General features: G+C 47.5%; 1 protein-coding gene across 1 annotated transcript; it reads left to right on the top strand.

Annotated features, from left to right (window-relative positions):
- Positions 1-29,434: 29,434 nt before the first annotated feature.
- LOC125946901 (formin-like) lies at positions 29,435-56,837 on the top strand. Its single transcript, XM_049671080.1, has 8 exons — positions 29,435-29,438; positions 29,514-29,588; positions 39,376-39,753; positions 44,349-44,556; positions 46,413-46,560; positions 50,393-50,502; positions 55,234-55,357; positions 56,808-56,837. The coding sequence occupies exons 1-8, from the start codon at positions 29,435-29,437 to the stop codon at positions 56,835-56,837; spliced, it is 1,077 nt and encodes a 358-aa protein (XP_049527037.1).
- The last annotated feature ends 15,252 nt before the right edge of the window (positions 56,838-72,089 follow it).

Below are 72,089 nucleotides of genomic sequence, written 5' to 3' on the forward strand. Positions count from 1 at the left end.
TGCAGGGCAAAACGTTGTGGTGGTGAAACAATGTCTCGCGGGTTTAATGTACGCACACGAGATTCTTTTGTTAGCGGATAGCAAGAGGAATATTAGGCCTGTGGCAGGTACTAGCGCAGAAGAGGCGGAGTTGTGTTTGATGGAGAAAAGTCTATATTGAGGTCTTTTATGACACTTCTAACCAGGAAGGTGAAGCTATAAGATTTATGCTAGATGTAAAGAAATCACGATTGACACGTTTTCTCTAACCTATTTAGGTATGATAAGGTGGTCTATTTAGAGCAAAAGTAAATACGCAAGTTTATTGAACAAAAACATTTGTAAATGATATATAGCAAGATACACAGAAAAACCTGGAATACTCAGATTGGAGCATGAGAAACGCTGGTATAATAAAGCATTGAGCGCTATGGGAGAACGACTTGTATGAACGACTGCGAGGTGGGTGGAAAGGTGTCGCGGCTCACGGACACTCGGTGTCGTGTTTTAAGGGAAGTGTTAGTTGGGCTAGAAACTAACCGAAGCGTGTTTGGAAGACCAGCTTTAGGTACGCATGGAAAGAATTACAAGCATGGCAGCACATGGACACGAAGAATGGGCGTCCTCCGAAATTCAGGCGACATGAAGCAAAATATCCTAAAAAATAACGATATAGGAATCCGAACGAAAGTGGGCTTGCACGTTCCTCTTACTTAGGTAAACGTAAGTATGACAAACATAAGCTCACGGTACACAAAGAGGGCCAGGAAACTTACCAGTAAATATAACCTAGCGGACTGAGACAGCGGCAGAGAAGAAAAGTGTGCTGAACAATATGTCTGATATGACTAAACATAATACTGAATTGGAGCGATGACGAGAAAGCCAGATATTGAATAACATACAGAACAGCAACCAAAATGTCTTTGGCAGCAGGGAACAGTATTTGCCCAATGTAGAATCAACGTGGCGCAGTTTAGGGTCAATGTGGCTCACGCTTGGCCACCTTTCGCCCTGCTCACTATGCTACTAAGAATTATATTCTATGTAAAGACAATCTAGAAGGAAAATGAGGTTTAAGCATTAGCTTCCATCAAACAAATCGGCAGCGCTCTGTCTACTTAAAGGCCGTCTAATTACCGGATATCGAAGTATGCACCTTCTGATCCATTTACTACCTTCCAAGGCAGAGATTCGCAAGAAGATATACCCTAGAAGTGACCAATAGTGGCCGAGAAGGCAGAACCTGAGTCAGAGCCTGTGTTTAGACAACAGCACTTGTCTTCGTCATGGAACTGCTTAACCGCTCTTGTTGACACGTCACTGCTGTACAAGCACCTCTTGTTGGAAGCAGTGTTAGAAAAGTACCACTGTTCGCGACAACTGTTTTAACATTAGTTGCTGCCAACACTGACCGAACATAGAAAGCCTCCGCGTGTAAGCAATGTTTCGATAAGGAATCTGTCTTCAACGTCAGTCGTTGCCCTGATGAAGACAAGTCCTCTTTCCGAAACGTTGGCTTCGTGTTGACGCTTCGTTTCTTGTGCCACTGCTGATCGATATGTTGTTACTCTGGCACCTACTGCAAGCCCGCCATCTCTATCGGTTCTTGAATTGAATTGCATTGTCTTCGCCCAAGCTCGCGCATCTACCGCAAGATGTGCAACCACCCTCGTGCTTGTGCGATACATCTTGCACGCAGGAGACCCACTGGCCGTTAGTGCGCGCCAACACGACATACGCGAACAACAAAACGTTGGTGGGACTCTCGTTCGAAATGGGAACCATGGTCTACGTCTTGGAGAACAATCCATCTAGCCTTAATGCAAGTGCCTACTCGAAATGCACGGGTGTTGGCATGACGAGCCGCGACGCGGTAAGTATTGAACTCCTAATAGGGCAGACGCATATGTCACGCCCCTTGTCATCAGCTAAGGCTAATTGAGGCAGATGACTACTGAGGTTTAAGGAACGGACAAGAGAAACATTAAATCCGCGCAGACTGCCGAAGTATTCTCTTAAAAAGTACAATGTCTTGGCGCAGTGGCAATGCCGTTGCGCCGCTAAGCCCGATGTCCCTGGTTCGATTCCTAGCCACGGCGGCCGAAGTCTGATGGAGGAGGACTGCAAAAACTCGTCTACCGTGCTTTCAGTGCGCGTTAAAGGATCCCAGATGTGCAGAATTACCCGCAGCGCTCCACTATGGCATCACTCGTAATCCACTGCGCATTTACGGGACGTTAAACATCGGAATATTTTATTCCCTAAATATTTAGTTTCATTCCTTTTGGCTTAGGAACAGAAAATGTCAATTACTAGAGGACCTAGTGTATTTCAGAACGCTACTGGCTTCTTTAAGAAAACACGCTGGCGCACGAAGGGCACCACATTTCGAATAACTGTGCTGATGAAAAGCCGAGGAGAAGTGCCATCAAAAATTAATAGCGGACGATCGATTATGTCTTAACTGACCTTTTTTTACGTATATCTACAAAGTTTTTATTTTCCCTGGTTGATATATCTTACATGTTATAGCTGTAACTCGTTAAAAAAAGACTGTCCTAACAAAAGTGACACTTTGGACATTTTATTGCACTAGTACGTTGCTTACCTTGACGTAAACATGGCATTGTATTTAGTGTACCTTTGAGAATACATGGTTGAATTTGAAAAAAAACTTCCTTAATTAGACTCCACCTGCTCCATTTATGAAGGGCATTAAGTCTAAGAGCGCAAGCGCGTCGCACCCTCATCCACAAGTATGTCCGTGCTTCTCTTTTCCTTTATATATGCACAGGTGTAGTGATTTGGGGGAGCAAATACATTGTTGTTAAAACGTTCATTGAAATAACCATGTTCCGGCCACGGCGGCCGCATTTCGATGGGGGCGAAATGTGCAAACACACGCGTGTACTTAGATTTAGGAGGACGTTAAAGAATCCCAGGTGGGTCCATAATATTCCGGAGCCCCCCACTGCAGCGTGCCTGATAATGAAATCGTTCTTTTGGCGGGCAAAACCCCCTAATTTATTTAAAATAACCATGACATGTGAATGCACTAATCGTGCGCAGCTGAGTCTGTAGCATGTAGTAAGGTTATTACGTCAGGCGCTACGTGTGACCCCGTTCTCTCCATCTTGTCCTTGTTTCCCGTGCATTGCGTATCCGAAGACCATAGCATATGCACGTCAGCCACTGACTGATGTCAGTCACAGGCTGACGTCACAGTGACTGTGACATCACAGTGACTGTGTTTGTTTCAGATTTGCGGCACAAGGAAACGCGCCGACCCCGCAGAGCAATTCCTGAACGAGCCGTACATCATATACGGAACGTTCTTCCCCAGCGTCACCAAGAATTACGTCGCCTTCGCGGAGTACTACACCACTGGTCGAGACAAGGTGAGCACGTTCCGTTCCCTCCTAGATCTGATCTCAGGTTATATGTTGACTTCGAGATTCAGTCTCAAAAGCCACGGCGTGATTCCACCTGGCTTCCGAAGCTGTCTTCATGCGATAGACCCACCTCAGAAGGTTTTCTAAAGTGGTCTGTACTTTTCGAAGCCTGCCTCACCACGTTCTGCTTGAAGCTACAGCGATGACCTCCAAGATCAGACGCTCGCTGCCTCAATCTCAGAGGTCATGCTGCAGTCCTAGTGTGTCTGCCAGACCTTCAGGCACGGCGGTTCAGCCAGTCAAGGAGGATACATAGAACTTTTATTGCAGCCACCATGCGAACGATAACTTCTGGCTTCAAGTGGTTTCGTGACTTAGCAAATTGATCATTTTAAGCAAAACATTGGATTATAAGTGCATGAATTCACTGTGATCATCCATGTTCGGAATGACATATTGCCTTCAGCGTTTACAAAAAAAATGGGATTGCTTCGCAATTTGAACCAATGCAGCTAGACAGAGCGTATTGAAATAACGCCACACGAACGCCACAAGCACGGAGGTCAGACAAATACATGCAATAACTATGGCGCCAGATTTCCTTTTAGTATTATTTAGAGGGACAGCTACGGCTGTAGGCGTTCCTTACCACTTGGTTTTCACCTCTGTGTTTTGAGCGGGAAGATAGGCTGTAAGTGCCCATGCGATCACTGAATTGGTAGCTAAAGCCCCAAGAGCATGACGGCCCCCGAGATCGCTGCCCGACCTTGGCGGTCGTGCCTTATTTTGTGTTTTCTTTTTTATTAAAATAGCTCTATTTATAACCGTCGCGTGGGACCTCCTGAAAATCTGTCATTACTAATCTCTTATTCATATTTCGAAGGAGTGAAACTACGGCTGCGATGAAATTGCACTTATATACCAGAAATACTTTTCCTCTTTAGGCTTTAATAAGTCATAAATGAGGACAACCTCGAATGTACTACCAGTTGGTGTACTTTTTTTCTCTGTCACTCTCATTTCAAATTGCATGTTACCTTTATGACAAAAAAAAAGAAAAAGAACCAAACTTGCCCTTATCCTCTTATCCTGTAGTTGCCTCATGGTTATTTATTTTGTCTTACGCTACACTTAACGCCATTTTTAGGGGTGTGTGGATAGTCGTTCTTGAGACCAAATCCAATACGAATCGAATAGTTCCAGAAGCGAACCGAATCGAACATATAATACGTTTCGAATAATTAATAACTGTTATTACAATTAATATAAAACGATATTCACATCCCAGTAATCTTGAAGTTATCAAGTTTCTGTCATTACATAGTACGTTGTGAAGGGTTGTTGGAGCACACAAGTAGTTTCTTCGCATGCACGTGGCTCTTCAGAGAGTGCAAGTGATCGCTGTACAGCCTGTGAAGAATGGCTACCCAAGGGGCGTAGCCTGCTCCACTACGCAAGTTCTCATGTTTTACGCCTATACTACGCCCGCGGGGGTGAAAATTTGCCGTTACGTTTGCTCCAATTTTATGTTTACTTGGGCGCAGTTGACGTTTTGAATTGTTTGAAAAGTATTCAAAGGTTATTCTCACTTAAGAACAGTCATTATTGGATTCAAAGAGAGAATCGAATAGCACACTATTCGCTTCGTTATTTGAAACCCCTAGCCATTTTACATTTAGCTTACCCCTGGAAATTTGTTTAATTTCGCCTACATAAGACTGGCCTACCCGTTACCCTAATTTAAACTAGCCTTCCCTTTACATACCTCTGTATTATGTTAAATATAATGCTATCCCTACCAGCCATGGTGGTTCCGTAGTGTAGTTATGGTGTCCTGAATGCTATAGCAAAAGGTCCCGAGTTCGGTTCCCAGCCACGGCGGCCGCATCCCGATGGGGGCGGAATGCTAAAATGCTCGTGTACCTAGATTAACGTGCTCGTTATTTAATTCCACTTGATCAAAACTAACCAGCAGCTCTCCACTACGGCATACATCGTATTTAAGGCTTGCGTTGAAGCTATTTGGAACAGCATAATTAGAATACAGCGCTGCAAAGTTGAGACAGACACATGCTGCACTGCTCAATGCGTCAATGCCCGAGAATTTTAAGCACGCAACAATAGCGGCATGAAGTAGCGACAGACTCCACAGAATTGTCTCAGAAGTGTGCAGGATGCTCTCGGGAAGATACAGTATATGTGCCAGCTCACCGTCGAATGCGCTCACCGACAGGCAACTGTCCTTTCTGGGCGGTCAGCAAAAATCAGCAGCTTGTGCACATGCAGTGTAGTCAGTTCCAATAACTAGAGCCTATAGGCAAGATGCTGATTGATCGTCACACGTGTCAAACATAATACACGCTCTCTGTCAGTCCCACTATTCTCTACGAGCTTTCTTGTTTTTCCTTTTCCTTGTTGTTCATGCTTTTATGTACTGCGCGTAGTCATTTGCCCACGGGCGTTTCTGTAAACGATTTTTTTTCTTTCCTTCCCCTGGGATGTTTTCCAATAAATGAGTTGTTAGAAGCCCTTCCTCATCTGCTCTCGCGTTTACGTTGTGTGTCCGACTCAACTCGACAGCGCTGTATTTAATTGCCCTTCTTATCACACTGTGCGTTTTCGGAACTTCGAAACCCAGGATATTATTTTTTATCTTAAATTTAAATTCGGATGTTTTACGTTTCAATACCACGATATGATTACGAAGCGCGCTGTAGTGGGGGATTCCGGATAACTTGGCTACCTGGTGTTCTTTTAACGTTCACCGAATGCACGGTACACGAAGTTTTGCATTTCGCCCACATCGAAATGTGGCTGCCGCGGCCGGGATTTGATTCTGTGCCCTCGGGCTTAGCATTGCAATGCGAAAGGCACTAAACCACTACGGCGTTTCTTTTTTTTTTTTTTTTACTTTTTAAATTTTCTTAACCTTGTAGGGCAAACACAGTTCCACATCAAGGAAAATAAAACTAGCTCACCTTAATTTTGGCCATGAAGAATGTATTTCTGAAAAAATACAACGAAGTGTTATTTACGTTATAAAGTACTCACGATACTACTTAATTTGTAGTCGGTTCACCAATGTATTCCCAACTGAGAAGTCGCTGCAACATACCAAAACGCTTCTATAGCCTGTGTGTGTCTCCATCAGAATATATATATATATATATATATATATATATATATATATATATATATATATATATGATGGCTTAAGCTCGGCAGGGTTAACCAGAACATGCATTACATTACCGTACAATCCCATCCTATATTGCCCTTAAACTTCCGATTCGAACTTTTATTTCACCTCAATAATATATGCCCTACTCCTAAGTGCAACTAGTCTTACTTAGCCTTACATGGATGTTAAAATGCATTCCAACTGATACTGCCTTGATATCCTTTTCAGTCACGAATTATGATCGACTGTCGATAGACGTGTGAAACATACACAATTTTATGTTAGGGTGCTTCAGACTCCACTGAAAGCCCTCCAAGGTCGTAGAAGGACCCTTTGCGTATTTTATGATGAGTCATAATAATTACAGAGTAACTAAATATTTCAATATTGTAAACTCAGTCATGGTACGTTTCTTCATAAAAAGACCTGAATAACCCGCTCGAGCTACATGCAAAAGTTATTATTGGTGGCATATTAAACTTGTAACGACCTATACATTAACTTTTGCTTAGGTTACCATGTTACTAGGTGTGTTAACTGCCAGGTGGGTTACACACCAGTCACACGGGGCAATTTCGATCGCGAACGAAGGGGCCCGGTGTAACTGGGGTATTAGCTTTCCCTCATCGTCCAGATGTAATTTGTCCACTGCAGTACTTTCGGCGTGTGAATACCTGTGGCTAAATGCTGCGCACTTTTTTGGCGCTCTTTGAACATAACCGAATGAGACTTGCGCTTTCAAACGCAGTACACCAAGGCCCGTAGGAAGTACGGCTCTGTACGACGCCGGGTGGCGTGGTTGCTCTACAACGTCCACCTGGCAGACGTGAGAAAAAGATGCGGCGCCGACGCTTTCACCATAGTTAAAATAATCTGCCAGGATATTCGGGGTCAAGGAGAATGCGGCTGAAAGGGCGCCCTATGGATCTACCTGGACAAACTACACTTGGACTCCGTCAATGCTACTGTGGCGGACAGTTGTTGAACGAAGACAAATAATTCATGCTTCCTATTTCCACTGTCCTAACGCGTTCTTTATTTGGCGCAAGTGCGCGCTAGCGAAGATGCCGAGGGCATCGTGGAATTAAAGCTCTGAACGGCCAGGCCACAGAACCGCGCCCGGAATGAGTTGCTCTGGCTTGCTGTAAAACGGGCACACAGGTTCGTGTGCATTTTCACCGATCTCGCTTAGCTCGAAAGTCCTTGGTGCCATCCAAGCACCAGCAGAAGATCAGTTGGAGGCCCAGCTGACGCTCCAGTCCTGAGGACCAGCTACGGCTGGTAAACATGTAGTCCTATGCTACCAGCACAGGGCCACTGCTACTTGGAATAGTGTGGCCGTCCACAGCCCTGAGGACCAGCTACGGCTGGTAAACATGTAGTCCTATGCTACCAGCACAGGGCCACTGCTACTTGGAATAGTGTGGCCGTCCACAGCCCTGAGGACCAGCTACGGCTGGTAAACATGTAGTCCTATGCTACCAGCACAGGGCCACTGCTACTTGGAATAGTGTGGCCGTCCACAGCCCTGAGGACCAGCTACGGCTGGTAAACATGTAGTCCTATGCTACCAGCACAGGGCCACTGCTACTTGGAATAGTGTGGCCGTCCACAGCCCTGAGGACCAGCTACGGCTGGTAAACATGTAGTCCTATGCTACCAGCACAGGGCCACTGCTACTTGGAATAGTGTGGCCGTCCACAGCCCTGAGGACCAGCTACGGCTGGTAAACATGTAGTCCTATGCTACCAGCACAGGGCCACTGCTACTTGGAATAGTGTGGCCGTCCACAGCCCTGAGGACCAGCTACGGCTGGTAAACATGTAGTCCTATGCTACCAGCACAGGGCCACTGCTACTTGGAATAGTGTGGCCGTCCACAGCCCTGAGGACCAGCTACGGCTGGTAAACATGTAGTCCTATGCTACCAGCACAGGGCCACTGCTACTTGGAATAGTGTGGCCGTCCACAGCCCTGAGGACCAGCTACGGCTGGTAAACATGTAGTCCTATGCTACCAGCACAGGGCCACTGCTACTTGGAATAGTGTGGCCGTCCACAGCCCTGAGGACCAGCTACGGCTGGTAAACATGTAGTCCTATGCTACCAGCACAGGGCCACTGCTACTTGGAATAGTGTGGCCGTCCACAGCCCTGAGGACCAGCTACGGCTGGTAAACATGTAGTCCTATGCTACCAGCACAGGGCCACTGCTACTTGGAATAGTGTGGCCGTCCACAGCCCTGAGGACCAGCTACGGCTGGTAAACATGTAGTCCTATGCTACCAGCACAGGGCCACTGCTACTTGGAATAGTGTGGCCGTCCACAGCCCTGAGGACCAGCTACGGCTGGTAAACATGTAGTCCTATGCTACCAGCACAGGGCCACTGCTACTTGGAATAGTGTGGCCGTCCACAGCCCTGAGGACCAGCTACGGCTGGTAAACATGTAGTCCTATGCTACCAGCACAGGGCCACTGCTACTTGGAATAGTGTGGCCGTCCACAGCCCTGAGGACCAGCTACGGCTGGTAAACATGTAGTCCTATGCTACCAGCACAGGGCCACTGCTACTTGGAATAGTGTGGCCGTCCACAGCCCTGAGGACCAGCTACGGCTGGTAAACATGTAGTCCTATGCTACCAGCACAGGGCCACTGCTACTTGGAATAGTGTGGCCGTCCACAGCCCTGAGGACCAGCTACGGCTGGTAAACATGTAGTCCTATGCTACCAGCACAGGGCCACTGCTACTTGGAATAGTGTGGCCGTCCACAGCCCTGAGGACCAGCTACGGCTGGTAAACATGTAGTCCTATGCTACCAGCACAGGGCCACTGCTACTTGGAATAGTGTGGCCGTCCACAGCCCTGAGGACCAGCTACGGCTGGTAAACATGTAGTCCTATGCTACCAGCACAGGGCCACTGCTACTTGGAATAGTGTGGCCGTCCACAGCCCTGAGGACCAGCTACGGCTGGTGAACAGGCCTAGGATATCAGCACAGGGCCACGGCTACTTGTCATAAGCACAGTCCCGGGCCGCCCGCCTTCTGGAATTAACAGCTTGGTCTCCGAAATAAATTTTATTCACTCAACTCCTTGGTAACTGAAAGTGTAGCTTTCATAAATGTCCTGTCAGACTCAGCAGGGAGCTTCTGTGTGAGTCGGCGTGCCTTATAGCACCAACGGCTTCTTCAAAGATAGGCGCCGACACAAGTATCTGCGGCACAGGGAGTGTATAAACCTTAAATGTAAAAACATGTGTGTCTTACTTCCCCGTGCGTGCACCTGTCATCAATATCCTTCCCTCGACAAGAAAGAATTTCTAATGGCAGAAAGATGGAGACGTTGGCCTGAGTGAAGTATCTCTAGCCTGCTACTCCGCGGTGTGCAAAGGAATTGGGCGAATAACGTAGGGCGCGCAGAGGAAGGAGACTGATGGTATGGCGAATATGATGGTGAGGGCTGCCCAGCATACCGTTTCTATGCAATAGGTAGGTGCAGATTTCAAAGCACAGTACAGTCATCTTCGCGGGTAGAGGCAGCTCTAGGCTACTGCAGCGTAGCTAGGAATTAAAAGACCCGCAATATACAAACCGACTTACTTTTAAAACCCCGACGTTCCGAAGCCCGACAAGCTCCTCCTGCAGGGGTGAGATGGCGTGAGGCGTAGTAGTGCTTACATGCGTTGTTGTTTTTTTTTTTGCGCTTTTGTAGCTGCCCAAACAGGCGCGCAGACACGTTTCGTAGACGGCGGGAAGTGTTGTTGAACTGCTGACGTTACGCGGCGTCTCCTGGATGTGCCAGTATTGCAAAAGGAGCCGCCTCCGGTGGTTTTCCCTCTCCAAGACGACCGCGCCGTCGGGGCCAATTCGGGGATAAAAAACGTCGCAGTGTTTTGCCACAGCACATGCCTTCTTTGTTTAGGTGCAGAAGGTCATTCTTGTGTTGTCGAATTCTTGCGCTGACGAATTCCCGGCGTCTTTCAACGCCGGAATTATCCGTACCTGCTAAGGGACCTGAGTTCAACGTTTCGATCACCCAGCCGCTCCCCAAGATCATCGCAGTAATCGAGGGCGGCATCTAGAAATTGTCATCCGTCAAGAGACAAGCGTAAAAACAATAGGAAATCTGTCCAAGTTGCCGACCCGAAAAACTGTAACCTACCAGACGACGAGGTGAATGCTCGTCTCATGACGGACGTCTCATTCAAGGGGTTTACCGTCTGAAATCAACAATAGAGATGGGCAAAACGGCTTACTTCAGTGAGCGGCCCGGAACGGCTCAGCTCACTGAAATGAACCGGTTCATTTGAACGGCTCACCGGTTCACTTAAACGTGTAACCTGCGTTATGCATATTCTATAGTTATCTGGCTTTGAAAAAAAAAACGATATATGCATGATTTAATAACCCTGTTATTGGTATTTTCGCTATGTTTAGAGAATATTTTTACATATATTAAAAGCGTGAATTTTTAGTTGTAATGAAACTTTCTTTTCTGATATTGGGGATAAAATGCTTATGATACTGTGACAGGCAGAATGCGACGTACTTTTTTCAGAAAAGAAATATTCAGCTTCATCGTCATTACAGAAGTTTCTCTGTTTTTGTGGTACTTTAAAATCAACCTTTATCAAAATAAGAACACAAAATGATTGTACATTATTTGTTTCAACTTTATTCATTTATTCACATACGTACGTTCACTATAATATGAGTAAGCTGTAACGCCATGAAAAAATGAATGTAGAAATCATTTCTTGAAGTAATATACAAAAATCATACGAAAGATCCACAAAACTGCCGCACGTACCTTTCGTTTTTTTTTTCTCTTGAGTGCACGCGCGATACTGGCGATCATGCCATCATACGCCAGGACAAAAAAAAAAGAAATGAAGTTCTATTACAACTCAACAGATCATTGGCCTCGTTTTAATGACGTGCTAATGATACACGCTCAGGACATGCACTGAAGTGGATGTCATAGGCGACATTTTCATGACTACACTAATGAGCACAAATGAAGACCAGGACGTAAACTAAGTTCACCTGTTGTCTTTAAAGACACGGAAGACCATCTTCGAAGTGTTATTGGACCAGCGCATGATGTGTGATCGGTGAGAGTCGTGAGACATCATTCGAACAGCAGCAGGCAACGAACGGTACCATCCTTTGCCAATTAAGACTTCTTTACTTCTCCCCTCGGTGGCATCGGGTGCCACACCATAGGACGCACAAAAAAACCAAAGGGACTGCTGCTCACACCACACACTGCGAGCGAGTACCAGTAGCGCGAGTCTGCGCACACCGGCCACCATTCGTCGGTCATAAATCGAAACCTCGAAACCTAGCAGAAGACCCAGCTCTGACGGAACGGTTCGGCACGGCTCATTCAAGGAGAGCGAACCGGCTTCCTCACTCCGAAAGAAACTCCGCTCACTTACTGAACCACGGCTCAATCGCTCTTCAAAAGAGCGGCTCAAAAGATCCGGCTCGTTCCCTGAGCGCTTCCTAGGAACGGTTCCTCACGCTCACTGAACGAGAGAGCCCAGCCGGCTTCCTCTCTCCGAAAGAACCGCCGCTCACTTACTGAACCACAGCTCCCTCGCTCTTCAAAAGAGCGGCGCGCTCCTGAGCGCTCAGGAGCGAGCCGGATGTCTTGAAGAGCGAGGGAGCTGTGGCGAAAAGAGCGGCTCATTCCTGAGCGCTCAAGAGCGAGCCGGATCTTTTGAAGAGCGAGGGAGCTGTGGCGAAAAGAGCGGCTCATTCCTGAGCGCTCAAGAGCGAGCCGGATCTTTTGAAGAGCGAGGGAGCTGTGGCGAAAAGAGCGGCTCGCTCCTGAGCGCTCAGGAGCTAGCCGGATCTGTTGAGCCGCTCTTTTGAAGAGCGAGGGAGCCGTGGTGAGCGGCGGTTCTTTCGTTCTTTAACCGAAGGCGAGGGGGTGAAGGTGACTCTTGCGAGGAAGGATGGGAGGGCAGTTGCTTTCACGTACCGCTAATAGATGGCGCGGAAGTCGCACCGAGCAGAAGACACGGCTCTGACGGAACGCATCGGCACGGCTCTCTGAACGCGACAGAACCGGCTCCCTTTCTCCAAAAGAACCGCCGCTCATTTTAACACGAAAGTGTTTTATGCCGGGGTCCACCAAGACTTCACTGACGTATTTCCGTCACGGAAATACGTCACACGAACATACACGAACATAATACAAAGAAAGAAACCAGAAGAAAAAGTTCCACAAACATGCAAAATTTGGAAATCGAACCCACGACCTCTCGGTCCGCGACGATAGATGGCCGAGCGTTTAACCCATTGCGCCACAAGCTCATTTGCAGAGAGCTACACAGACGCGCCTTATATATCTAACATTCCTCCGTGTACCCGCGCTCTTGCTCGGGGCGGTGCCGCCGCCTACGAGCAGAAAAGAGAAGTACTGCATTATGACACTAACGCGCACCGACAGTGAACGCTTCGGTGGTCTCAGCACTACGACGCCTCGATGCCAGCATTCGAAGGGACGCTGGCATCAAGAAGCACTACCAACGCGTTCTCGCAGAAGCACTACTAGGTGGCGTTCACCGTACTCAGCACAGCGGAGCGTGGCCTCCGCAATTAGCTCTGAAAATGTTTCTGAAGTTGATCGCGGAGGCTGCAATTACGACGCGCTGTACGCGCTGATTTGACTCGGTGACGATTCAGTTACGTGCTTTGTCTTGCGCGTTGTATTAGTGTGTCAGTTACGTGCTTCGTCTTTCGCGTTGTGCTAGCGTGTGCAGCGTAGTGCAGCTTCCATATGCACGACGGTTGCTCATGGTCATCGACGTTGGTAGTCGTGATGGAGGAGACGTGCCACCAGGCGTCAGCGTGGGTGCATCAACGCCTAAGGGCGCTTTAGCCACAAAACACCAATAGACATTATATATCAATGTGCAATAAACATTACACTACTTCTGTGAAGACACGTTTCACTTTCGTGTTCTATACCGATTCCTATATAAGAGGGATCAACCACATTTTTTTTTTTTTTACTGAACCACCGCTCACTCGCTCTCTAAAAAAGAGCCGCTCACAAGATCCGGCTTGCTCCTGAGCGACCCATCTCTAATCAACAATGGCGCTGTGAGAGAGGTCGTAGTAGACGTCCCTGGATCAATTTTGATCACCTAGGGTTGCTTAACGTGTAGCTACATCTAAATACACGGGATTTTTCGCATTCATTTGTCATTGAAATGTGGTACTGTGGCCTGGAATTGAACGCGCGACCTCGTGTTAAGCGATAGGTAGAAAAAAATGTGGTTGATCCCTCTTATATAGGAATCGGTATAGAACACGAAAGTGAAACGTGTCTTCACAGAAGTAGTGTAATGTTTATTGCACATTGATATATAATGTCAATTGGTGTTTTGTGGCTAAAGCGCCCTTAGGCGTTGATGCACCCACGCTGACGCCTGGTGGCACGTCTCCTCCATCACGACTACCAACGTCGATGACCATGAGCAACCGTCGTGCATATGGAAGCTGCACTACGCTGTACACGCTAGCACAACGCGAAAGACGAAGCACGTAACTGACACACTAATACAACGCGCAAGACAAAGCACGTAACTGAATCGTCACCGAGTCAAATCAGCGCGTACAGCGCGTCGTAATTGCAGCCTCCGCGATCAACTTCAGAAACATTTTCAGAGCTAATTGCGGAGGCCACGCTCCGCTGTGCTGAGTACGGTGAACGCCACCTAGGTGGCGTTGGTAGTGCTTCTTGATGCCAGCGTCCCTTCGAATGCTGGCATCGAGGCGTCGTAGTGCTGAGACCACCGAAGCGTTCACTGTCGGTGCGCGTTAGTGTCATAATGCAGTACTTCTCTTTTCTGCTCGTAGGCGGCGGCACCGCCCCGAGCAAGAGCGCGGGTACACGGAGGAGTGTTAAGCCCAGACCACACGTACGCTTGCGGACGCGCGTAAGCTCGCGTCTACGCGCCTTGCGGTTGCCGCGCCTAGCGAGGAATGGCGTTTTGCATCCACAAATACGCGCGACAGCGCGCGCTCACTGGCATCACTTGTTTACACCTTGGCAGACGCCACTTCGTATTTCGTTGTTGGCAGTGCTTCAAAATGCTTCGATATTTATAAACGTAATTTTTATCTTTTTGGAGCTGTTAGATCAGCCCAAAAAGTGAAGAAGAAGCACTTTCTTGCATGGTATAATTCTGCTTAACTGAGAGTTGAATGTACCGCGCCGTCGCTGCGTAGCCAGGCGCGCCGACGCGAGGCAGCCCAGGCGCGCGATAACTGAGAGGAGCTGATCAGCGAGATCGCGCCGCGTTTCGACGCGTACGAGCCGTGCCGCACCGTCTGCGCATGCGTGGGCGCGCGGACGCGAGCTCGCGCGCGTTTGCAAGCGTACGTGTGGTCTGGGCTTTAGATATATAAGGCGCGTCTGTGTAGCTCTCTGCAAATGCGTTTGTGGCGCAATGGGTTAAACGCTCGGCGATCTATCGTCGCGGACCGAGAGGTCGTGGGTTCGATTTCCAAATTTTGCATGTTTGTGGAACTTTTTCTTCTGGTTTCTTTCTTTGTATTATGTTCTATGACGTATTTCCGTGACGGAAATACGTCAGTGAAGTCTTGGTGGACCCCGGCATAAAACACTTTCGTGTTAAAACATAGGCGCAACGCATGTTGCCAATGAGGCGTTCCATGCCGTACATCCGCATAGACCAGCGTCACGTGTTAACGAAGTGTGTGGTGTTCACGGCTCGCTTTTGTATGTCCCGATAACAAAGCCGCCACTCGCGTCGGCGAATACACCGTGCACGACTGCGCCTACTACCACGTCGACGACCCCGTGGCCAGAAGGTAAGGCATCCTCGATTTCTCACTTAAGAAACGCTCCTATTCTCATGAACTAATAAAATATATAAATTATGAAAACAAAAAGCCCTTTTCGTGCGACTGCGAAGTGCAGAAACTCATTGCGAAAGAAAACTTCAAAACAAGATCACTGCCCGGAATACAGGTTGAAGAACCGAGTAGTGAATAAAATTGCAGAAAAAAATGTGCACTGTTTCATGTTTTTATGGTCACGTCTCCTGTGTGTGTATTTGTTCACTGGCGCGGATGGTTTCGCCCGGAACTTCCACCAACCAGGATCGAAGTGCTGGCTGCTGTAACCATTCCGTCTTGAAATTTTGGGTTAATTTCACCGGAGCCATTTCACGAGGCATCCGCCGAGGTGGCGTATAGTGGCTTTGCTGTTGCGCTGCTAATCCCGAGGCGGCTCAAGCAATCTTCCGCCCACGGAGTAAGACAGGAGTGCTGACTCCGCTTGCATGGAAGGGACTCATTATAATAGAGATGGTCGGCTGGCAGCAGAAGGGAACGACAAAGCACGTGCGAATGTGTCAAGAGGAGAGGAGGGAGAGAGCAAATGAATGAGCTAGACCAACACCACCTAGACTAGGAATCTCTAGTTCTAGGTGGTGTTGGCTAGACCCCCGGCGTCCGCGTTGCACGGTTTGTCCCGAGTGAATACGTTGCGCGGCGGCGGAGTCGGCGCTCCTGTTTATCTTACCCCGTGCTTCCGCCTCATCATCCTATTCGCGCATCATCATCGCAACCACTCCGCACTCCCCATTCGCGCTTCTTCCGAAAACAAAAATTGTCGCAGTTTCACCTGAAAGGCGAAGCATCAATTGCGATAGCAAATTAGTAGAGAGCTATACGGAGTTAGGACAGTAGTTTTATCAGCTGTATAAACTTGTACATGCAGCAGCACCAGCAACGCGCATAACTCTTGTCGACGCCGTCGGCGTTTTGCCCGCGTTCGCACCGAACGCGCGCGGCGTTGGTGACTTGCCGGTGCCTTTGGGGGCGGCTCGCAGGTTTTCGGCGAGATCAGAATGGGGCACTCGTCGAGCAGCGTCGGAAATCTTGCCCACCTTCTCGCCTCGCAAAGTTTTTATATAAATACGCATTTGGTGCCGCAGCTAAACGTCGCCTCCCCTCCCTCCCTCCCTCCCTCCCTCCCTCCCTCCCTCCCTCCCGTCCCCCCACGTCCTTTCGCGCGACGGAAAAAGTCGCGTTTGCTCTCTATATATGGTGATTTTAAAGGAGGAACGAGACACTTAATTCTGCAGCGCTTCAGGGAGCACGGCGCAGAACGCGCGTTTGCTCTCCGACGTGTGTTCACTCCCCGTGAAAGCGCGCGTCCCTCGCGCCCTTTCAGTCGCACATACAGCGTCCGGAGCGCGGCTACGATTTCATCGCCGTTGACGTCATACGGAACCTCACGGCGACGGCGACGACGACGCCGACGGCAGAAATCTGCTTTGGAGTGTCCATATAATTGCTAATCGCAATAAAATATAGGAGCGGCCATACGGCTCGTCGAGCGCCATCGCGTCTTCCTACTGCGACGACGACGAAGTGAAGACAGAATGATGTGCGTTGTTGGGTGAATGTTTTATTTTATCCAGTGTCCATTTTATTTTATCCATGATGCGGCGGTCGGGCATGGCCTGACTGTCCCAACGTGGGAGCGGCCCGCTGCGCGCTGAGTCGCGTACCTCAGGACGTTCATTAAAGTTTTCCATCCATCCATCCATCCATCCAGTGTGGACAATCCCCCTCGTGGGTACGAGCCATGTTTTGAGGCAACAACAACATGACAACGGAATGACAACTGCGTGACGGCAACGAAGGTGTAGCGCAATGGTGATCACCAGATTGAGCTGCCGTGTCCCCCCCCCCCCCCCCCTTAAATCTATATTTACACAGGACTGGTCTGGCGACATCTCCCTTGTGTCAATTCTGGCAGGAAACAGAATCCCTAGATCACAATTTTTTTATATGTCGCCGATATACAGTATCAATAAAAAGGCTTCTTGAAATTCCACTGGCTAAATTAGGGCTAATCTTAACATCAGAAATAATACTAACGTTCGGTTCGTCAGTTCTGGGCTTCAGCCGCAGGGATGTCTTTGATGCCGTTTGTGCTTTCATGCAATCAACTAAACGAATCAAATGTTAATGATTACTTTTATATTGATTTGTTTTCTCTTCTTTTTTCATATTTATTCTCTTTCTTTTTGCATATGTAAATCATCAAAATATTACTCAAAAGTAATAAAAGTAAAAGTAAACGTACAGGCAGCGAATTCTTGGCCAATCCCCCAGTGTGGGTACGAGCCAAAGTGTGAGGCAATCATCATCATCATCAAATATCAAGAGGACTTGATGACGACAAGGCAATGACCACAGGGTGACGGCAATGGCAAGACGTCCATGGATTGACAACGACGTAAATGACAGCGGCACGAGCATGCGACGACACGACGACAGAGGGATTACGACAGTGTGAAGAAGCTGCGACGACTAGCATGCGATGACGGCAGTAGGACGAAAAGGAATACGCGATTGGGGACGCGCCGTGAGGGCGAAATGTCACTGAAACCAGGTGTTGTTGCTCAACAAAGATGTGGCTAAGGCTCATTCACACCGGCGACTTGAGGAGGTCGCGCGACCATTTGCGACTCGCGAACAAAAAGCGACCGAAGGCGACTGATGTTCACACCGGCAAGCCCGGCTGAGCGCGACCTGCAAGTCGCAATCCCGGACATTCTCGTTCTTCAGCGAGAATTCTAGGGATCTACGCAGTTAGCGCGCACTTCGCTGGCACTGTGTAAATTGGTTTCGCGTTCCGGCAACAGCCATGGATTTTGATTCGATCGATGGCTGGATTTTGATTCGAGCGAACAGGAGGACGTCGTCCCTGTGCTGATGTGCTCTGCCGGGGTGTCAGCTGTGGCTGCGCGGAAGCCTCCGAAGAAAACGCGACGCTCGTGGGTACGCCCGTGCTTCCGCTCGCGTGAAGTGACCGGCCACGCAAGCCGCCTCCTGCCCGAACTTTGTGCGCATGACAACGAGTATTATCGAGACCAAGTTGTAATTTCTAGTTCGCATTGCGTGTTATTCGGTGCATAATATTAAAGCGAAGCTGTTCACCCGCTGTTCACCTTTGGGTGGCGTGCTCTTCCAACGAACGGCAGCTGGAAAAAGGGTTGGTGTTGTGCTTTCTTTTCCTGCTGTTTAGCTTCCAGCGAATGCGACCGCGTACATTCGACACGTTGCTGCAACTGCTGCGTCCCAGAATCACAAGACAGGACACCAATTACCGGCCTGTAGCCTGCATATCGTGACGCGGACATTGCATTTGGCGTGGACGACGACACAGTTGGATAACCATGAATGTCCAGAAGGTGTGCCTCAGGATCACCCTGTGGCTCCGGTCCATGGCCCACCTTATTGAAAGTTCAAAAACGCAAAGTAAAATCAATGCAATATCCTCTACAGCACAAAAAATAACCACTTTTCAATGCCTAGCATCTAGAGAAATGATGCTTGGACTGATGCTTCACTTATTTTCTATATCAAACGTTGAACATTTTTATAAAGAGGAAGTAAGCAAAATTGTTTCACCTACCGAATCGGTGACAAAGTGACCACACCTGACATTTTCCTATGTTGAGGTTCGTATGTACAGTTCAACCTGCTTATAACGAATCTTCATATAACAAATTCCTAGATACAATGAAGTTTTTCTATTCCCCGCCGCAACTCCATAGAAGCACATGTATTTGAGACCTCTACGTAACGAAGTGGCAGCGGGAGACCCCCTCGAAATAACGAATTTTCCCCGCCGACAACCTAGAGATTTCGACCCAAATTTCGTCATTTTTGCGCGAGCAGCAACCGGAAGCACCTTCTCGCGAGCAGCAACCGGAAGCGTCGTGCTTGGCGTGCTCGAATTCACGGCGACTGCGAGGCGAGAGCGAGCGCACGTGTGCGTGCGTGCGAGCGAGCGAGCGCGAGGCGGGCCTGCATCCCTCGACCCGGCGATCTTGCCGCCGCAGGCATGACCTTTCCCCCTCCTTTCATTCAAACCTGATCCCACCGCTTGCTGCAGCTAGCCTAGCCTGCCAAGCCGGCACTCTCCTTTTCCAGTTGATGTTGCCGAAGAAAAAAAAACGTTTTTTTTTCAACGCACTGGCAGCGCCACTCTTTGGTTACTGCGCAAGTATCTGCGCTTCACTTCACTAACCTACTAGGTGACACTATACGACGCTACGACGCCATCGTGTCGCTCGCTCTTCGTTTCCGACGCCTCGAGCTTGTGCGAAACGACACGCGCCCACGCATCCAGTACGTGTGCTTAGGCATTAGTCTACCAATTTAGTTAAACAGCGAATGTTTACAAGTTTATACGGCCGATAAAACTACTATGCTTACTTCGTATAGCTGTCTGCTAATTTGCTGTCACAATCGATGCTTCGCCTTTTAGGCGAAACTGGGACTTTTTTTGTTCATCGCAACTTTAGTGTATTGGAAGTAAATCTTGAGCGGACAGTTGTATTTCTGTATGAAAGCATGAGGTGCGCGGTACTTTAAAGGATTTTTTTCGCCTCTCTTTTGGTCACGGAAAACGCGTGCACGTTACAATGGAGGGCGCGTTAGAATCGAGTAAATACGGTAAGCGTTTCTTTTCCGAATTTTCGTGCCGAACCGGCATATAACGAGATCCTCTTTATAACGAAGTTTTTCGGGAATTTGTCAATTTCGTTATATCCCGGTTTAACTGTACATGCACCACAATGTTCAATTAAACAACAAATTAAAACATTACTAAAAGAGTTTAAAAATATAATGTAAACGGAGTGCATCGATCGGTGCAATGTGCAACGCGGTCAAAATATAGGCTTATACATACCAAGCAACACTGACTGCTGAGGGAAAATTTATTTTATTAAAAACAAGCACGCTGGTAAACTTTACTGAATGATGAATGCAAATTGCAGTGTTTTTGCTCAGATCATCTAGGTCTTTTATGACATGCAAAGCTATGTTTGGACATGTCAAGGGAGTGCACCAAGCAATACATTTCACATAAAAATGAGACACAATGGCAACTAGAGCTCGAGGTGGCCAAACCTTTCGTGCCTTCACTAAACGTGCCGAAAGAGAGAGTGCTCTGTAATCCACATTTGTTCGACACCATATCGCCTGAAGACGTACTCTTAACAAAATATGAACTAGAAGCCGCCCTAGAGTCAATCAGTGGTCAAAGTGTACCTGGAGTAGAAACATGGAGAGAACCTCAAAACTTAGGCCAACCAACTTCATAAAACCTTCAGATTGAACAGAAGTGTCAGATTGGTTTCAGTTTGGGAATGAAAGCACAACATAGCATGTCCCTGAGAAACCACTTTCTATTTCGTAAGTACGACTGAAGCCAGAAGCCAACCACTCTCATCACAGTGTACTTAAAATAAAAGGCTGTTCAATTCTGCTCTCTATGAGCCTTATTACACGTTATAGAAGCAGTAACCTCTGCACAAGAATCGTCAATTTTATTTGAGCGTTTCTAGCAAACCATTCTTTTACGATTCAGATACCAGTCAGCAACACCAGCCTGTCACATAGCGATGGAGTAAGATTAATTATAAAGGAGCATAAACAAATGGACACAGAACACCTAGACAGCACAAGTGTTGCTTCACTCATTTAACCACTTGTGATGTCTAGGCGATCTGTGTCCGCTTGTTTGCACTCCTTAACAATGAATCTATACCAACTATCCTAGCTCTCTACTCTATTGCAATGCAGTAAGAGTAAGACAAGTTTTTATCCTGTCTTTGCAGCTCGTCATGGTGAATGGTTGAGCGAGCTGCACTTAACCTTGTTCAACCGCGTCACCCCCAGAACCAACGAAGGTGCATTTACTGAAGAGTACAAGATAATACAGAAGGAACTGGATGCTACAGACACCTTTCTGGGAACCAATGACATGAAGCCATCTCCAGAAAGACAATACAAAGTCACGCATGACACACCAAAGGACAATGCATCATTCCGGATAAGATTTGGAAGACAGACACTAGAACCTACAAATGGACCGATACATATGTATATTAGCCATTCTCTACGGCAACACCAGAAAAGTGACTGCATGGCTTATAGACCTAAAAAGAAGAACACGGCACAAGATGCTACATTTTGTGAGATGGATCACCTACTGCAACAGAGGTGCCGGCACAATCGCAGCAAAATAACTAGTCATGTATCTGCTTCTGTAGCATGCACAGTATGAGGCTCAGTAGGCCTCTTCGATTATCAGTTCCCGACAGTCCCGGACTGCTTGAGGCTGCTGTCCCACATTCAATTTTCTCAGACAGCTTCAGAATTGCTCACGCACAAGTTCGAGAGCTGCCGGAATCGCGTTCATTTTCCACATACCAGAAGTCGCGGACAGTCCACGGACTTTGGAGCTGTCAGCAGATTTTTTCTCGGATGAGCAAAAGCAGCTAACAGACAACAGCTGTCAGAATAGAGATGCGCGCGGCATTTGCCACCATGTTGTGAAAGATGCCATATACTTCTGAGTACATTTCGAATTTCAGATGGCAAATATTATGCACTCAGCTGTCGCGTCTGTTGCATCGGTGCTTTGTGTGCCATCATGCGAGCTTTTCATGAGCTGTACGATTGCTGCAGCTTTAGTATTCGCAAACATGCGCGCCGATAAGGAGCACATGCTTGCTGTTCTTGCTGCGTTTCGCGAAATCTGTCATGCTCATTGCTATATGTGTACTAAACAGGTGGATTTCGCCTTTCAAGTCAGTGAAACTGGTGTGCGAGGAAGCATATAAGATTTCATGTGGCTGTTTCTTGTCGGTAGCTGGAGTAATAGCAAATCAGAGCTTCACCTATTGCTGCTCACACATGTTGATTCCTTCTGCCGCAACTTCGAGTGCTTGCATTTTGACGTGCACGATTAGTGGACGGCGTACATGCGCTCCGTCCGAGATGCATGTCGTGTCTTTCGGAGAGGGTCTCACGAGCTTTGAGGATATCGGTGGGTACTTTCTGCCTGAACAGTGACGTGGTACGACCGAGATCTTGTTTACATTCATGTAGGAATTCCGCTTAAATTTCTCAGGCAATGAGCCAGCTTAATTGCAGCGGTTAGGTGGCACGAAGAGCAAGAGCGCAATGTAAACTGTGCTTTGCAGACGTTCTATGCGCTCGCTGCGATTCCACTGTGCAAACTTTACGGTTGTGTTGGCGACGTGGCCTTCGAGACTCTGCCATCTCGGACGTCACATTAATGAATTCGCTAAGTAGTGGAACTATCTACGAGTAGCTACGAGCAGACAATTCCCTACTAAAACATCCTATTTGATTTCAAATTGGTTTCATCAAATCGGATTATGGAACGGGACCCCGTTTGAACCTGTTTAGTCCAGACCAGTTTGCCCCGTTTGAACCTGTTTAGTCCAGACCAGTTTGCCCCCGTTTGAACCTGTTTAGTCTAGACCAGCTTTTCCCCGTTTGAACCTGTTTAGCCCAGTCCAGTTTGTCGCTGTTTAGTCCAGTCCCGTTTGACCCTGTTTAACCCAGTCCTGTTTGACACCGTTTAGTCCTGTCCTATTTACCCCTGTTTGAACCTATTTATTTCCCTATTTGGGCCAGGTTCAGTTAGACTGGTCCGATGTCACTTAATAGAATTCACTCTTTAAATCTATTTGGTGCACTTATGGATTTGAGATCAGCCTTGAACGAGTTTTGTGTGGCCTATGAGTGCGATTGACATGTCGGTCCTATAAGAGCATGCAACCTGAAAAAGATCGGTAGCTCATTTTCATATGTACTACAAGTATGCAAATGTAATTCTTGCAGGTGTACTGCATGCTTTATCACTTGTACTCATAGTACTACAGTGTTGTGTTGCTGTAATGGTTTGTGCACAAAACAAATCTACAGTAAAGCGTCATTTTAAGTTCCAAAAACGTCAGGTGAAGAGGACTACTAAAAGAAAGACATAAGTATACTTTACGTATGTTTTTATGTAGACCCATTCAAACATTCAATAATACTGAAGCGCTCCGATTTTATGGCAGGGCATGTCACACATCTGACAAGCATTGTTTATTCGACCTTCTAATGGTACTCTGACAGAAAACCAGTGGAATGTGTTGCTTTGGTGAGAGCTTGCAGGGCAACTGAAAAGTAAAGAAAAGCCAACAATTTCTTTTCATTAATGCAACAGGTTCAGACAGAGGCAAACGCAGTTTTGCGTATGTTCACACAGATAATAATGGGTAAGCATTCAGAACATAGGAGATACTGAACAAATTTAATTCAAAGGTAACTGGTTTCAGGCAATTGGGCTATGATTCCAAAGAAACATGCATTACTGTGGTAGAATAAACTGTCACATTGAGCGGGCCACTGAAACAAGTGTTATAATCAAAAAGACATAACTTATTCGATTAACAATATTTACTAGTACTGAAGCAACAGAAGTAGTACAATCATAAATTCCACATTTAAAAAGCAGCATGGACACGTCAAGCTTATAAATTACTCGGAAACTACCTTTCTGCCAGCAAAGTAAATACCGTAGTGAAATAGTGGCGGTAGCATCCACCGTGTTTGGCCTTTGTGTCCTCTTCGTGTTTTACTTTGTCGTGAGCAAATTTTCATGGCCAGTCCTACCATGAAGTGGGGACTCATGCTAGAGAGAGTAGGAAAAGAAGATGTCCACGCTCACCAGCGATTCTTTGCTCGCACAAATGGAGTACCACGCACGATACGATCTCCTGTGAATTCTGGCATCAACATCCGACAAACTTGCGGCTAGATGACAGGCCTTGAGACAGTCTTTGAGTGATGAATAAAAGAAAACTGCGCTGGTCTTTGTCCTTTTCATGTTGTCCTTTAGTGTGCGCAAATTTTCATCGCCAGTTCTTCCATGAAGTGGGGATTCGTGCTAGAGAGCGTATGAAAAGACTCTGCCCACACCCTCGATGGTTGCTACGCTCGCGCAAATTGCCTACAACACAGGCACATTCGTACCATACAAGATACGATCTCCTGTTAATTCTGGTACAGACGCCATACGAAGTTGCCGCTCGAACACAGTCGTAGTAATAAAGAAAAAAAGAAGAAAAAAAAAACTGCCCTGGTCTTTGTGTCCTTTTCAAGTTGTCGTTAATTGTGCGCAAATTTCCATAGCCTGCCCTGTGATGAAGTTGATTCATCACACATTCATCACAAAGCTAGCATGGAAACTTATTAAATTCTGCAATAAAGCCCACCGCTAACCAATAAATTATGACTGACATAGAAATGATGGGAATATCGGCCGAAATTGTAGTTTTGATTGTCAATAACCGTTAGTTTTGTAATAACGGTAGAGAAATTGCGCACTCCTGCCGTGATGCTAAACTTGGTACCGTTCCGGATAGAGTTGTTCAATTCTTTGGATACATCGACATAACTGATGCGGAGATTATCTCAGTCGTGAAAGCTATGCCATGTTAACATAGCGCCGGGTTTGGTCAAGTATCGCCATTTATACTGCAAATCTGCATAGAAATTATTTTTGCTCCTTTGGCTAAAATCTTTAATCACGTATTTCACACGGCAACTTACTCTGATCCATGAAAGCTAGCCAGAGTGGTTTCAATTCACAAAAATGGAGACCGTACCTATCCGCAAAACTACCCTCCTATATCTATACTAAGTGCAATTAACGTAGTATATGAAAAACTTATCGCGAAACAGGGTACTAAATTTTTTCGTTCGAGAATCTGTGTTAAAACATAGCCAACATGACTTTCGGACCAAAAGATCAACCTCCACTGCAGTATTATTTCTTTCAGATATGGTAAATTCTTAGCTAAGTAACAATGTGATAGTAATTGTCGTTTTCAGTAATGCTACAAAAGCTTTCGATACCGTTCTTCATGTTATTCTACTTCACAAATTAGAACGCTGTGGCTTCCGTGGGGGGTGCCCCGTGAAGAGGGAACCACTCCTGAAAATGAAGCCATCCGTATGCTCATTAAAGATTTTTTTTTCTCTCTCTGGAATTTTTTCGCGGCTATCTTACGAATAGACAACAACCTGTTCGATTTAGCAATACTAATTCAAAATTTGTACCACTAACATGAGAAGTTCCCAAGGGATCACTATTGGGACCAATTTTATTTTCAATATATATGAACGTTCTCTCATTAATATTACATAACTTCACTCATGTCACCTATGCTGATCACATTGCTCTCATTTGCGCACATGAGTCCATAGATGAAACTTTTCGTGCAGCCAACGAAGAAATGAAGCTAAGCTGTAAATGGTTTAATTGCAATAAACTGTTCTTAAACGTTAACGCGACTAAATATAAGGTGATTCATCCTTCATGCAAAGCTATAGCACTGGATTCGTGCGTGCTTCTGGCTGAGAGAGAACCCATAGAAATAGTTAATGACCTAACATATCTGGGTGTTGTACTAGACCATCATTTCAACTGGAAGGATGCACGTTGACATTGTATGCAAGAATCTACGCACTGCCTGCTTTACCCTTTTCAAATGTCGCCATTTCTTTGATGAAGTGACATTGAGAACGATTTATTTTGCGCAATTTCATAGACAACTATGATATTGTATTGAATCTTAAGGACATACATACGATTCTTACATAAAACCACTTGGATTCCTGCAAAAACACACAATGCGGTTCTTGTGAAACTCAAATTGTGCAATCTCCACTAAACCCATCTTTTTTTCAATACGAAATCATGCCTCTGCACCTGCTATAATAAATTACAATACTGCACTAATGGTGTATAACTTTTTAAATGGTTATGTTGCTCTTCAATGCTTAAATTGTATGCCTTCGCAATACAAAACAAGAGGCGATGAATGTTGTAACGTCTTTAAACCACTGGTAAAGAAAATGCGTACGGAAAAAGACGGCTTTGCAATCGCGCGTCTTTGTGGAACAATCTCCCAGTTAGTGTAAAACAACACAGAGCTTTTCTTCTGATGCTTAAACGCTATTACAAAGAACTGTATTGGAAGCTTTTATGTTTTGTTTTGTATGTCAACCTGTTATGCTGTTAAACTGGTGTATAAATGTATTAGAGTTGTAAATTCCTTGTTTCGAATGATAACCTGACTTGCTGGTAAACTGATCTCCATATGTTTCCTGCCTCAAGGTTTATGCGTGTTATTGTTGCATTGATGCATACTATAGGGTGATGCTGCGGATCCAGATGTTAATAAAAAAGTTTTTTTTTATGTGCGCCCACACTTTGTCGAATTAAAGTTCAATTCAAGTCAACAAAAATGATGTTTTGAAATTCCGCTTCGCATTCTCGGCCTGCCTTTATGCAGTACTGTTCAACTCTCACTTGGAGCAATGGTATTAAGATGCAGCCGCGGGAACGTTTTCCGAGCCATTTAAGATCACTCCCGCGGAACAAACCGATTGCCCTATTAATATTTCCTACTTTCCATGATTGATTTATTCCTCCTTCAATAAAATTTAAAATATAAATAGCAAAAGGGCCAATCAGCAATAATAATATAACAGTATTATTATTAGAAATTTAACTTAATCTTTATCTCGACCGTTTGCTTTACTTTAGATATCATTATTCTTACCTTCTTTTCGATTCGCCTGTTTATGCAAGGCTGAATATCTTAGGACACAGTACTTTATTTCACTGATTGTCGGTTTCTTTTCCAACTTTGATTTCTTCTTTCGTCTATGACATTACCACCCGCTTCGCTGGCCTATTCCCCATAGTGTGTGCCATTATACAACGAAACATCATCTTCATTCTCTGCGCGTCTTTCATTGTATATAGTATACAATGGTGTGGCGCAGCGGCGCGCTTCTACAAGGTCAAATGTGTTATGTCGTCGACGGCGGCGCGGGCGGCGGCGGCGACACCGCCGTAGAACAAGGGGGATTACACGAGGTGTTCTTCGACTGTTCACTTGTCCTCCTTTCTATGTCGTCGGCCGCCGGCCTCCACCGCCGCCCGGGCCGCCATCGACGACATAACAAAATGCAACGTGTCTTTTAATTGCAGACGTTTTGATGTTGCTTTTCCTGCAAATTCTACCACGGTTCCTGAGGGCGCGTCTGCAACTGAAATGTGCACCGCGTTTCCTGTCGTAATGCGCAAGCAATCGCTTACAAAGATGTCAACGCAAGGTTGGTCCTGCCGGTATTTTTTCTTGTCTTAGGTTTTTTTCCCGAAAACAGGCAAACTAAGCCTTTTCGTGTTGTTTACTCTAATGGCCATGCATCGCATATGCTAAACTTATTTTTATACCTAAGAATTTAGGTAAAATCACGGAAAACGTAATGCATAGCATATAGTAGGGCGTCTTGATGCGCTGGAGAGTTTTCAGTTTTAGGTAGTTCAGCGCACCGGCTACTAAACATTACGATATTAATTAATTATTCATTCAAATACTATTTAATTGTTTCTTTTTCGTATAGATGCATTCCCCGTGGCCAGAAATAAAGGTGAACAAAATCTTCAAACTTTCCCTGATGTTTGGGCATTACAGGGTTATTTCTATAAATTGTTGTCTTTCAAGTAAAATGTCCCTTGCCAACATCAAACTGTGTATTTGGCTACTTCCATAGTGGACACAACCCACAGGCTTAACACGACCAACAACCACGACACTTTGTTGCATTTTATTATCACTCAGAAATATATATCTCCTGAAGGAAACCCCGATTCATGGCAAATTTCCCTCATTGCATTGCGTCATTTATTTGTGGTTCAAGAAACCAACCCTGCCATTTCCGTTTGCACGAGCGAGCGCCTGCAACACGCGCGCCAGAGCATTCTGTTCGGGTCGGATCGCTACTCTGCGGCCGCGGTCACTTATAGCTCGGCGAGTCTTCGCTCTGCAGTCCAGTGCCCAGTCCTACCCCCGGGTCTCCTCGGCTACCATCCGGTACCTTGGCAGTCGCGTCCTGTGCCGCGCAGACATTCGGCTGCCGTCCTCCGGGAAAGGTCAGTGTGAACGCCTGTGCCTCTCAGGGTGGGTCCTTCTATCACAATGCTTCGTGGGTAGGCCCTGTCCTCGGCTTCTTGGCCGCCGGCGCTTAGCCTTATGCCTAGGCCACTCCGACCCGACTCTTAAGCGACAGCTGCTTAGTAGCACATCTCAGATCATACGGAACACGCGTCGCATCTCAGAACGTAGGCTCCGTTCAGCTCGTGAGGCTACGAAATTAGCGCACTCACAAGAACGTATATAATGTCCTGTTTTAAAGTGCATGCCGCTCATTTCGAACCCTCACGTGAAATCGGACTTCATAAAGCTACGATCGGTTTGGAAGCTATTTGCTTTACATGCCATGCGTCACCGTAGAGACTTCCTCCTTCTCTCAATCTCTGGCGCACAGAGCTCCTCAATTTCCTTGACAACTGTATAGATAATATGCGACACTGCTCATCTTTGCATTGCATGCATAAAGTTCTATTTCTTTTTTTAACATCTTTTACTAATGCTTCTCTGACTAGACATTTCCAGACATCAAAAGCGAGGTTTGCCAGATTCGCCAAGGGCGATTCGGGCGGCGTGTCTTCCCAAAGTATGTTCCTTGTCCGCATGAATGCGATGCGTTAGAATGATGAGGCGAAGTGCCACCGTTCAATTCATACAAACATGGCTCATGTTGCATGTATAGTGAACGTTCCTCAACCCCTTACCGACTTGATATTGTCCCGTTCTCAGCTCGCTTCGGATTTATTTCCACCGTAAGCTACAAAGCACGCGTACACCTTCGCCATCTATGTTAAATCATGCAAACGCTCGGCTAAACATTAGCACGCGGTGCCTATAGCCCATTGCGGGTTATGAGAAACACATTGTTTGTGCAGTATTCAATTGTTGACCATCTGTCAAGTCGACGTCGCCTGACTCGGTCTGTCGACTACGTTGACAGCCTCGCCTTGAGCACGTTGTGTCGCCCAACGAATGTCCGTCCAAGAACGCTGAACCATGGGTAGGTCAATGTTACGTCGATTTCCACGGACTGCCATCTCTGAGCTGTCTGTTTTCTTTTCTATTATTATTCCAGGAGATGCATCTGGCTTCCAATCGTCCCAGTATGCTCTGACAGACCTGAGCACTGGGGGAGATTCTGCTTTGTCGGGTAAGCATAACGTTCGTTGCTGGAAATGGAATTACGTTCAGAAAGAGCTGTGATATGAACAATTGATCGGTACGTGTATTTAAGTGGTGCCTGGTGTCTTAAATGGCGTCTGTATTTAAATGGCGCACCATGCATGGACGGGAACAGGTAAACATTTAACACTACGTTAAATTGTGACGTCTTCGAAACTGCACAGTTAGTTATAACGGACGCCATTGTAAAGGGCTTCCGAATAATGTTCACCATCTATTGGCTCTTTAACGTGCGCCTAACTCTAATTACATGAACGCCTTTCGCGTTTCGTTCATATCGCAATGTGATCGCCGCGACCGGGTACCGAACCCACGACCTTGCGCTCAGCAGCAGGTCACCATAGCAACTCGTTAACCGCGGCGGACGCGGACAAGATTAGCGCCGAGTACTTGCAAAGCCAAATGTTTTGCAGTGGCAAACGGTATCGGCCAGGGTTACCCATCTCGGATAGAGTGGCTGACGTTTTCATATAAATGACATTCTTGACAGACCCGGCCTTGTCAGTCTCGCCGCGCTAGTTCTATGAGCCACGAGGAAGGACGTCACGTGGTGTTGCTGGAAATCTGCAAAAGGAGGCACTAAATAAGGGCCAGCTGTCTACCCCCCCTCTTCATTATCCTCGACGTCTAGTGACACCATTCCTTCCAGTCTAGTTCAGTCTCCTTGTCAGTGTCGGTTTTGTACTTTGCCAAGAGTGACAGGGCCGATACTGACAAGTATAAGTTCACCTAACAAAACACCTGCGAGCCTGTCTGAGACATTTCGCCTTGCCTGATGCGTTTCAAATTTGTTTTTATCGTTTGGATTCTTCATAGTGGGTTCTCGTCTGGTGGCAGCTCCACTTAATTTTTTTTATTTGAGGGTTGAGCTCGGTTCGGTATGCAACGCTTCAAGATGTTGATACATGAGAACACCATCTCTTGCAATTCAATTATTTCTCCTCCGATTCCATTTAGGCATTGGTTTCAGCGAAGTATCGAGTAAGTATTGTAGTTTTACAATTTTATTGGCCTATAACATCACCGGGGTGGGTATAGTATAGTACGGAACAAAAACAGAAAGAAAGCTCCCGAATCAACAATGTAAATTCAAGTACAAATCATGGACAACCCTATAAGCATTACATGACGTTTTCTAAATGTAAATACAAAATTTCGCCGGGCATCGAGTTTCAAACTGCGATTCCTAGACGGGGCAGTCACAATAATGTACTGTCTTTCTTTTTTCTGCACAGCGCGCTAATTCTTCATAAGCATTGACGCGCGTATGTACAAACACAAAATGAGTTACTGCGTTCTCTTCTTTCTCAAAACTCCTATGTGAGGCACTCATTGGTCTTCTCACAACGGCTTACATCTGAACTGTTATTTGACATTCGGGTGCCCGTTCATCATTATTGTTCCACTATAGGCTGGCTGTTAACAGAGTTTTCAACAGACACGTCCACCCTAAATTCTTTGATTCCACATAGTATTGCCACGTAGTAGTGACGGTTAAGAAAAACAGCAGCAATATTGAGAATGACGAAACTACTGTGAATGACGAAAGAAGACTTCCTGTGCAGACTTAGATAAAAAAAAAGCATCATGTGCAAATTACTGCACTCCATACCCATCAAATGGCATCTTTGTTAAACCAGTGAATTTTCAATACTTAAAAAACTGAATCCTCATTCATAAGCTTCCGGGTTCGTAAAGTTAACATTAATGACGCACCTGTTTGGCTGTCTTTGACTGCGCCCTTGATATGTCCATGCGTGTTATGATTATTGGTTGCGCATTTTCTCCCCGATAATTATTTTTACCGGTTCAATAAGCAAAGGGGTTGGTATTTGCGCTTGTATATGTGTACTTTTGATTGTACTCTACCTTCCTATTCCCTCCTGCATTTCGTGAAGCGCGAACAGGATTGGTGTTATGGCTCAGCCAGTTGTTTAGCAGTCACCACGGGAGAGAGCTTTGTGTGTCGGTACTATGTGTGTCGAGTTGTTCAGTACATCATTTAAAACACCTGCCTATTCGTCAAACAAAATATGGTGTTGGCTTAATTTCTCTTACTCAAACCTATATATACTTTCTCATTTATAGGGGTTCTCAAACACCTTATCCATTCTCCCCCCCCCCCCTCTTTTTTTTCTTTATTATCTTTTAGGTATTGACACTGGGTAAGCCTTACTACGGAGTCGCCGGAAGAGTATTGCGTGGTCTTCCTATACAGGGTGCCCTATGACGTTGTTTTAGCAGAGACTTGTGCAATCATACAGTCATTACTGATCGGGCAGGGTATGGTAGAGCTTTTGCATGAGCTAGTTGGTCCGACTTACTGGTATAATAAGTGTTACTCGTATTAAGTTAAAAAAAATGGGGACAACGAAACTCACACTGACAGGACGAACGCCAACTACCAAGGGATTGTAATGCCGGAGAAAGACGAGCCTTTATAATCACGGTCACTATCAATACAACATGCAGCACTAACAACAGCAGCCGCGGAAAAAAAAAAGATTCCCCTCTCGGCGTTGTGCGCGTTAAATCGTTGGCAAATCCCTATCGGAAAAGGTACTTATTTATTCATGAGAGACAGTGATAGTTCGTTAACAAATGTCGCTCCCCGTTACTTCATGTCGAAAGACTCCATCGCTCCCCTTTCAGTTATCTCGCGGCTTTCTGCAACGAACCTTGTGTGCTTGAACGTAGGGAAGCACCCCACAGCGATTCATTTGCACTGCCATCTGGCTACCACCTACCCACTTTTCAAATGGATCCAAAATGAAAGCATACCTTTAGTGTCCCCCTTTAAGACAGCGCTCCCGGCAGATTGAGGTCACAAAGTGCATGCACGTATCATCGTGAAATAGTGTTCCTGAGGGGAAAGTAGTGAACGCACAGTGTTTATAGAATGAAGAACGGGTGCCCGACATTGATGACAACTATCGTTGGGCACAAGCTCCAAATACCATGGAATTCTTTTTGAGCTATCAACGTAAGAAGCAGGGCCAACGTAGGCCCAACGTTAGACATGAATTGGCTCTAGTTTGGATAACGTTAGCTCAGTGATATCCCTGCTTTCAGTGTTACATGGGGACGACCGCGTACGTACCTACCCCTTGTACCGAATATTCTGTAAGTGTAACGTGAATTTGGTTGTGCAGGGGGTTTGTGAAGTAGACGGATTGATACTAGCAAGGAATAAATACCATAGCTCCCCATTTATAAAAGAGCGCGTTCAGTGCTAGAATATGCCTCGAAATAGCAGCACTCACACGAAGTGTCGAACGGACTGGTCTTTCAAAACACTCTTGAATGAACAAGAGCAGGAGCAAGGTGAAAGATGTGGTGGTTGTTACTAAAGAGAGGAACCCTGTGGTTGCCACGGGCCTCTGCTCCCTGACACCTGCTGAGTATTCCAAGCCCTAATTCAGGACTTATGAAAATATATATTGCATTGTTTTCAGCTAATATGAAAATAATGCAAAGTGTTCCATGGCAATCAATTTCACTTTCAAATAGATACTATCTGCGGGTTCAGAACGAGACAAAGCTTTTATCCTTTAACACTGACCGCGCTCGGTTGGATGCATGGTTCGAGACATCCTTAAGGTCATGGAGCAAGGGAAAAAAGTAAGTTTCGCCCGAAAGGCGAAGCGTCGATTGCCATAGAAAATCAGTCGGCAGCTATACGAAGTATAGATAATACTTTTATCAGCCGTATAAACTTGTAAACATAGGTGTCGGTTCTCATCCTCTTCTTCTCACGGAAGAAGAGTATGAGAACGGATATTTTTGTTTTTATTCTTGTTCGTCCAGTTGTCTGCGACGCACTCTCCCGTCTTACGGAAACTGTGTCCTCAAAAATAGCCGCCGGATTATCTTTATGCGATCCCTGTCGGATATTACTGTTTTACCGGGGAAAAATGCAGTGCCGAAGCAAAAAGTTTTTTTTTCTTAATCATGCTGATTTACCAACCGCAGTGATCTCTGTGTTGAGTAACGCGATCAAACTCAAACGGGAGGCTAGCGTCGACCAAGGAGGTTTAAAAAAAAACTGCTGGAGTACAAGTTCCCGTAGATTATTACCAGAAGAGGTGAAGCCAAGGCTTTGCCCCTCCTTCAGCTCTGAAATAGAGCCTTGTCGGGTTCCCATGGTAGACACCGTTCCCATGATAACCCAGCGATTGTGGTCCCATAGTTCCCCCTAGTGAGTCTTGTAGGAAACTGTATGCGCCACTTAGCAACCAAAACAAAACAAAAAACTACAAATGCGCAGAAACAATCGACGATGATTGTCAGCGCAAGCGAATAGCTCGAACGAACGAACGTTTATCTTCCAGAGCCCGACCATCAACTTCCGACCAACCATGAAAACGAGCGAAAAAGGCAAAGGAAGCTATTCGCTTTAAAATGAAGGCGAGGATCACGAAGCGCACGTCATGCAGGTCCCCGGCTCCGATTGGCGAGAAGGCGTGGGATTTGCGCGCGCGTTCAACCTATCAGTGGTTGAGGCAATGAGAGATAGCGAGAGGGTTTGCTGCAAGGAGTCTAGCCCACTTCTTAGCACCATATACTGCCAACATTTCATTTCGTTGCTTCAATATCTGCTACTATTTGAGCCTTTTTAAAAATTCTTGCACCGGAACTCCACTCCCTGGACGGCTCTTTATGCGGCTTCTATTGTTTAACACAAATTATTTTCAGAGGGGTTTCCCTGACGGGCTTCTTGGTGGTCAAAGGGTCAAAGGCCCCTGACGGGTCAAATAATTGAGCCAGGCGGTCAAAGGGTCAAATGGTTTAGTGAAACATTTTATTTCTGTAAATGACGTTCGTTATTTGTTATTACTCCTTCGTGTGCTGCTATAGATGTTGTTCAAACGTACAGGGGTGAGAACCCGTCAAGCTGCCTTATCGGCAGGTTTGTCTTTTCACCCCTGCGTTTTCATTGATACACGAATAAACTAATTGATAGATTCATCAATTGATTGATTGATTGTTGATTGATTGATTGATTGATTGATTGATTGATTGATTGAAAATGACATTCCTTCCTTGTCAAATAAAAGTGCTTTCCTGCCGAAGCGTGAAAGTGTTTCGCTATTTTTGAAGACTCGCGAAATACCTTCCAGGGAGCGCGAGGGCCGGAGTACAGGTGCGGCTATTATACTCTGCCTGCTGTTCCTGGGGATAGCCGCTCTGGTGATCTTCCTCGTCTTGGGAATGGGTAACTCCGGTAAGGACAGACATCATGGATGAGTTGACTCATTCCTTTAACAAAGGCAAATAAATTCAAACTTAACAACTTTTTCTAAAGGAAGCGTATCGAAGGCCGGAGAAGCTGCGCAGAAAATCTGTTGCACATCAACATTTGTTTTTCTTAAGGGTACGTAGGGTGGCCTATTTCTGACAGATGCCAACGCCGAGCGATGTGGATCTACTGTGACCTGCGAGTAAGTGCAAACGAAGTGCACCCTCTCGATAGGGCAACCGTGTCGAGTGTCGGTGAACATACACTTTGCGATGGTTGCTTCGCAGTTAGGGATAACTTTGATGATTTGAAGAAAGCTTGACGTAATGAGAACACTGGCACATTGCATTGCATTTTAAAGGGAAGCTTTCTTCGCGAAACCTCCGGGACCTTTTATGACTATGGCTGCCGGGTGCTACTGTCTTGTCGAATAGCTCACACTTAAAGAAATAGTTTAATAGCGTGCCCGATGATGAGATCGATGCTGTCCCCAAGCACTGCAGCCAAGTGCTCCACCTATAGGCCACAGTCGCACGTATACTTCTATAGTGCCAACGCCCATTCGCTACCAGGGATGAGTGGTAGGACAGTTTAGCTTAGGCCAAAGACGCACGAATGAAATGGGAATATTTGTAACACTTAACCGCTTCACGGACGCATCGCTTCGAATAAATTCCAAGATGTGCGTTGCACTTTTGGAACTTTTATTGCGATATCAATTAAATGGAAACTCGCCGTGATGGACGCTCGCCGTCGCCGGGATGTTCCGTATTAAGTCCAAACACGATAACATGGTCGCCGCGCGCCGCACGCACTATATGCAAGTGAATGCCAGCGAGGGGAGCCGACAGTCGCGGCTCGATCTGAGCGCGAGGGAGGATAGCGGGGAGCAAATGCGCAGTCTTCCGTCGCGCGAAAGGCCTAGGGTGGGGGGGGGGGGGGATCGGAGGGAGGGAGGGAGGGGGCGGCGGCGTTCTGCTTGTGCAGAAACTGCCTATTTCGCAACTGGGCGCAAGGCAAACTGACGATCGCGGCTAAATCTCGCGCGCGCAAAGGAGGAAAGCGGGAAGAGAGCGCGGGAGGGAGGGGGGTGGGTTCTACTCCGCCAGCAATAGGTACTTTGCCCGGCCATGCGCGGACACGCGCCCCGTATATTGAAAGCGATCAACAGACGGCTCATTCTCGCCGCTCAGTTGGCGTTGGAGCGAGACAGCACGAAGGTTACTTCGCTCGCTGCTGCTGCCGGGCTTGCTCACGCCCGCGTTTTGACAGCGAGTGTCCGCGGTTAGTGAGATGTGTTCATGTTTGGTTGTGCGCGCATACACCATGCTTGTTAATTCAGTTGGTAAGCGAATGTTTCCAAGATTATACGGCCGATATAACTACTATCCTTACGTCGTACGGCTGTCCACTAATTTGCTATTGCAATCTATGCTTCGCCTTTCGGGCGAAACTGCGACTTTTTTTAAACTAATGATGACCACATATTTAACGAATGCGTGACGCGACTTTTTCCGGTAGTCTGTGGCCCGAATGCATCATACGAAAATACTGAGCACAGTTGACACTGTTGTTCAAGCAGCGGTGCACATTACACTTTACACCCAGGTCGCTGGCCAATAATTGGTGCTATCAGTGCTAACGCAGGCTACAGACAGGGGGCGTAGGTTGGGTCGGAAGAGGCGGGCAAGGTGTGCAGACCAGGCTTATGCCCCCCACTCACCCCCCCCCCCCAAAAAAAATGTCTGTGTAGCAGCAATACCTGGCACAAAATGACGTAACGGATGCCTGGCACAATACGTGTCCGAGGCACCCTGCCCCACCAGTGCCTGCCCCATCCCCCTGCCCTGGTCAAATGCATGTGCCCTCGACACACAAAAATGAAATCCTGGCTACACCAGAGACTACAGACATCGGCTTCGCACGACTTTTCTTCCTCTTAGGCCGCTGTCCGCGCTTATATCCGCCGGCAGAAGGCATGCGCGAAGGCCCTTCCTACCGTAAACGGTGCTAATGCCCATTTTCTGCCAAAAAACAAGGTACTGCCTCAATCTATAGACAACATGTTGCTACAGCCATTCAGTGCCGCAAATGCTGAATGTCGCGAATTCGCAACATACCGTTGCCAAAGCGGTAATGCAAAAAATTAACTGTATTCTCAGACTCACTACATATCCGTCATAATTTATGGGGTGTGACTAATGCGGAGAAAACATTTGAAGCACGAATTCGGGAAGGGGTGGATTATTTATGTTCACAAAAACTTAGAAAGCAGTTGACGTTGTACTCGTGAGCACCTCGTCGATCGCGACTCCAAGAAAAAAATGGCGAAGGCTTGCGCTAGGCCGCGCAAAGCTCAAGACACAGCGAAGCTGGCTGAAATGCCGAAACCGCGCTCCACCGCGTTCCAATGCCGACAACGCGTTCCAGCAGACCCGCTCCGTGAATATGTCTCTCTCTCTCTTTCTCTCGGACTTACGGCCGTCACTGCGCGTTGCATAGCGCAGCTTGCAACACCGGCACAGCGTTTCACCGCGTTGCAATGCCGACAACGCATTCCAGCAGACCCGCTCCATGAATGCGTCTCTCTCTCTCTCTCTTCTCTCGCTCTCATTTCCTATATCTCTCTCCCGAGCATAGCGCGCAAAATCTCTTCTTCACCTCGCATAGCATTGGCACGAGCACGTGCGAACGACCCAGCTGTGGACAAAGACGACGACGCTCGAACGCAATCATATGGTTCGCATAAATGCATGTTCTGCAAGCGTGGCTGTATAGCCTAGTGGTTACGACGCTCGCCTTGGGACCGTGAATACGGCGGCTCGAATCCCGCCTCGGCAACAAAGTTTAGTTTTCCTTTATTTCGTTATTCATTGCTGATGATGATAGTTTCTTAAACGAACCACAAAACGGCTGGCTTAAAACAGCTTCGCTGTTAAAAAGGAGTTGCCAGCCTCACACTTTTGCTCCTAGATAGCACCACATGTCAGCGCTGAAAATCGTCGTTTGTCGCGAACACGTGACAGCCAACACTTGAGCCAGAAAACACAGCGTCAGGGAATAGACTGCACTCAGTCGGCATGTGGCGAATTCTGGGCAAGTGACGTTGAAGAGCTTTAAAAAGCATTACTCCGTATGCTAAAATGGCGCTCCTACGGATGCGCTCCACGGCACGGCGGCATTATTTCACAGGCAGAGTTCATGAAGCGCAGGGTACTTCAATACAACTGTGACTTCCTTCGACTCATTGTCACACAGGTAGGCGCTGATCCTGTAAAAAAAAAAAAAAAAAGTCGCAGTTTCGCCCGAAACGCGAAGCATCGATTGCGATAGCATATTAGTGGAGTTAAGGATGCGAAGTGGGGATGGTAGTTTTATAGGTCGTATTAACTTGTACACAACGGCATAGTAACTAAACACGCGTGGTGCCACGCGCGCACACGCAAACATGAACGCGGTAACTCGCTGTCAAAACGTTGTGGTGAGCAAGCACGACTGAAGCAGCGAGCGCAAACATAGCGTAGGGTGGACTTTGCGCACGTCGCAGATGACTTTCAAAATACAGCCGCCCGGGTGGGCGCGCGGGCCCTAAACGCCCCCTCCCTCCCTAGCCTCTCGCCGGAGGCTTGCTGCCCGAAGGACGCGCGCGGGTCGCTCGGGACGCGCAAAGTAGAACGCCAGCCCCCCCCCCCCCCCTCTCCCTACCATCCCTACGGCGCGCTGTGCGCGACTGGAAGGTGGCGCGCTGCGCGCGACTGGAAGTTGGTGCGCATCCTTCCCGATCCCCTCCTTGCGTGCTCTAGATTGAGCCGTCATCGCCCGCTCACCCTCGCAGCTTTCACTAGCACAAACAGCATATACGGCGACGATTTCATCACCGTTCGACTTCATACAAAGCCTCACAGCGACGACGACGGCAGAAATCCGCCTGGAGTGTCCATATAATTGCTATCGCAATAAAAGAAAATGTCATCATGCTCCGTTGCGGAGTGCTGTTTCATTGTAGACACGAGGGGTAGTTGTAATGATGCGGAAATTCTTATGACCTCGATCGCTTTTTTTTTTTTTACAGTTGCTGTTTCGCTTCAATTCATAAAAGAGCGTATTGTTTAAACGTGCGTGGAACAACCGCGCATTTTTTGGAGAATTTAATGATTCATATCTCCAAACTGGTGTCATTCTGGAAAGTCATTCGAAGTAGATACGCCTTGCAAACTCGACGGCTAAAATTCGGAAATTGCGATATGATGCCATAAAGCAATCAAACAAGAAGGTAATTAGTGACTTTTTGTTACTTCGTTAAACATCTGTTTTTCGTGCTCGTATAATGGCCGCTCTCTGAATAATCTAGCTCAATGTCCCGAATAGCGTTATCTGTAACAGGCGATTTCTAAAGTTTCTGTCCAACTTAAGCCTAATCACCTCGCGTAGCCACAGCTTCTGCGCCATTCGTAAACTCTGCCAGAGAAACATTTGTATGACTGCGCATTCTGGCCCATGTGACACGGGGACGCAGGAAGCGATGACTTCGGCGCCGGTGACAATGATGGCGATGGTGGTGGTGGCGGTGGCGGCGGTGGTGGCGGAGGTGGCAGTGGTGGCGGCAGCAGCGGCGGTACTCCACTGCCAGTTGTTATTAGGCTTGGAACCATCGCCCCGAAGACCACGCCTCCATCGGTAGGTCCAGCAGGTCGACCGAAAGCACCGGTACCATCTGGGAGCCAAGTTCCGCCATCTGGGGGACCAGTTCCGCCAAATGGGGTACCAGTTCCGCCGCATGGCGCTCCACCACATGGAGGACCAGCTCCGCCACATGCAGGACCAGCTCCGCCACATGGGGGACCAATACCTCCATCTGGGGGACCAGTACCTCCACCGGTGGCACCCAATGTTGGTAAGCGCTTGTGTTTTTTTTTTATAAGTTCTTTAGCTCGAGAGACACGTGGTGCAGTTAGGCGTATGATATTTCAACCGAACGCGTCGTCGTACGAAGAGACTTGCACGGTGTACGACGACTTGGAGCACGCCTACAGTATACACTACCGTTCTGGTCCAGTGTCTCCGCATGCACATTAAGCGCCGCCGCGCTATGTTTGCAGATTTACTTTTCTCCAGTCAAAAACGGCGAATCAATCAACTGCGCGCAACGCTCCTTCGTTCCCCACGAACCGCATCAATGAAGTACGTCCATGCTTACAAGTGCCATTCACTCGGGTACCCAACAATGGCGCTCGGGCCGCATTTTGTGAGCGTTGTCAACAGCCACCGATTGCTACATTCTAGTCAATAAGACTAGCTCGATGGCCGTTGGACCCGTAGTAAGCGTCGCTACCCCCTTTGCCGCCGCTCGCCATGTAAAACTCGTCTTACAAACTTCTTTCAGAGCCAGCTAAGCATACAGCAATATGCGTCGGATATAGCGAGGGGAGTATACTAAGCTTGGCTATCCTCCTAAAACCACTTGTAAAATAATTGGACATTGGTTTCAGTCTTTATAATATTAACTCTGAACTAATTTCGCAGTCGTGTCACTGACGACAAAAACTGCGGAAATGTTCCACTCAGTCAGCCGAACCTGTGTAGAACATGGTTAAGAGTGTTACGGAGGCGTTTTACGATTCAGCGAGCGATTCTATGGACGACCTGCGGCATGTACCGACAATCGCGTGTCACGTGTTTTCTACAGTTTTTGATAGATAACGACAGGATCCGGTGCAAGAATTTTTGAAACGGCTCGCGCGTCGTATCGGACTCACTGCTCTGTGAGAACCTGTTGGGAAATTTTTATTCTTTGTTGGCTAGACAGGTCGTCCGCCCAGATCGCACTGCGGCACTCTGCGAAAAAAAAAATATGATTACGGTATTGGTTGCGACTGAGTTGTAGGCGAATTGCCTCGCGCACTTCGCGCTCAACGCGTGTGCCTTGTTTCGTTCGTAATGGCTCAACTTTGAAGACACGTGACATATTCTGCTTTTCCCGCATGCAGTGACCACGAAGCCGACGACGCCATCGAGGACACAAACGACAACGCCGATGCCGATATGTAAGCCACAGTCACCGCGGATTTCGATAAGTGCAAACGCGCAGCTAAGGTTTACTGGTAGGTCTAACGCACCCGCGAAGGCTCGTCCACACTGAGACACCCGCCATTTGGAGCTGCGCGGATGCAAATTGGCGGTGGCGAATTACGCCGCGTCCATTTCCTGCCACCGGAATCCCTCCTCGTGGACCAATCAGAACCCGACTCAGCAACTGATTCATCCCTGGCGATGAGCGTAGCCAGGAATGGTTTGTTAAGCGAAACTTTATAGGCTCACAAGTTTTGGCGATGGTGGTGGTGGTGTCACGCTGAAAAGTGGGCCGATACTGGTAATAGTACAGAAAGGGTCCATGCTGAATGGCACATACCCCTGTCGTGTGGGCCTATCTTGGTGATAGTGCAGAAAGGGTCCAAGCTCAATGGCACATACCCCTGTGGGCTCGGGGACACTGTAACGCACCCTTGAACTATAGCGTTGTCACACTTGTGAGCCAAAGAGACAAAATCACCAGCCCTTCCCCTGTCGAAAAAATGGCGGTAAACGAAGCTTGTCGTCCGATTCTAGCGTGAGGGCTTCCGAAGCCTGGGAGAAACGTCAGCGAAGAGCCGCGGACCCCGAGTTGCGGGAGCGCGATGCTGCGGCCAAACGTCAGCCACCGCGGATCCAAAGTTCAGGGCAAACGAAGCGGAACGCCTGCGACAGTGTCGTCTTGCCACAAGCTTCGCTAACCCCCATTTTCTCGACAGAGGAAGGGCTCTGAATTCTTTTTTTTTTGGGGGGGGGGGGGGGGGGGGGGGGGGGGGGGGGGGGGGGTAGACGACACGACGTCCCATCATGCCGCAGAGCCAGTGAAGGCAGAGCTTAGCCCGATCGCTCGGCGAACGAGTTGAGGAGAAAAAGCATGGCTATGGCGGAGGGTAACCTGTAATCGCCCATAGCTCTCTTAATATGATACCTTCACACAAATTGTGGTGCGAATGGTTTACTGTAGCTGTACCCTACGCATCTACAGAATGTGTCCGAACCATTTCAGGGACACTTTAATAACCAGGAAGAGAGCGGTGTGGATCAGACAGCAAACAGCGATAGCCAAAATTCTATTTGACACTAAGATTTTAAAAATGTAGCTGTAATGCATAAGGCAAATAATCCGAGTGACCATTAATGTTACAGAATGGGTGCAAAGGCACGGGAAGCGTAGTTAAGAACGGGAAAAATTAGGTAGGGTGACGAAATTAGGGTATTTGCAGGCGCAAGTTGAAACCAGCTAGCACAAGACGGGGGTAATTGCAAGTTAAAGTACATGCTTAGCAGATCACACTAGTAGTAGAAAACCGCGTGTTTTTTTTTTTTTTTTCGTTTTCTCGGTATTTCGAGAGCTGGCCGCAACTCTCAGAATATCGCAGCGGGTCAACATGTGGTCGGTTATTATATCGGTGGATATATTAATGACTTTATTGCTGGGACGTATCCTTTCTGTGTTGGAAGTCTCGTGCTACTTTCCCAAACGGACAACTACAGTCGGATCTATATAAATACAGAACACATCTTATTGCATCAGTATTCCTTTAGGTGCGCACTGTAGCATTAGGTAAACTCTTATCAAGTAGTACGTAAATCTCCACATACTATTTAATGGGGCTTTTCAGCATGGTTGGCAGTAATACTGATCATCTCAAGAAGTTCACCTGAATGGTCGGTCCGTACAGTTGTCCTTGCTAGACTAAAAAAAAAAGTGTGAGCTTCATTAATAAATTAACCTTTTGCCATGGCAAGTTAGCCACTCTTGCGTTGGTAACAAGCTTGGTAAGCCGGAACACGGACATTGTCCAGAAGTTTTGTACATTGCCCATTCAGCTATCTGTCGAACTTCACCGCAGTGCGGCAGCCTAACTCAGTGGGCAGAACTTTCAAGAAATGACATTTCGGAACTCCGCCCGCATTTCGACTACATTCCGTTAACAACGTCGAGACAGAACGCCCCTTCTAATTATATACTTTTTTACGGCACTTAGTCGTAACGTCGTCGTTACTGAGTTATTGCAATGCTTTCGTCAGGAATTGAACACTGTCGTACCGCAGCAGCATAGTTACAAGTGCCTCAAAAAAAAAAAAAAAAAAAAAAAAAAAAGACGTATTATCAGAAGGGCGTAGCCTCTCGACTGAAAGTTGCCGGCCTTTTGAAATATCGTTTTTGTAAAAATGTCACGTGCCAGTTGCGTTGGAAAAAAAAGTGCCAGTTGCGTTGGAGCACTGCGGTGAAGTTCGACCGATGCCCGCAGGGTAAGTGTCCAAAATTATTGGGTATGAAAAGAGAAAGACAGGTGGTGACGCCACATTGAAGTTCTCGCACCAGCTAGCCATGACGTCATGGATTTCGGACGGCGTTTGCTTAAGCCTTTTTAACATTATTATCGGTTCAGATACTCTAAAATGTGTTCTAAAAAGGATCAAATACAGAACTTGGCAAGTTGCGAAAACGTTTACTGAACCACAACGGCCTGAATACGAAAAAAAAAAATACTTTGAAATCACTTACGTTACAATGACAAGGCAACGATCGGATTTGGGCTATAAATTCGCAGAATTTAAAACTTGGCTTGCATTTTCTCTTCTAATAACCAACCTAATTACCACCAAATTAAAGAAAATGGAGTTTTGAAAGAAAATTCAAAGCCCCTTTCTTAAAGAAAGATGGTTGAACGCGATGCTTTCGCCCATTCAAACTGAATCAAAGCCCGAAGCCAACGACCACGCAACGAACCCAAGAAATGCCGAGCGACCCGATGCGATGCATATGCTTTTTGATTGCTCATTTAGGATTTTATTTTTTGAACGTTGAAGTTGAGTGAAGACACATTTCGTTAAGTTGCATAGCCTTCATTTTAGATCGTGTAGCCATCAATTACACGCACACACTCGCACTTTCACGGACTGCATGTCGTTGCCGATACACGGGATTGGGCTTACGGGCACGATCGCGCTCGCGCTTACGTTCGCAAACGCTGCACCCGCAGCCCACCCATGGTGACGGCCAGGAATGCATTGCGTGACGTGCGTAATGCAATGCTGATACATACAGTTCGTCTGGGTAGCGTGGCGTTGCAGTTCCCACTGTTCTTATCGGTACAACTGCGAACGTAAACTGCAGTGTTCTACGATACGTATGTCGTGCGCCGTTGTTCTGTTGTGTGCGCAGATGCGCAGATAGTTCCATTGTGTAAGTTGGCTTTCCTGCTGTGCGTTTTCGGCGCTCACGGACGAATGCAGCGAGACATAGAAAGCTTCGCTTTAATAATTGAGAGTTAAATGCAAGCTGAAGAACCCCATGTGGTCAGAAATGATCCGGTGTCCCCCACCGTACCACGTGCCCCATAATCATGACGTGGATATGGCGCCTAAAATATCAGAACCTTTTTTTTCTTTCTTTCTTTCTTTGGAACCCAGACCGGGAGCTTTTGTGCACAGTGGGCGACACCGCCGTCACGATGTCCATGTACCCTCCCGACAAGGTGTGTACGTACTTGTACTACACCCACGTGGTCATCCAGGGGGACAGCATACGCGGCGCCAAAGTGGAGACCAGTTGGGAGAGTTTCAAGCTTGCGGCCGCGAGATACCGCTACGTCAAAATGGGAATCTCCTTCGACCACCGGTGAGGAGCTCATGCTTCAAAGGGCTTCTACTGCTACATGCCATCTTCTGCTCCAATCGGTATTGGCGCACACTACACCTAACACCTTGAACCAGATGGAGAGATGGGGATGATGGTGATGATGTCACGCACAGGGGCACCACCTCATACCGGAAGGAAGTGCTGCTTATGATTATGATAACGTCTCGAGGTCTCGAGAGGAGGCAGGTATGATGATTGTGATGATGCAGACTACGCCACACACTCTGAGGGGAGTTGATTATTATGATGATGTGTTTATTATGATAATGAATGGCGATACAGGCTACGAGTGACAGCATGAAAACCAGAGGCAGGAGTGATTGTGAGGCACAGCTCAGCTACCACCATAAAAAAGATGGAGGATTAAGCCTAACACTGAACTGGATTTCATGATGACGACGATGATGATGATGATGACCATATTACTTTTGCTTTTGGTTCATGTTGTTAGGCTTGTTCTGCATTTGTAACAATAGCAGCAGATGTAAAACAGATGGTGCGCACGGTATTCTTGAGTGGCTGTATTGTTCGCATTACAACGAGTATTTATTTATTCTCGAGCGAGCCAGCGGTTTAGCCAGCATCGATGTAGCATTCTATGTAGCTCGCTCGTTGATCGCAACGAAAGCTCAGTTTTATAGCGTCCGCTTGGTATACGGGAAGTAGTGGGTTCAAAATGCGATGCCGCCGGATAACCACTGTTTCTTTAATGGGCGGAGATGTCCCCGTGGTCTAGTGCTCGGCTACTTGTGGAGGTTCGCATCTCGAAAGGGGGAGTCTATATGGTTGTTTGCGTAGGTCTCTGGGTGCCCCTTGTCTAACTTCACACGGCCTTGTTGACGAGCATCCGCCGCGGCTGTGGGAGGCAGACTAGAGCTGCCGCTGGGCTCCTGCCCGTAAAGTAGCTACAAACGCGCTCTCGACAAGATGGTCGACCATTATGAGACTTTGACGCTTGGAAAGGGGCGTTTGTCCCCAACACGAGGGCGTCTCTGCCTAATTAGGTGCATTGGGAAGCCAGGTACGATATGGCCTCCATGGGAGTGGCCCGAACCTCCGCGCGACTAATCGCGTGGCACTTTGTGCGTGTGTCTGTGTGCGTGTGTGTGTGTGTGTGTGTGCGTGTGTGTGTGTGCGCGCGTGTGTGCGCGAGCAACAGAAAGCTGTGTCTGCAATTTTTCTGGATGTTCAACAATCTTTTTATTGACACTTTCCTCTAAATATAATATTTTAGATGTTGAATGATCAATAATAACTAATTCTGCAATTAGGCGAAATAGAAGAAAGTCTGATTTGCACGAAACGACGGCACACAAACAACATTACTTTGGTTTTGTACACCTTACGGTAACTTTAATATTTAAGAATTTTTTCCACTAATGGTGTGGGACACATGCAATACCCGTTGTTGTCCTACCGAAAAACCATTCGCAACAATCACCACTTGAGCCGGTTTTACTTCTCCCCCCGAGACTCCAATGCGAAGAAAAAAGATATTTCACAATATACAATAAATAATCCTCGAATCGAATATGCATCGAATATGAAAGAATATTAGATTGATAATGTATATTTCGTATGTTCGCCGCGCCTAATAAAGGTGGGTGCGGAGAAAGTATTTATATAGACAAAGAGTTTAACAGAACGAGATGGGTAGCACGCGCCGCGACGGCATTTGAAAGGGAATGCTCGTGTCGTCATCAGCATCAGCCGACTCCCAGAATACGTCACAAATAACGTTGCATGCGGTTGCATACCGTCATACTTGAGATTCGATCGTCCATGCGGCCTTCGGTTCCGCCGCCACCCTGAAAACAACGTTGCTTACGTTTCAGGTACATCACGGCTGCCAAGATAACAACGGCCACCAATCCGTTGGCCCTGCTGTCCAGTTCGAACATTCGGCACTTCGGCGTGCTCAATATGATCACGAAGCACCTTGACCTCCTCAACATAGTGATGCCCATGAAACCAGTTTTAGAAGTGAGTAATCGCTGCGCTAATCGACATTCTGTCGCGTGCTGACCTCAATGGTGCCACGTACGGCCCGTCGGTTCTGTGCGCTTCATTATGTGCGTCCAAAGGCACGCGCATTTCCGCGACAAGATGCATAATCACAGTTACACCTTGCAAATCACTTCTCTGTGCAGACACAGGGCTCGGTTGTAAACACATGTGAATAAATACTCAAACTCGACAGAAGGGCAGACACCTCCTAGGCTGAATTGGTAGAGCTAACGCTGTTGAACAAAAGTAAATTGGTTTTTACTAGGCTCTCATTGGCTTAATTATCTCATGCGTACACAAATGTAAACCAACGTATGATTTAGCAAATAAGCAGTTCTTCGTCTGTTGACCAAGTGAGTCACAGGGAACAGTCCCTAGGAAGCCCCTGGCCACGCATTACCCCCAATATAACCAATTTGCTGAAGCGCCACAATTACAGCTGGTTCTCTCGGCACTCTATGGCACACAAATTTGCATCGCCCTAAAAAAAATAACGCTTTTGTAAAATGTCTGTCTGATTCGTATGACTCGCCATATGAACAAGACATCCAGCAAGGTTCCAACCTGTTTCCAACGTACGTTATCCGGTTCCATCAGTTGGAGCGCTACATAAAATTTTGTCAATAATCTCTCTCCTTGCGTTTTCGATTAACTATATGGTGGATATGAGAAGGTATCTATGCACACACGAAAAAAGAATTGAGAGGCTAAAATAGCCGAAAGTGGGCCTTTATTCGATTTGTATACGCGCCACAGGCTTTGTATCTAATATACTCATTTTGGTAGAAACGCACGTATGCCAGACTAGCCATGGGCATTCGGGACCAAGTTTAACAGTCAATACAGCTAGAGCAATGCGTTCCATCGCCTTCTTACATAGTGCTGCATTATCTTGGTCTTGTCGAAATCCTCCACTGACGCTCCCAACGAACCAGAACTAACTTGATGTTCACGTCGATGGTGTCCCTTTGACGGAGTTAATAGATACTGGAGCCCAGGTGTCCATACCGAGTTATAACCTATACGTCGTCGACTAAAGAAGGTGCTCACGCCTGCTACTACACGGGCCGTACGCGTACACAATGGCAGCACTATTGTAGTCACTGGAATGTGTACTTCCCGTATAGGTATCGCCAACCGCCACGTTCCAGTTCTTTTTACAGTGCTGACCAATTGTCCCCATGACCTAATCTGCCTAGACTTTCTTACGGCGCATTCCGCTTTGATCGACTGTTCTGTCGGTACCCCGCACCTCCACCAAAAATGTTACGCGAACGAAGGAATTAAGCACTGGAGAATATTTACAATGTATATTTACAAAGGACAACTGCAGCGCTGGCCAGTTCAGCCGACAGCTCGAGAGCAAGGAGCAGTTCGTCTTCTTCGTCGGGGTGCCGGCGCGCATTGTCCACAGAAAGACGCAATATGCATGTATCCTTATCCCCGGCGGCAGAAGCACCGTCCCGGTGCGTCTAAATATCGGCGGTAACAAGAGAGTAATACGGTTTTAGGCGTGCGACATGCACAACGTCAGTGGAATTCGGGGCAGATGACGTACTGGCGCTGACTGGGGCGATTTCATAAGTAACTGGAGTCACGGCACGCAGCGCTCGATATGGGCCTGTGTACCACGACAATATGACGATGGGAGGCTACGCCCCGCATAGAACCTTATTGGTTCCCGCAAAATGCTGCTGCAAAGCAGCATTGGGATCGCTTCGACTTTCGAAGTTTGACCCCAGAGCTAATGCCTCTTCGTCTGTCGCAAAATGGTTCAGCTATTCACCTTAGGCGCCAAAATTAGGCGCTAAACACAAGTGCGTCAAATTTGTTTGATCCGCCCTTGCGCTAGTCGCACTAGCAACTGTGTCAAACAAACAACCCACAAATTGCATCAGATTTCATTAGTCGGAGCAGCCATCTCTCCGAAGCGTTGCCTCAAAGATAATAGACGAACACATGCTCCTACAAACTATTGGATATTTTGGCCGACTTGTCGCGCCAAGAAGAAATCCAACTCCCCTTCCACAAGAGTTTACGACAAATTCCATCACGTCCTATCGGTCCCAGGAGCTATGTTTTCGGAGCGTGGTCTCCCGGATACTAGTTGAAACACAAGTGCGCGGAAGCGGAAATCATCCCGTTAATCGTAGGACTGGTCGTAGTAACGAAACTTCCAAGAGCCTGCGAACAAGTTACCCACAAATTCCATCAAGTTCCATCAATGGAAGCGGCCATCTTTATGGCACATTGTCTGGCGGATCCTGGCCGAAACACATGCACGCGAAAATAGTGTGAGGCTTAATTGGTACGTATGGAAGCGCAAACAAGACATCCAACAAGTTTCGAACAAATGCCATCAAGTTCCATCTTTTTGGCGTGTGTTCTCATAGATACGGGGTGAAACGCATTTGCACGAAAACAACGGCACACTTCATACGTCTGTACGCGAAAACGAGACATCCAACAAGCTTCCCAGTTTCCAACCAGTTTTGTCGGGTTCCCTCAGCCTAGTCAGCCAGCTATCCTAGCCATCGTGCAACGGATCCCAAATATTTGACGCATTTGTGTTTACCACTTATAAGCTTCTTCAGTAGAACCTGTTGTTGAATCAGTTGGCCGAACATTAATAAGAAAGAACGGGGAAAGCCACAAGCAAAAAGATAGATGGTGTCCATGACAGTAGAAGGCGCTGCCCTACTCCCTCGCTCGGGGGCACAGCGGCATCGAAAAGGATCTTGAATCTAGTCAAACATGCAGGGACTGTCTGCTGGATAGCATCAGTAGAGCGGGGGCTAACTATGGAATAATAACACTAACAATAATAATAATTATTATTATCAGTCTATTTTTATGTCTACTGCAAGGCTGAGGCCTCTCCCAGAAATCGCCAAATAATCGCTTTGCGCTAGCTCATTACAACTTGTGCCTGCAAATTTCCTAATTTCATCACCCCACCCAATCTTTTTGTCGTATTCGACTGCGCTTCCCTCTCCTTGGCACCTATTCCTTAACTCTAATGGTCCTAATGGTCCACCGGTATCTGCCCTACACATTGCGTGGCCTAACCTAGCTCCATTTTTTGCTTTGAATGTCAAATATAATATCGGCTCTCACGCTTGCTCTTTGATCCACACCGCTCTCTTCGCTTCTCTTAACGTTACGACTAACATTTTATCATTGCATCACTCTTTCCGCGATCTTTAACTTGTTCTCGATCTTCTTTGTTAACTTCATAAGTTTCTGCCCCATATGTTAGCACTGGTAGAATGCAATGATTGTGCACTTTTCTTTTCAGAGACGGTGGTATAAGCTTCCAGTCAGGATTTGTTGATGCCTGCCGTACTCACTATAACCAATTTTTATTCAGTAATTTTTCTTCTCATGATCAGTGTCCCCTGTGAGTAATTGACCTAGATAAACGTACTACTGCGCATACTCTACAGGCTGACTAGAGGCTCATGATTTATACAATCATCATTACATCACTGTGTCGATCGCAGTGTCGAAATGAGTGGGATGTTTGTCTGTCCAAAGGTAAATAAGGAAGTAGTCATGCTTAAGACCTTGGACTTCGAATATACTATGTTAAACAAAGCTGTCTGAACTATTGGTGGCGCAAAAGTAACAAACAGGACAAATTAAATAGACGTCGCTTGGTAGGAACATAAGTTTTGCTGGTTTGTCAACGCGAAGCACGTAACCAAAGCCTAGGCACCTATTTAAAGGGGGCCAACGTTCTCGCAGATTTCATTCTTCGAAACCGCACGCGCACCACGTTTGGCGAGCATTTTTTTTCTTCTTGCAGGAGATCAAGAAACAATTTAATTACTCGCACACTGTCATTGCGATCGGATCACGTGACTACAGTGACCAGGGCTTCCCCACGTTCTCCGAGATAATAAAGACGGCTGTTGAGTAAGTATCACGTGCATTCCAGTACGGTGCATGACAAGGGCATCTCCGACAACGCTTGTTTCAGTCGCGGTGTGACACTGCTCCCCGCTTGCCAATGTCGTAGGGTAGCTATATGCATTGAGCCGATGTCTATGGCGAATATTCGGCCGAATCATTTAGAGCCTTGGCGTCGCTTCCTGCAAGTAAGCTTCTCCGCAGCGCAGTGGAGCTCATTTTGGCCACGTGATAGCGCTGTGTCAATAGGTGCCTGACAGGCACGCGAGAAGCCGTCGCGCAATTATGATTCCCCCGCATGGGGGTCATTTACACACAAAACTACTACTCGGCATAGTCGAAGAGTGCCGGAGCAAATGCCCATTTGTGAATACGACTATAAGGCAAGGGGCACGTGGTGTACGATTCGGGGTGTAAGTCAGCTAGTTTCAAAGAGTCCGTGCATTAGATTCCAATTGGAGACTAACTGTGAAGCATAGTAATTACTCCTGCAAGGAGTCATCGGTACACCCTTTTACAGCGAAGTTGTCTAGATCTAGGATCCCGGTATTTTTTCGCGTCCGTCGACAGAAAACTATCATCATCAATGGCCCATATACCTCCGTAATGAATCAAAAAAATGTAATGGCTCATGGCCCGTAAGGCAGAGTCTGTAAGCACTCAGTAAAGTGAAGCGAACAGTGCATACATTCTTCGGAATGACGCATACAACATACAAAATAGCATACGTTTCAATAAAGAACAAGTTTCATACAAGCATCCTAACCGCATAATTGATGATAAGGCACTCGTGATAGTCATGCGAAGCACGTAGCCCTCCCCGCAGATGTTTCCCGGTAAAGATTACTGTTGTGCAAGCTGCAGCGGCGACGGCAGCTTGCGACGTGGGGTGTGACGTCGCTAGCCTATCGTATATAAAATAACCATCCTATCAACTGATTTCAATGTTGTTGTACGGCTATGGGCGGCGGCGTGCTGTAAAAAATTGCCATTATTCGCATTCCTACCATTGCTCTAAAAATAGCACTACTACCATTAATCTAAAACCATTAAATGAAGCAATTGCATAACCCTCTCAGCAGTTGCAGTTGTGGCTTTCAACAGCTTCGCTGGACATTCCCTTTAGAAGGGCCAGGATGGCGAGTTCTTGAAAGCGAGTGCTGGCGATAATACTTTATGAAACAGTACAAGAGTTATCCTAAAAGTGGAGTTAAATATGGGCCGCTGAGTTACAGTTACTCCCGCATAAATAGGAGTCACTTACGCTCCAACTGTAGCAGAGAGAGCTAACGACAACGCGGCGTTGATGAGTACGAAACTTCAACATAAATTCTGGAATTTCGCCTACCAAAACCACGATCTGTTTATGAGGCACTCCTTATTTTGACCACCTGGAGTTCTTTAACATGCCCTCAATGCACGGTACACGAGTTTTTTTTTTTTTTTTTTATGTGTAAGCATTCTTGAGTTACTTCCCTCGGAAATCTGTCCGTCCGTCTATCTGTCTGTAGCGTGATACGATGCGCTAGATATGTATAACGGGGTGCTATGGGGGCCTTATAACTACGTATGACTCCCGAGATTTACGATTATGGTAATATGTAGTGAATACTGAAGAGTTAATAAAGGGACACTGAAGGCAAATGCTAAGTCGACGTCTACCGTTAAAATACCGTTCCGGAAACCTCGCAGTGCTTGCCTCGTGCCAAGGAAAGACACTTAGTGTACGAAGAAGGTTCCGCGTACCTTTAGCGCAATACAAATCGCCTGCGCCCGAGTGCGAAGCGGTGGCGTTGCGTACGGCACCCCCGCCCTTGGCTGCCGCCGGTGATTATGACAGGCACTACAGGTTTCGACGCAAAACGCAAATGCGCGGCCATGGAGGAACCGAGTCAATCGGGCGTTCGCGATTCGCCGCTGCGCATGCTCTTGGTCAAGTGGCGTGGACCGTTCGGGAATCTCGCGACATCAGGGGCGCGATCTTGTACGCGTTCCAAAATGGGACGGAGGCGTTCCGTTCCATCGAGCCGCACACGATTGGTCAATTTGAACGTCGCGGTTGAAATTGGCCAATCGTGTGCGGCTCGCTGGAACGGAACGCCTCCGTTCCATTTTGGAACGCTTACAAGATCGCGCCCCAGATGGCCGTGGCAATCCCTGCTATCCTACTTGCAGTTTGTGTGAGTGTCGCAAGCCAGAAAAGAAAAACTGCGCAGAAGTACGCGTTAAGGAAACTACTGAAACACGAAAGCGCGGGCGGCGCAGAGTTGAGCGAAAACGACACCTTTCGACCACTCGCGTCTTTGTCAAAAGTAACCCCAATCACTTCTTTTTATTGCGATAGCAATTATATGGACACTTCAACCGGATTTCTGCCGTCGTCGTCGTCGTCGCCGTCGCCGTCGCCGTCGCCGTGACGTTCCGTATAGATAAAATCTTCGCCGCGCGCCGTATGCCCCAGCGGAAGCGTGGGGGGACGCGCGCTATCACGGAGAGCGAACACACTCAATCTCCCACGCGCAAGCAAGGAAGCGGAAATTCTCTGCCAACAACCGCGCTCGTCGCTCCGCACAGTCTCTTATCTCTCCCACGCGCAAGCCAGGAAGCGGGAAGCCAGCGCCGGAGGGAGCATGGGGTTCTACGCTTCCAACAACCGCGCTCGTCGTTCGTTCGACCGCACCGTCTCTTATCTCCACACGGCTCCGACCTTTATGCCGCTCAGTTTCCGTTGATAGAGCGCACGTACCTTCGCCCGCTGCGCGGGCGAAGGTACGTTGCGCTGCCAGCGTTTTGACAGTCGTTGGCTGCAGTCATTCAGTGTGATCTATTCATGTTTGTTTGTGCGCGCTCACACCACGCTTGTTCATTCAGTTAGTAATAGTCGGGCCACATTTTCCAACGCACGCTACACATGCAATGCTGCCCAGATCGGCAGTGCAGCACTACAGGTGTGTCCCTTCGCACGCGCTGCCCACGGGAAGCGCTTCTCATCAACACCACCGTTTCACACGCGCCTTCTCGTGGTCATCGAGTCTCTCTTCATGTCGGTCTACTTACGCCGCAGCACACCTGCTTACTTAATCAGCTCATGTTTACTACAATTCATATTGCTACCAAGGCCGCTCACCTTACTTCGTATGACATTGCTGTGTTGCTATCGCATTCATTGCTTCGCCCTTAGGGCGAAACTGTGACATTTTTCTATAAAAAAAAAACAAATAGAACTGGACAAGAAGCATTTTCGTTTGTCTTATAATGCACAACAGTTATCTTTTTATTAGCTGTGGCTGAGCACAAGGGACGGAATTAAAATGAGGAGTGTCTTCGCTATCGGGCTAGTACTCCCGGTAGAATCTTTAATCGGGTCCAACATTTATCCCGATTATATAATTTTCCGATTACTAGAGTTCTGTTCGCAATAATATTGATGACTTAGACGTACTCGAGCACTAATCCATCCCTTTTACTTGACTTAATATTTTCTTTTACTGTTCTTTTAGTAGTAATAAGGGTTCATAATAGAATAATACGAAGATTTACAATGTAATTATTTAAGCCTAAACAAGACTCCTTATGTCTAATGAAGGTCAAGGAAGCTTAATGGAGATTAAATAAAATTAAATCACATAAGCGTAATGATGGGCAATTAGGAAACGTGAAGATAATTGAAATAACTTAGGTTAAATATCTATAAGCCTAACCAAGATTATTTGAGGAAACTTAAGATTGAATAAGCCTAATTTCGATTGATATACATGTAATCAGGGTTACTTATGAACAGTTAAGATGGCTTTAGCTTAATAAAGATAATTACACACGCATTACTTGAGCCCAATCAAGAATAATAAGTGTAATGAAGATTATTTCATATAACAATACTTAACCCTACTTCTGTTTATTTACTATGGCACTATTTCGCCCAATAATATTAATTCGGACTAATTAGGTTCACCAATTGCGTAATTGCAACAGGTCGTTGCAATACTGCGAGCACATTGCGCCATCCTAGATGCTAGAGTACCGCGGTGTGCAGAACTCGGCCACTCCGTCAATCATTCGTTGCATGAGCGCAATATGAGCGACCGGAAATAATACATACGCACTATCTTACAAGTCCCACCAGGGAGTTTCTGCAGCAGTTTTGCATTCCTCGCCCACCAGAATACGGCCGAAGTACGAAACTCTGAAAGATAAAAAGCGGACATGCGTGCAGTTACTACTGTACTAAGAGAGGCGTCACCAGTACTCCCTTAGTGAAGGACTTTAGCAGAAACCTTACTCTATTGAACGTTACTACACTCTTAAAAACGTGTGCACCGTTTGGGGCTCATCTCGTCCCACAACAATCATCGTCATCTATCTTTCCTGCATTTCCTTTCTTTAACTCTGCGCGCTCGGTACTTCCAGGTCACGAACAACATGGGCGTTATCAGCGTGACTCAGCATTGTCGACAGGAAAGTAGTGAGCGCAGAGTTTTCGAGAAAGGAAACCCAAGCAAGGCAGATGATCATTATCGTTACAAATATTAACAATATTACAAATATTAACAATATTACAAATATTAACAAGTATTTTTAAGAGTGTACCACTCTCGAAAGTGAAAATGGATATGCGCGCCGTTACTCTCGTAAAAAAAAGGGCGTAGCGATCACTCCCTGTGTGGAAGGGATTTCTGGCTGCTCACTTAACAAGGAGGATGTGACGTCACATTGATTATTGCCCCTTGTTGTCTGCAGCACGTTCCCAGTGGACACTGTCATCGCCATAGCTTCAGTGAGCTCGGCGCCGAGTAGAAGCGAGTGCAGCGCCGTGCCTCCCAATGTCCTCCACACTTTTGAACGGGAGAAAAACCCGAGCTTGGTAAGTTTCCTTCGGCCCGTACAATTTCGAATCATGTCGTAGGGCCGAGTTCATCTATAATCATATTCTGCAAGCAACAGCCACGCGTGGTCTCAACCGTACGGGCCGTAATATGCTTCATTTGGGAGTCGATGGCCAAGGCAACCCATGTGAAGGGGACTGAGAAATATTTAGCTTTCCGGGGGAAAAAAATTGAGCACAGTGCGTGAGTGAAAACCGAGTTTCATAAACAGCTGACCGCACAGAAACAGGGCAGAAGCGGTAATGGCTTCGCATGCGTGCGCCTTCGCTGAGGCAACGCGCGGTGCGCCGCCGAAAGCGCCATCTAGTTTCTCGAGAACGAACTCCTCCGCTAAAAGGGTAAATACTATGTTTCTGTAGTTTCGTGCAGCACAGTGGATGCTACAGGTTTCATCGACCAATCAGGGGAGCGAAAACATCTTAGGCGCGCTCTTCCGCGCACTGTCGCCTTCTACTGTCGAGCTCTGCAGCGCAGGCGGCGGCAACATATGCTGAGGCTGCAAGTGCGCAGCGAGACAAGCTGTTGTGACAGCAACGGTAGAAAACTAGTTCCCTACTCACTCTGACACCAAAAAACTAACCGACGATTACGATACTCCCTAATTCGAATTTGAGCGCTACTCCATACGTGTGTTCATTTCGAGTGGTAATATATCGTCTTATGAAGGTACACGGTTTATATTTGGAAGAGAACGCTGTGAGTAGCGTAGCTGGCGCGGACAATCTGTCTCGTGCGGCACATAGCGAAGTGAGGCGCGACTGCCTCGCTAATCGGGAGATCGCGAGAGGCAGCGCGTGGGTGACGCGTGGGTGCGATTTACAGCAGCTGCCGCGGACAGACCATCCGCTAATGCAACACTTTGTTTCCACACAGACGGCGTGCGCTACTTGGAAGCGCAGATGAGATCACCCGCGCGGCAGCAACTGAGCGCATGCGCAGGCCGTCTCCCCTCCGCTCCCCCTCCGCTCCCCCTCCGCGTTCCGCCTCATGCTTTCTTTCATCTCCCGCTGCGCCTCATGTTCGCTTTGATCTTTCGCTGTGCTCGTTCGCTCGGTTACGAGGGACGCCGAGGCACGCCGACGCTCGGGGCCGGAACGGACGCCTAAGAGCTGTGCACTAAAAGGTGTGCGTCTTCAAGATATTTCTAGACACAGAGAAGGAGGGTTGCAGAAAATGACAAAAACGGAGAGCTCAGAAGGAGCAGTCAGCCAGCGTGTCGCACGGGCTGGTGGCGTCATCCCTTCATCCTTCTTGTAAAATCCACTCGTGCACGGTGGCGGTTTCTTAATTGGAATTCGGGTGCGTTTACCGCATTCCATTCGCTCCGTTACATGCAAGTGTTCACAAAACGCAAAATAGTTCGTTCGTTTCGCGCACAAAAGCAGCTTCGGACAAGCTCTACCTCTATTTACCTCTATTTTTCTACAGATGCCATTTTTCCGAAAGATGAAGCACTAAGAATGGTAGTCCTGCAAGGTGTTGTGGCTTTCGCGAATACACGTATGAATTTAGTCACTGTGAAATAAAATAATTGTTTGCACTTTCTAAATGCAAATTAATGTCTGTATGACAGCGATACCTTATTTTTTTTTTTCGCTCGACGCGTTTTTATTCGAACAAGGGGGGAATAGTATTTTCAATGTTATGGAGACTCAATAATTATTTTATTCAATAACGAAGCAATATCTGGCAATAAACCAACCTGCGACCTGTAGAGGTGCTTCCAGCAAACACCTGCTGACAATTAAGACCACTTGTCAAGGCCCATTTAGTCATCCAGCGGGTACCGAACTGTGGCATTACATGCCACCGCGCAAGAATCTGCCCTCACGGTTCGCTTGGCTCTGTTGCACGACACTACTGAAACAGAGTACAGAAAGAGGCTTGAATCGTCTAATGTGTATGACATTCGAACGCGCGCGGAATCCTCTGCAGGCCAAGCTGTGGCATCTGCTGGAAAGGAACGCTACTACCAAACAGACGACGACGCTGGGGCTTTCGTTCGAGATGGGGACGCTGATGTACGAGCTGAGTAGCGAACATAACAAACTGGCTGACGCCGTCTACGCTCTATGCACCGCAACTACCCTGACAAGCAGGGAGGCGGTGAGTGTTTGAAGAGAAGGACTTTGCTGACTTTGTACGGGTCGTACGGGTTTAGCATTTCAGGCGCTCAGCCGTGTTACCTAAAGGGTCCCCGAAAATAGTGCTTCTTCCTCCTAACAACATCTCTCTATCTCTCTCTATTTAGCGTTTCTGGTATCTGGCTATTCATGTGACCTCCGAGCAAAAGGGGCAATTTCGTTACTTTTGAATGTCGCAGCAAGTCGCAAAAGGCATAAAGTTTGGGTCCCAACGAGACAACTGTCATGCTTTAAGTAGACTGGCCGACTTACACTCCACAATGACATCCCCTAAGTGTTGCGCATATATACGGGAAAATAAAGAAGTGTGTGTTTTGTGCGTGCTAACTAGAACCTATTAATAATGGTCTAGTTGAAAAAAAATAATCTGCGAAGGCGCGATGAAGGTATTTCCGAATCAAACGCTTTTCTCGACCACAGACCAGAAGAACAAAGTATTCTGCCCATTCAAAAGTTCCAACTGTACCACCGCCAAGCCAACGGATCGTGTGAGGGTTTCTCGGTAGTAAATGCTTCTTCACAGTGCATATACAGCAACTCTAGGGGAACTATGACATGTTAAGTTCGGAGTAATTCTCAGAACGGGGCCTTTCTTCTCACACTTCGCTATGTTGGTGGCGGGAGGGGGAAGGGGTGGTCCGTGCGAGGAACATAAGACGAACAGGAGTACACTTTCGTCCCATCATGTCCGTCTTTCCTTCTTCGCACGGTACCTATGCTATTGTTACGGGGAGCTTGTGCGTGAACACGTCAACGATGCCTTCAGCGTGAAGATGACGGAGTGGTTAAGAAGCACTGCGAAAGGTAGTCAGCTTGGCTGCTTTGTGCCATTGAATATATTGCACAAATGCAAACTCTTGCCTTTCCTTAACGTACGCGTAATCCCCATATCAGTTTGGTGGAGCTAGCGGAGTCGAAAATGCCCGACCACGGAATTACAAAGCGGTCGTCGCTTCGGCGTTTCCACGATGGCTGACCACTCGGCGAGCTCATCATCAACGGCAGCGGCCACGTCAACGATCGTCTTTACACATCCTCCTAATCCGGGAAAATTCTGCGTTACGAATGAAATTGACGTTGAAGGTTTGTTGAACTACTACGAGCGTGTGAGTCAGCACAACCACATGCATGAGATCTGATGTTCATGCTCCCGAGCGCGTGCTATTTTACCTCAATGGAACGGCAAAGGTATTGTCAAGAACGAGGAGGAGCTGGGAAGCTGAGACGCCTGCAAGGAAAAACTGCACGACTTGTACGGGAGGGCCGTCGTTCGAAAGGCCACTGCAAAGAAAGAGCTAGCCACCCGCGCTCAGGCATCTACCAAACCATCCATGTTCTATATTCAGGGCATGTCTGTGATATGCCAGAAGGTTGACACTGACATGTACAAGTGCGACAAAGTTGGACACGTCTTGAAGGGCATAGCGGACGTCACGTTTAGCCTCGTTGTGCGACGAAATTGCACGTCCGTCAAAGGCATCATTGTGTATTGCCGGCGCTTTGAGCAGGCCAAGCACCACCGCATTGAGAAGCCATTCTCCCGGTTACCGAAAACCGCTGCAACCATCCTTGTGCGAAGACTGCTCTCGCCTTTCGCCTTTGCGACTCCACCTACGCCTGATCTTGCACGGATGGTGTGCCATAACTTGAAGCAATGGCTTCTGCTGCCTCGGCGATTCCTCTGCGTCTTAAGGTCATCTAGTTCAGGCCATCGTGCGGCAGGAACTCATGAATTTGACTTTCGCTGTCGACGAACTCTCCAGCACTATACGACGAATGACTACAGCCAAATATCGCCGCCTCAGCACCAACAGTCTTATACTCGCCCTCGCAACCTAGCCCAATGGAGGACTGCAGATGACCACCCTATTTGTTCTGTACTGCTGCCGTATCGCTCACGTGGCCCTCTTTTGTAATAACCGCTGGTCGTCGCCACCAAGTACACAATATTTCTCTTCTAGCCGTTCTCACCCAAGCTACTGTCGCGCACAGCCTCCATCTGACTATTTCAACAACCCCGATACCACCCGTGATATCCACACTCGACAGACGCTCGCCAGCGCTGCGCGAGCGCCCGTCCCATTCGCATCCAATACGTCGCCCTTCGTCTCCTTCTCCTAAATGACGACGCCCGAACTCGCCCCTCAACTTTGTCCAGGAAAACTAGGTGATGTAGCATGCGCTTGGCGCATGCGACATGTCCGCCCTAGATGCTGTGTGATATGACGATTTCACTCTTCTTCACTACAGCTGACATATTCAATCAGCCTTCGCTGCATCCAGCACCTCCAGTTCACTCCCCAAAGAATTTACGAAGGTGATTGCTCCTGATCATCCGCGTGACCAAGCTGCTGAGCTCCGCAGTCTTCTAGCAACTTCAGTTTCGGTGACCATCCTTCATGGCAAATTTCGCTGGTGACTCACCGTATTCATACCGGTGCTGCTAGTCCAATCTACGGACGTTCCTCTCGCTGGTCTCATGTGGAACGTCAAGTTATTAAGTACGAAGTGCATAAAATGTTTGCCAGAGGCGTCATTCAAGCAAACTCTAATCTATGGGCCTCTCCTGTTCTCCTGATCAAGAAGGATAGAAGCTGGAGATTGTGGGTCGACTACCGTTCTTTGAACAAGGTAGCACGCAAGGACGTAAATCCGCTGCCACGCATTGATAACGCATTTCACTGCTTTCACGAAGCCAAATATTCTCAACCATACATCTACGCTCTGAATACAGCCAGATTTCTATTGACATGGGCGCGCGAAAACAGCGTTTGTTATACCTGACGGGTTCTATCAACTTAAGGTTATGCCTTTTGGACTCTGTAATGCCCCAGCTACTTTGAAACAGATCGTGGACTCTTCAAGGCTATAAATGATCCATCTGCATTTGTTACCTCGACGATGTCATTGTGTTGGCCACTACGTTTGAGAGTCACCTTACCCGTCTATCAACTATTCTGCCTGTCTTTCATCGAGCTGCCCTCCAACTGAACTCCTCCAAGTGTAATTTTGGCAGACGGCAAATCACAGTACTTGGCCTTGTAAGTGCGACCAGCGTGCAGCCTGACCCTGACGAGATTCATGCTGTGAAGAACTTCCCAGCGCCGTGTTCCGCCAAAGATGTTGGGAGCTTCATTGGATTATGCTCGTACATTCGGTGTTTTGCACGAAATTTTGCAAATATCGCTCCTCCCCTTACGAATCTTCTTACGAACAAGACGCCGCATTCACCGCGCTGATCGATTGGCTGACGTCATCCGCTGATCTTCTCATCAACGCCAGTGGACATGGCATAGGCGCTGTCCTCACCCAACATCAGCATGACCAGCAACGAGTCATTTGATACACCAGCCGCCTTCTTTCTACTCCGGAACGAAACTTTCTACTCCGGAACAGCACCCCTGTGCCTAGCCTTAGTTAGTGCGGTCACAAAATTCCATCTTTACTTTTATGGCCGTAGATTCTCAGTCATTAGCGACCACCACGACCTTTGCTGGCTGTCCCCTCTCAAGGACCCGAGCAGCCGCCTTCGTCGTTCGGCTCTCCGGCTCCAAGAGTATTCGTATATTGCAATATACAAATCTGTCCGATCGCACCAGGACGCAGGCTGTCTTCGGCACCCGGTGGACAGGACATGCTCTGCCGACCATTATGCCGACACTTGTACACTGGCTATCTCCGATTTGGTCAAATGTCGGCACCGAATACCACCGCAATGATTCATTGCTATTCATCATCAATCACCTCCGCTCTAGCCATTCCGACCCTTCTCTTCGCCTCTTTGTCCTATACACGATGACATTTTATCTCGCCGCAATCTTCAGCAGATGGCCCTGAATTTTTGCTAGTTCTTTCCCGGCCCTTGCTTACTACCGTTCTACGCCATCTTCATGACGCACCGGTAGCTGGCCATCTCGGTGTCTTCCGCACCTATGACCGCGTGCGGCGGCGGTCCTTCTGGCCTGGCCCTTACCATTCCGTTCACCGCTACGTCACCACCTGCGATCGCTGCCAGTGGCGCAAACGTTGTTCTCTTGCACCTGTTGGCCAGCACCACCCAGTAGACATCACATCAGAGCCATTCTTTCGTGTAGGGTTTGATCAGCTGGGGCCTTTTTCCTACATCCGTCTCCGGCAATAAATGGATTGCCGTCGCGACCGACTACGCGACGAGATTTGCCATCACGCGCGCCCTTCCAAGTAGCTGTGCTATAGATGTCGCCGAACTTTCTGCTGACGATGTCATCTTTCACAACGATGCCAGTCGGGTATGGATCGTGGCAGCTCGTTCGTGTCCAAAGTTCCCGAACACATTCTTCGCAGCTGCTCTACAATGCGTCCACTGGCCATTGCGTGCTATCCACCGACAAACGGCCGTACCGAGCAGCTCAACAGAACGCTGTCGCATGTGCTCGCCTATGGTCGCATATGTCGCATATGGTCGCCTCAGGATCGCCGCGATTGGGATAGCAGCCTACTTTACAATTCCTACAAATCGTCTCGCCATGACACCGCCGGCTATTCGCCACTCCTCCTTTTGCATGGCAGCCATCCGGCGTAGCCATTCGACACACTGCTACCTTCGGGTCCTTGTGTTCCCACTGTATATGCCTGCGCCGTCGTCACGCGAGTCACGTGGTTCTTCAGGTAGCTCTCGTGTGGCTCCGTGCTTCGCAAGTACCCCAGAAAGAACGCTACGACAACCGGCACCGCGACGTCGACTATCCTCCTGGAACTCTGGTCCTACTTTGGTCGCTCTGTCGCCGTCATAGCCTGTGCGAGAAGCTCCTCAACCGCTGCATTTGACCCTACAAGGTTATTGTTAACGCCGTCAACTGCGTGATCGCTCAGCTCTGCCCTCGATCATCATCTCCTACTTCACTATACCTAGTGACGTGGAGTATGTGTCGCGGCTAAAGCCTTATCACTCGGCCAGTGCCACGCAAACTCAACAGCTGCCGTGACGCCGCTCAGTTCGCCGGGGAGTGACGTTACGCGGCGATTGCGCTTGAACGTGACAACGGTGCCTTAACGTGAAAAAGCTTGACCGTGAAACAAAAGCTTAACGTGAAAAAGCTAGCTAGGTGGTAGACAAGCCCTGCTGAGGTGACAGACAACTTGGCTGCTTGATCCCATTGTATATGTTGTACAATACACACCCTTACTTTTCTTCGACATGCGCGTAATCCCAGTATCAATACAGTTGTGAACCATGAACGAGACCAACTTTCCCTTATTGGATATCAAATCGCTTCAGAAATCCTTTGTTTTGTGTAGGTTTCGTTTTGGTCACCCTATGCATATCATTTCATTTCTTTTCATATCCCATCTGGAGCAGCATGCTAGGCCTACCACTACGCAGACTTTTGGAAAAGAGCTGGGCTAGTTACAATTTTGACATTTCATGCATTTCAAGCGCTTAAAATGAAACGGAAAATACTGAGGAAAGGAAATAATAGCACAAGGTGCTCAGTATTTGCTGTTGGAAGTTTTAGCTCAGTTACTGCTGTGTAATTATATGGGAACAGAAAAGTAGTGTTTATCGGCAATCACGGCACCGAATTTGATTATATATTTGTTATATTTAAGAGAAGTTCAAAGCTAGTAACTATTGGAAGCAGATTTTTTCATTTATGCCATCAATTTTTTTCTTCAAAATTTTGAAAAACCGCATACCTTCAAAAACGGAACTATCAAGTTGACAACTCTGTAACTCAGCAATAGAAAAAAATAGCGTAGCTAGTCCTGGCTTTTCGGCTAGGCTAAGCACTACCAAGTTATCCCCAGCATTTCCCGGAATTTATTGATTATTGACCGATTATAAGCTAGCTAGTGATTGGCTATTGATTGGCTATCGCAAGGTATTGGCCACGTATTTGTGCTAGGCTAAGCACTGCCAAGTCATCCCCAGTATTTCCCGGAATTTGTTGATTATTTGTCAATTATCGATTAGCTATTGATTGGTTATCGCAAGGTATTGGCCTCGTATTTGGGCTAGGTTAGGCACTACCATGTCATCCCCAGCATTTTGCGGAATTTATTGATGATTGATCGTCTATCGATTTGCTATTGATTGCCTATCAATTGCCTACCGATGACTGACTAAGCTTAAGTAGTCCCAGCCATGCTTATCTAGACTTAGCCAGGCTCAGCTTCGCTAGTTCACAGGGGTGTGTGTCATTGTGCTCGGACGTTTTCTGTACTGCTGCCAGAATCGGCCCAATTTTTTGGATTCAGCAGGCACATTACGCCCGGCTTAAACAGCTTCGCTGTTAAAATGCCATCACAATTCTCTAAGTCCCATCTAATACTGCTGCTAAAACGAAAAAAAAATTAATGCATCAAGCACTGCTCTCAAATACGCCAGTTTATGCGTGTAGGACTTTTACAAAACGCTAGAAAATATCGTAACAAATTTACACAAGTTGTAAATTCATTTATCACATTTCTCCGCTTATCACATAATCCTCGTATGTATTATCCTTATCCGTATTTATATACGTGCAGTATCTCTCGTACTTCTGTGGCAATACACCTCTTATCACCATTCATCCCTCTCGACAACCATCATCACCTTAGTCCTCGCTTCATCGCTGTCTCGACGATAAAGATAATTGTACCCATCGAATTTGGTTGTACATAGCACATAATAGAAGTGGACGTGAATAGTAAGTTGTGAAGCCGAATTGAATACAAATCAAAAAGTGCCAGTAGCGCAGTGAGCCGCATATCAACTAATTTTCGAATTTTGAGCAGGCCAATTTCACCATTAATGTAAAGAGAGCTTCACGTCCTACTATGTGTTCAACGTTAGCAAGGTTGTCATAATATGGTGCATTACGAATCGTACTGTAATAAAAGCACAAATTGAGCATTATGAGCAAGTAAGCAGTTAATTTGCACACTTAGAACTCATTGGTGAGTGTGTATGGTAGCCGTTTAGCAGGAAAATGCTGGTTTCCTGGGCGAGTTAGTGTGCTCCATTACGTTCAACTTCTCGTATTTCATCTGTAGTGGGGCCGCTTGGATGAATGTTATCGCTCTTTTAGATGCGAAGCAGCTTATGGTCGGGGCTATCTCACTCCCTCCCTCCCTCCGCCGTGCGGCGTCCACACCCCTACTGCGCATGCGCACCCTCCTCCCCCTCCTCTCCTTATCTCATTTCCTCTCCTCTCAGACGCTCCTCTCCTCTCCGGATTGCGCAACGAATGGCAACACCTGCGGCTGCGCGCGCGATGATAGACAGTTTTAACAGAGCGCCGCTTACGTTCCGTTCCGCTCCGCTCAGATTTCACGCTCTGAGATAGTGCAGGGAACTGCATAGATTTCGCATTTGATAAGCGCGTCTTGCCGAGACGCGAGCGACGCGCTATCAACTCGGCTGCAAAACAACGAAGAGGCTAAGTAGACACGCTGTCACGCTCCGCTCAGTCGGCTTTGTAGCAGAGCGAGGGATGCGGTCTTCGTTCCGCTGACGGTATGAGCGTTGTGCGCAAGCGCAATAGCGTTCCCGCTAAGCGGCTGTGTGGCATTTGCTAGCATATGCCGGTCTGAGCAGAGCGGACAGCAAACGCTCAGTTAAAACACTCTAATGCGAAGCAGCTTAGGTTAAAGGCGCGACGGTAGGCGCCCCAGAGGCACCGGAAAAGTCACCAACGCCGCGTGCGTTCGGTGCGAACGCGGGCAAAACGCCGACGGCGTCGACAACAGTTCTGCGCGTTGCTGGTGCTGCTGCATGTCCAAGTTTATACAGCTGATAAAACTACCTTGAGTCGAGCCCATGGCTGCTTCGCATACTACTCAGGGTTCCCCTATACGGGAAGGTGGTGTAATTTTCTCCTCAATGTTATGCTTGATCGCGTAAGGTTGGCGATAAGAAATATTCGGCGGAAACTATCCAAAAAACCAGTCGTAATTGCGAATAGCGACTTTTCATTTGGAAGACCCAATCGAATAAGGGAACATTAGAATCGCCATTTTAGGGTTTCAGATATTCGCACACCCTTAGCATTCATTGAACCGCTTCAATTAAACCTTCACTTCCCATAAGTTTCAGCATGTGCATCGTATCTGCACTTTTCTTACTGCTCGTTTACCAATGGGGGGAGTCGAGGGTACTGATTCCACGTCGACTGCTGGCGTTCCGTTCTAGCTCTGCGGATCGGGCATCAGCATCGAAGATAGCAAGCACAAGTTGCCCGCTCCGTACCTGACGTACGGTTCATTCCCGACTGGCGGTAACAAGAAGAGAGTCGTCTTCACGGACTTCAAGACCTCTGCCGCTGATAGGGTCAGTATTATAGCAGCGCAATCTCCAGGCCATAATTCGTTTAGATAATTTTAGTTTTTCCTCAAACTTTTCACCGCTTGCGGATCACCGAGTTATACATATAGCGCCGCCCAGAAGCGGCACCCCTGCATGGGCGCTCGGAATGCTGCGTAACTTCGCAAGGAAAGTGAAAGCAAACGTCTTTGCAAAGTTCTCTCGTTTTACACAAACGATGACAATAAAAACACGTCTTAGCTCGCTGGGCCGTCGAATCCGAGACTGGTGGCGCTTGCGACACGACCGCATGCAGCTTGTAATAAAGCTGCTATGTTGGTCAGCACAACGTGTACACAATTACGTAGCGCTTAAATTGCAGTACGTTTGATTCTATATCGTCGCAGACCGAATTGAACGAGCAAGCCATGCAGGCTAGTTTGCGATCGCTGGGAGACTGTGTATTGGCCTATAGCTCGCTGGCCGTCGGATTTGCGATCCGTCAGGCAAGCCCTTGCGATCCGTCCGCAGCTCGTGATAAAGCGCCCATATTCGTCATCACAAGCAATGTCTGAACATTTATGTCACTCATAAGTGACAATACAATTAGTTCTCCCGACGCCGTTGGTAGCGATGAGAAAACACGCCAGTCACGCCAGCCGCTTCGCATAGACGATTGCTGCGGCGTCTGCGCTGGCCGCTTCCGAATCGATATCACGCCAACAATTTACTATTTGGCCCAACGTTTTATAACATGAACACTTTAAAGGGATACGGACACAAAAGTTGGCGGGTGGTTTTTTGCGTCGGAACAAAAGTTGAACTCTTTAAAATGACGAATACAACAAGCTGCTTTAAAAAAAAAAAAAGAACGAGAAACATCTTTTTTTTTTTTGCGATTTTCTGTTGCACCTTGCCTCCAAGCGGCCGCCGGCAGAAGCTGAAATGTGACCTCATAACACCCACCCGCGCCATCGCGCGCGCGGCCAAGGTCGGCCACAGCCGTCGCAGTGTTTCCGGAGGTGTCGGTCCCTTGCAGCGTTTGTTTAACCCCTTTCGGCGATCTTCGCACGTGGTCCGTCTGAAACATTATCCCCGTCGGCGCTCCGCTGAGGTAGTGCGTCTTACATGTGCCTTCTCGCGGTCGTCGTTCGGTATTGACGCGTTCGTCGCGGCGGTAGGAAATGCCCAGACATTGCTGTTATAGTAGCATCGTCGGTCGTGACACGCCGTCGCAAACATTTGCCTGAGACGAGAAGGTGCATAAACTTTGGATACCTGCCTGTCAGCCATCACGCCCAGCCTGGAGACCTCTAAAAAATGACTTCATTTGCGTGAACCACTTCGTCGACGATGATTGTGTGACCAGCCCGGCTTGCTGAAAAACCTCGGCATACCGCTCAAAAAGCAACGCCTAAAGCCTGACGCTGTGACATGTGCCATCGGTCTTCTCACGAAAACGCAAGGCAGAAATGATCAGCGGCGCGTTTGAAAGGAGGCGAAAAGACGTCGCTACTGTTTTCGTTCACTTGCAGCCTTCTTGAGCAGTGTGAGGGCGAGGCTGGCGCGAGATGCCCGAGGCTGGGCACGAAGGCAGTAATGTCTTTTAAAATGTTGGCAAAGCATAGTAAAACAATACAAGGCTGGCGAGCGCGAGCGCGACTCACGAGATCTGTCCTACATGGCAGCGGGGCAGACACACACACAGCTGTGCTTCTCCACAGGCTAAAAGCAGGAAAACCTGGGGAGAATGCCAGACAGGTGCTGCCGTCTGTCGGGCGGCTGGCTAAGTGGACGTGAGAGTCTCGGAGGTACTGATACCTCACAGCGGTTGCTCACGCCGAAAGCATAAACTACTATTCAGTCATCCACGCAGTGCTGAAGTACCCCGCAGCTGCCTCGCCTGCGTGCGCTCTTGAAAAAGCAAGTTTACAGAGGAAATGACAAATAAGAGTCTTGTTCTAGTGTCTGGTGCAGAGCGAAATCTTCGCGCTATGGTTCGCGAAAACCTGACCGGCACTTCCACGGCCGCCTGCTCTTCTTCGTCGCTTGACGCGATAGGCTCGTAACCGTAAGCGGTAATATTTCTTGCCAAGTTGGAATGGACCTCGTCTTCAGACGTGTACTCATCGCTGATAGAGGCACCAGAACTCGAATCCATGCTCGCGATGGTGGCATCAGCGCGCTTCGAATGACCGCGGCGGGCGGGCTGGCTATCCGACGAGGGTGTCGTGGCGTCACGCCTTCAAACTCCCGCGGGTCGGGCGGCGAGGCGCGCGCGCTCACAAAAAACGTTAAAAATAAAGCCATTGGCCCAAAGTGAGCTAAGTGACTACTTCTTTTCGGTATAATCACACACTGAGGAATCATTTTCAGCATTTCCGTAAAATTTTCAGATTTTGTGTCCGAATCCCTTTAAGTTATTTCATGTCAGAAACAAATTGTACCCGATTTTTGTGTCGCCGTCAGCGGCGAAAGAGGCCAGCGTCTCGACAAGGGGGGAAAAAAAACTGCACCGGGACGATCGAAGCGCTTGCCCGCCGGCCCCGCCCCGCCGGGTCTGCCACGTGACCATGACGTTCTCGCTAGAGGCGCTGTCATTGGCTGCGGCCGTCCGACCGATACGGCAGATGCGCCAGTCGTGTGACCATATCCAGCAAGTTGGTCGCGTGTGGCGCGTGCGATTCGACGCCGCATGCGGCGGTGTCAGTTGAGCACCTGTTGAGTGCGGCTGCCTTTGCGGTGCGTCGGACGACGGATCGCACGCAAAATCGCACCATGTGACTCGCGCTTAAGACGTACTTACACGGCATTGTTGGTGCCGCAAAGCTTTATTTAGACAAGGACAGACTAATTATTGAAGTAACCAAGTGTATTCTACATCGCATCTGGTGCAAATTTTCGCCAGAGGCATAATCGTCAACACGTTTTTTTTTTTTTTTTTTTTTTTTTACATGAACACTCAGTGACGCGAAAACGTGTCTAAGGTATCGTGTTTAACGAAACGTCAGAAGATGTCGCTACCAGTGTTTTCGCTTCTGCACACTTCCCCGGTAACACGATAAACCGCAAACATTGGCATGTTTCCATGGCAAAATAGAAAAAACTATCTAGTATCCGTGTTTCAGCTTGTCCGTAAACTTCGCTTACGGATTACCGCAGCCCTAGAGGGTAACAGCAAAGCTGGTAGCGACATCTCCTGACACTTTGCCCTACTACAATGCGAAATGTTCTTGTATCGCGTGAGCGTTCTCGACGAAAGAAAATCGTAAAAGTTATGGTCGTTAAGCATTTTGCCGCTACCACCGCTTTAAAACAGCAGTTCAATAGAATACGGTAGGTCACTGAAGTATTAACTTTGTGCGCTTTCTGGTTTAACTCTGTCTAACAAGATATCGCTACGAGCGTTGATGCTGCCGTACCCCCCTGGTAACCCGGTATTCCACAAACGGTAAAAAGTTTACGGACAAGCCGAAAATATCAGCGAGAACTGGCTGTAGAGTCAGAAACCGCGGCGGACATACACAGTCGTTCACCAAATGTCAGTATCTTTGCTATCACTTCACGTCATTTAGAAAAAATTGTTGCGGCTGTATGTTCAACTAGACTGATACACAGCTGCTACTATATAACAAATTTAAGAGCTCAGGGTCGTTTTTGAGACATTTTATTTTTGTAACGAAAGAACTCAGAAAAGGAAAAACGACCAAAAGGAAAGAGCCTACAGAAAGACGGTGTCTTTTATATCTGCTCTCCCCTATCCCTGGTTCTTTTCCGCTTCTAAATTTTTGCGCTAGTAAGCACCAACTCACCCAAGAAGGAGATCAGGGTAGTTTTTCGGCTCTTTAAAGTAGAGAGCTTATCTCGAAGCCAACTCCAATTTTCCTATTCAAGTACACGAGACACTCAGAGCTGCTCGCATCAATTAATGTCAAAACCAACTTGAATGAAATTGGTTGCATATAAAGGTGTACCGTCATTATATTTTGAACTATTGCATTTTTTTATACGGCACTCCTAGACTTCTAAACGCTAGAAAAATTAGTGACAAGCCTTAGAGCGCCGTAATTAATTTGAAAGCTTTCCAGCAGCCAGTTTAGGTTTCGTTTCACAGGAGAACATACTGTGTCTTGTCGTCACGAAGCAGCATGTGGCTACGTGGGAGCAGGATATTGCGACGTTTTTAGACACTCGCTGCGGCTTGCTCGGCCGCCTCGTGTGATGTGCTACTCGTGGTGAGGGTCTGTAACTCTGCTGCTGAAAAGCGCGCGTTATTTCTTTAATTGTTGCTCGGAAAGCTTGGCATCGGCGTTTTCCTTCATCCTGGTTTCGCCTAACGAAACGGCTGCAAAGAAGGGGTAAAGAAACGGCTAGCGGGGTGTGGCCGATGACCCTTGCTTGACGAGCGAAGCACAATGGGGGAAATTGGTTCTATGCGGCGGGCGACTATCGCGGTGACGACACAGAACGCGCAAACGCCGTATTCATTATGCGCTGCGCGCACCGTGTCCATTGTGACCATCGTGGGAACCCCCTTCTAAGACCGTGGCCAATTGATCGTTTTAGGGAGAGGAGCAAACAGATTAAACCGTGGGGGTTTAATAGCTGGCGGACCACTCACACGACAATCGTCGTACAGGATTGGTGATTGGTGTGCCGGCAGACCACTCTCATAGCCACTCGGTTGCGATTGGGCTGTAAATGTTTGGGGCGCGCGGAACACAGGAGTAAAGAAACGTGCCCACGTTACCCCGACCAAGCGTTCTGAACGCATCTTTAGATGCTATGCAGTATCGGCTCAGCCGATATAGGGTCGCCCTATGTGTGCCAGTTCCACCACCTTGCCTCTCAATGTGTATTTCTCGTAAAAAGTTGTAAATAGAAAGTGTTTTCAAGCGTCATCTGCGTCTGCTTCAAAACAAGCGGAAGCCTCCGGCGAACCTATCGCCGCTATTCTTAGAGGCACTACTCCCCACCTGCGTAGACCATCTATCTCCGGAAGTGCGTCTCGGACGCCTAAGCTGGGAAGCAACACTCGTACCCTCGAGAGAGAGAGAGAGAGAGAACCCGGACTTTACTGGGTCGATGTAGCAGCACAGGCAACGACAGAGCCAGTTGTAGCGAGTGTCAAAATGTTCCGCTGTCCAGCTGCTGCCACGTGGTCACATACTGTGTCGTGACGCCAAGACACTGTATATTCTACGGCCCATTACCTACGCCCTACGGCAAATACGTATCCATAGCTTTCTTGTTATCAGCTTTAAAACAGCACCTAAGCAGACGACTCGTGCTGCTGGTATTGATGTCCCTACGACGCAGGTCGCAGCTAACCGCCTCCGTAAGCCGCGGGTAACTGCGGGCGTCGCCTTGTCTCGGCGTTGACGCCGACAAGCCGCGAGTTGTAGGCTATGCGTCACTTCCGGCAAGCGGTATTTTTTTTTTTTCAGTTTTGATCTCAAAAACGGTAAATTCTTTAGATCACCGGGGGACGCTTCTGCTCGTATTTCAAACGTCAAATTTCTCATGGAGGCTCCTCAATGTCTGCACAATTTCAAACTAGGCTTTTTTTTTGTTTGTTTACGCGTTCCAAGATTTTGTTGCAGTTGGCATTTAAGTGGAGGCGCCTTACGGAGTGCGTGGCGCCTTATCCTTTCCCAGTTCGTCAACGTCAGTGGAGGAACTGGGAGCACCAACCTTCGCAGTCGAGTTGCGTGGATGCTGTTCAATGTGCACCTGGAAGACACGGCACAGAGATGTGCTGTCAAGCCTTTCGAGGTTGAAGAGAAGTTCTGTAACGTCTTTCTTGTTGCAGGCCGCGGATGCTGAAGCGACGCGGGCGATTGAAAGCGGGAAGATAAAACGGAAAATTAAACTCAATTTCTGCGTGTCACTGTGGCGTGCTTCAGTGTCTTTCGAGCAGAGGTGTACACGATTAACTAAACTTTTGGAATCGAATCAATCAGCTTGTCTTTATCTCTCTTTTATATAAGAGTGACCGGCCAAGGTGCCAAAGTGAAAGTGTAAGTTCATTTATTTTCGACGAAAAGACGGCGCCAAGACAAAAGGCAGGAGCTTGAGCCTGTGCTGGTCACCCGTAGAACAGCTGGCGTTGTGCGCAAGCACTTCCCAACAACTTCACAACAAATTTCACAAGCATTGTAAAAAGCATGACGCAGTAAGTTAACATGCATGAAATTTGTACGAGAAAAGAATAACTAAATAAGCATACACAACTTATCGCATGAGCGGTAAAAAAGATACGTAATAATTTCTTAGAAACAAAAAAAAAATGTTAGTCGTAAA

This window comes from Dermacentor silvarum, chromosome 7 (assembly GCF_013339745.2).
Source record: "Dermacentor silvarum isolate Dsil-2018 chromosome 7, BIME_Dsil_1.4, whole genome shotgun sequence".
Taxonomy (NCBI): Eukaryota; Metazoa; Arthropoda; class Arachnida; order Ixodida; family Ixodidae; genus Dermacentor; species Dermacentor silvarum.

Excerpts from the sequence above, each read along its gene's own strand:
- LOC125946901 (XM_049671080.1), top strand. Across the intron at positions 46,561-50,392 it reads CCATGAAACCAGTTTTAGAA|GAGATCAAGAAACAATTTAA; the intron begins GTGAGTAATCGC and ends TTCTTCTTGCAG. Across the intron at positions 55,358-56,807 it reads GGGAGAAAAACCCGAGCTTG|ATGCCATTTTTCCGAAAGAT; the intron begins GTAAGTTTCCTT and ends ATTTTTCTACAG.